This window comes from Nansenia antarctica, assembly GCF_963989245.1.
Source record: "Nansenia antarctica genome assembly, chromosome: 15".
Taxonomy (NCBI): domain Eukaryota; kingdom Metazoa; phylum Chordata; class Actinopteri; order Argentiniformes; family Microstomatidae; genus Nansenia; species Nansenia antarctica.
The window spans coordinates 19,692,496-19,764,584 of NC_137685.1; positions in this window are offsets into that span (position 1 = coordinate 19,692,496).

Genomic DNA, 72,089 nt, shown 5'->3' on the forward strand with positions numbered 1-72,089 from the left:
CACTTTGATTTAAGCTCCTCCCACTTTGCTTTAAGCTCCGCCCACTTTGATTTAAGCTCCGCCCACTTTGATTTAAGCTCCTCCCACTTTGATTTAAGCTCCTCCCACTTTGATTTAAGCTCCGCCCACTTTGACTTAAGCTCCTCCCACTTTGATTTAAGCTCCGCCCACTTTGATTTAAGCTCCTCCCACTTTGATTTAAGCTCCGCCCACTTTGACTTAAGCTCCTCCCACTTTGATTTAAGCTCCTCCCACTTTGCTTTAAGCTCCTCCCACTTTGCTTTAAGCTCCTCCCACTTTGGCTTAAGCTCCGCCCACTTTGACGTAAGCTCCTCCCACTTTGATTTAAGCTCCTCCCACTTTGACGTAAGCTCCTCCCACTTTGACTTAAGCTCCTCCCACTTTGATTTAAGCTCCTCCCACTTTGATTTAAGCTCCGCCCACTTTGACTTAAGCTCCTCCCACTTTGATTTAAGCTCCTCCCACTTTGATTTAAGCTCCGCCCACTTTGACTTAAGCTCCGCCCACTTTGACTTAAGCTCCGCCCACTTTGACTTAAGCTCCTCCCACTTTGACTTAAGCTCCTCCCACTTTGATTTAAGCTCCTCCCACTTTGACTTAAGCTCCTCCCACTTTGATTTAAGCTCCGCCCACTTTGACTTAAGCTCCTCCCACTTTGATTTAAGCTCCTCCCACTTTGATTTAAGCTCCTCCCACTTTGATTTAAGCTCCGCCCACTTTGACTTAAGCTCCGCCCACTTTGACTTAAGCTCCTCCCACTTTGATTTAAGCTCCTCCCACTTTGATTTAAGCCCCGCCCACTTTGACTTAAGCTCCTCCCACTTTGACTTAAGCTCCTCCCACTTTTACACAAGCTCCGCCCACTTTTACACAGCTCATTAACATACAGCTCATTAGCATGAATCTCATTAGCATGAAGCTCATTAACATACAGCTCATTAACATACACACAGCTAATTAACATACATCTCATTAATATACAGCTCATTAGCATGAATCTCATTAACATACACAGCTAATTAACATACAGCTCATTAACATACAGCTCATTAACATACAGCTCATTAGCATGAATCTCATTAGCATGAAGCTCATTAACATACACACACAGCTCATTAACATACAGCTCATTAACATGACCATTCACATTCACATATGCCCAGGAATTCCCCACCCTTGTGACCCCAGGTCATAGAGAGAGATTTTAAATGCGTGCATCCACTATCTTCACCCTAACTTTTTTTTTTTTTTTTTTTTTTAAGTCGAACACGATTTTTTTTGCCACTCCCATTGACTTTTATGATCGTGAGATCACGCTGAATCCAAAACGGGGTAGGGTTAGCATGATGCCTTTAGCATGTGGCTAATCTGCAGGAAGCTCAATAACATCACGTCCCGGGGTCGTAGAGGGCTGGGGTTAGGCTTCAAATGACCGTGTAGACCTAAGGAACAGAAATATGAAAACCGCGTGTTTCTACCACATTCATAGCCAGCGTTATACGTCCCGTAGTGTGACCCCTCCCGGGGTTAATAACGTATGGTTCCCCGCGGGTTAGGAGAACAATTCCAACACCCCCGGATAGACCAGAGGACAGGGAATCTAAAACCATTTGAATGGTGTCTCTACGACCTTCCTATCACCCCCCCATCATCATCATCATCATCTCATCATCACACACACAGGCCACAGGCCACTTCCGCATTAGCGGTGTTAGCTTAGCAATCTCGTTGTGTTGTGTCCAGGCCTGTCAGATCTGTGAAGGGGAGTGAACCAGAGGCGGGAAGGTAGTACCTTCTGGAATGAAACACAGCCAATTCTGTAGCAACACTGACAATGTGGCTAAACTGGCTAAACTGAAGACCTTCTAGAGATATTCTCAATGTGAAAACGAGGGCCTGTTAAGTTATTCACTGATCAGACTGAACCACAACGTGGATGGATACTTCTCGATACGTCTGTGGCAATCGATTCTATCTTTGTACCATCAGCCTACTCTTAGGGTACTTAACTACCGTCGGGAATAATGATTGTGTGGTGTATGTTCATTTACTTGGCATCCTTGCAGTATGTATATAAATTGTCATTTTAATTATAAACAGTCATCTGGCCACCTTATAAAGACTTTTGTTCTTTACAAAACAATACAATTTCCTACAGACATACAACATTATACTAAATACATTTGGTCATGGCTTTCTTTAAAAAAAAATATTATTAATAAGAGCCGGGCATCTTTCCATTGACGTATAGTTATTAGAACCTAGGACAGAGCCAGCAGAACAGGACATGTAAAAAGTGTGTGTTTAAAGCGCACACACACACACAGTCTCAGGAGAGGTCAGACGGGGTCAGCGGGTGCTGCCGTGGGGGCGTGTTTGAAGCGGTCGTGGGCCCTGGTCTTGCTGAGCAGCGTGAGCCCCATGCTGTCCACGGTCTCCTCCAGACCCTCCTTCCTGTCTACCTCCACTGTGTAGTCGTTGGCCTGGTGGGGAGACAAGGAAGGCAAGGCTTTACCACCCTGGTTACACACTCATCTCCTCAGTCCCAGTCCTGAGCCCAACTGTGCTGAGCTGTGCTGAGCTGAGCTGTCCTACACATCCAACAGTTGTGGAAAGGACAATGTGAACGGAAACTACCAGAGCGCCAGCACAGTATGGTTGGGCTCGGCCCTGTTGGTGTATAAAGCCCCTTAGAAAACACACTCACTCACACACACACACACACACACACACACACACACACACACACACACACACTCACACTCTCACACACACACACTCACACTCTCACACACACACACACACACACACACACTCACACTCTCACACACACACACACACACACACACACACACACACACACACACACACACACACACACTCTCCTGTGACCGTGACCAGGTTGGGGTCTGCAGCGCCGGGCTTTGACACAAGCTCCTCCCACTTTGACTTAAGCTCCTCCCACTTTGACTTAAGCTCCTCCCACTTTGACTTAAGCTCCTCCCACTTTGACTTAAGCTCCTCCCACTTTGACTTAAGCTCCTCCCACTTAGACTTAAGCTCCTCCCACTTTGACTTAAGCTCCTCCCACTTTGACTTAAGCTCCTCCCACTTTGACTTAAGCTCCTCCCACTTTGACTTAAGCTCCTCCCACTTTGACTTAAGCTCCGCCCACTTTGACTTAAGCTCCTCCCACTTTGACTTAAGCTCCGCCCACTTTGACTTAAGCTCCTCCCACTTTGACTTAAGCTCCGCCCACTTTGACTTAAGCTCCTCCCACTTTGACTTAAGCTCATCCCACTTTGATTTAAGCTCCTCCCACTTTGACTTAAGCTCCGCCCACTTTGACTTAAGCTCCTCCCACTTTGACTTAAGCTCCTCCCACTTTGACTTAAGCTCCGCCCACTTTGACTTAAGCTCCTCCCACTTTGACTTAAGCTCCTCCCACTTTGACTTAAGCTCCTCCCACTTTGACTTAAGCTCCTCCCACTTTGACTTAAGCTCCGCCCACTTTGACTTAAGCTCCTCCCACTTTGACTTAAGCTCCGCCCACTTTGACTTAAGCTCCTCCCACTTTGACTTAAGCTCCTCCCACTTTGACTTAAGCTCCTCCCACTTTGACTTAAGCTCCTCCCACTTTTACACAAGCTCCGCCCACTTTTACACAGCTCATTAACATACAGCTCATTAGCATGAATCTCATTAGCATGAAGCTCATTAACATACAGCTCATTAACATACACACAGCTAATTAACATACATCTCATTAATATACAGCTCATTAGCATGAATCTCATTAACATACACAGCTAATTAACATACAGCTCATTAACATACAGCTCATTAACATACAGCTCATTAGCATGAAGCTCATTAACATACACACACAGCTCATTAACATACAGCTCATTAACATGACCATTCACATTCACATATGCCCAGGAATTCCCCACCCTTGTGACCCCAGGTCATAGAGAGAGATGTTAAATGCGTGCATCCACTATCTTCACCCTAACTTTTTTTTTTTTTTTTTTTAAGTCGAACACGATTTTTTTTGCCACTCCCATTGACTTTTATGATCGTGAGATCACGCTGAATCCAAAACGGGGTAGGGTTAGCATGATGCCTTTAGCATGTGGCTAATCTGCAGGAAGCTCAATAACATCACGTCCCGGGGTCGTAGAGGGCTGGGGTTGGGCTTCAAATGACCGTGTAGACCTAAGGAACAGAAATATGAAAACCGCGTGTTTCTACCACATTCATAGCCAGCGTTATACGTCCCGTAGTGTGACCCCTCCCGGGGTTAATAACGTATGGTTCCCCGCGGGTTAGGAGAACAATTCCAACACCCCCGGATAGACCAGAGGACAGGGAATCTAAAACCATTTGAATGGTGTCTCTACGACCTTCCTATCACCCCCCATCATCATCATCATCATCATCTCATCATCACACACACAGGCCACAGGCCACTTCCGCATTAGCGGTGTTAGCTTAGCAATCTCGTTGTGTTGTGTCCAGGCCTGTCAGATCTGTGAAGGGGAGTGAACCAGAGGCGGGAAGGTAGTACCTTCTGGAATGAAACACAGCCAATTCTGTAGCAACACTGACAATGTGGCTAAACTGGCTAAACTGAAGACCTTCTAGAGATATTCTCAATGTGAAAACGAGGGCCTGTTAAGTTATTCACTGATCAGACTGAACCACAACGTGGATGGATACTTCTCGATACGTCTGTGGCAATCGATTCTATCTTTGTACCATCAGCCTACTCTTAGGGTACTTAACTACCGTCGTGAATAATGATTGTGTGGTGTATGTTCATTTACTTGGCATCCTTGCAGAATGTATATAAATTGTCATTTTAATTATAAACAGTCATCTGGCCACCTTATAAAGACTTTTGTTCTTTACAAAACAATACAATTTCCTACAGACATACAACATTATACTAAATACATTTGGTCATGGCTTTCTTTAAAAAAATACATTATTAATAAGAGCCGGGCATCTTTCCATTGACGTATAGTTATTAGAACCTAGGACAGAGCCAGCAGAACAGGACATGTAAAAAGTGTGTGTTTAAAGCGCACACACACACACAGTCTCAGGAGAGGTCAGACGGGGTCAGCGGGTGCTGCCGTGGGGGCGTGTTTGAAGCGGTCGTGGGCCCTGGTCTTGCTGAGCAGCGTGAGCCCCATGCTGTCCACGGTCTCCTCCAGACCCTCCTTCCTGTCTACCTCCACTGTGTAGTCGTTGGCCTGGTGGGGAGACAAGGAAGGCAAGGCTTTACCACCCTGGTTACACACTCATCTCCTCAGTCCCAGTCCTGAGCCGAACTGTGCTGAGCTGTGCTGAGCTGAGCTGTCCTACACATCCAACAGTTGTGGAAAGGACAATGTGAACGGAAACTACCAGAGCGCCAGCACAGTATGGTTGGGCTCGGCCCTGTTGGTGTATAAAGCCCCTTAGAAAACACACTCACTCACACACACACACACACACACACACACACACACACACACACACTCACACACACACACACACACACACACACACACACACACTCACACTCTCACACACACACACACACACACACACACACACACACACACACTCACACTCTCACACACACACACACACACACACACACACACACACACACTCACACTCTCACACACACACACACACACACTCACACTCTCACACACACACACACACACACACACACACACACTCTCCTGTGACCGTGACCAGGTTGGGGTCTGCAGCGCCGGGCTTTGACACAAGCTCCTCCCACTTTGACACAAGCTCCTCCCACTTTGACTTAAGCTCCTCCCACTTTGACTTAAGCTCCTCCCACTTTGACTTAAGCTCCTCCCACTTTGACTTAAGCTCCTCCCACTTTGACTTAAGCTCCTCCCACTTTGACTTAAGCTCCTCCCACTTTGACACAAGCTCCTCCCACTTTGACACAAGCTCCTCCCACTTTGACTTAAGCTCCTCCCACTTTGACTTAAGCTCCTCCCACTTTGACTTAAGCTCCTCCCACTTTGACTTAAGCGCCTCCCACTTTGACTTAAGCTCCTCCCACTTTGACTTAAGCTCCTCCCACTTTGACTTAAGCTCCTCCCACTTTGACTTAAGCTCCTCCCACTTTGATTTAAGCTCCTCCCACTTTGACTTAAGCTCCTCCCACTTTGACTTAAGCTCCTCCCACTTTGACTTAAGCTCCTCCCACTTTGACTTAAGCTCCTCCCACTTTGATTTAAGCTCCTCCCACTTTGATTTAAGCTCCGCCCACTTTGACTTAAGCTCCTCCCACTTTGACTTAAGCTCCGCCCACTTTGACTTAAGCTCCGCCCACTTTGACTTAAGCTCCGCCCACTTTGACTTAAGCTCCTCCCACTTTGACTTAAGCTCCTCCCACTTTGATTTAAGCTCCTCCCACTTTGATTTAAGCTCCGCCCACTTTGACTTAAGCTCCGCCCACTTTGACTTAAGCTCCTCCCACTTTGACTTAAGCTCCTCCCACTTTGACTTAAGCTCCTCCCACTTTGATTTAAGCTCCTCCCACTTTGACTTAAGCTCCGCCCACTTTGACTTAAGCTCCGCCCACTTTGACTTAAGCTCCTCCCACTTTGACTTAAGCTCCTCCCACTTTGATTTAAGCTCCTCCCACTTTGATTTAAGCTCCGCCCACTTTGACTTAAGCTCCGCCCACTTTGACTTAAGCTCCTCCCACTTTGATTTAAGCTCCTCCCACTTTGATTTAAGCTCCGCCCACTTTGACTTAAGCTCCGCCCACTTTGACTTAAGCTCCGCCCACTTTGACTTAAGCTCCTCCCACTTTGACTTAAGCTCCTCCCACTTTGATTTAAGCTCCTCCCACTTTGACTTAAGCTCCTCCCACTTTGATTTAAGCTCCGCCCACTTTGACTTAAGCTCCTCCCACTTTGATTTAAGCTCCTCCCACTTTGATTTAAGCTCCTCCCACTTTGATTTAAGCTCCGCCCACTTTGACTTAAGCTCCGCCCACTTTGACTTAAGCTCCTCCCACTTTGATTTAAGCTCCTCCCACTTTGATTTAAGCCCCGCCCACTTTGACTTAAGCTCCTCCCACTTTTACACAAGCTCCGCCCACTTTTACACAGCTCATTAACATACAGCTCATTAGCATGAATCTCATTAGCATGAAGCTCATTAACATACAGCTCATTAACATACACACAGCTAATTAACATACATCTCATTAATATACAGCTCATTAGCATGAATCTCATTAACATACACAGCTAATTAACATACAGCTCATTAACATACAGCTCATTAACATACAGCTCATTAGCATGAATCTCATTAGCATGAAGCTCATTAACATACACACACAGCTCATTAACATACAGCTCATTAACATGACCATTCACATTCACATATGCCCAGGAATTCCCCACCCTTGTGACCCCAGGTCATAGAGAGAGATGTTAAATGCGTGCATCCACTATCTTCACCCTAACTTTTTTTTTTTTTTTTTTAAGTCGAACACGATTTTTTTTGCCACTCCCATTGACTTTTATGATCGTGAGATCACGCTGAATCCAAAACGGGGTAGGGTTAGCATGATGCCTTTAGCATGTGGCTAATCTGCAGGAAGCTCAATAACATCACGTCCCGGGGTCGTAGAGGGCTGGGGTTGGGCTTCAAATGACCGTGTAGACCTAAGGAACAGAAATATGAAAACCGCGTGTTTCTACCACATTCATAGCCAGCGTTATACGTCCCGTAGTGTGACCCCTCCCGGGGTTAATAACGTATGGTTCCCCGCGGGTTAGGAGAACAATTCCAACACCCCCGGATAGACCAGAGGACAGGGAATCTAAAACCATTTGAATGGTGTCTCTACGACCTTCCTATCACCCCCCATCATCATCATCATCTCATCATCACACACACAGGCCACAGGCCACTTCCGCATTAGCGGTGTTAGCTTAGCAATCTCGTTGTGTTGTGTCCAGGCCTGTCAGATCTGTGTAGGGGAGTGAACCAGAGGCGGGAAGGTAGTACCTTCTGGAATGAAACACAGCCAATTCTGTAGCAACACTGACAATGTGGCTAAACTGGCTAAACTGAAGACCTTCTAGAGATATTCTCAATGTGAAAACGAGGGCCTGTTAAGTTATTCACTGATCAGACTGAACCACAACGTGGATGGATACTTCTCGATACGTCTGTGGCAATCGATTCTATCTTTGTACCATCAGCCTACTCTTAGGGTACTTAACTACCGTCGTGAATAATGATTGTGTGGTGTATGTTCATTTACTTGGCATCCTTGCAGTATGTATATAAATTGTCATTTTAATTATATACAGTCATCTGGCCACCTTATAAAGACTTTTGTTCTTTACAAAACAATACAATTTCCTACAGACATACAACATTATACTAAATACATTTGGTCATGGCTTTCTTTAAAAAAATAAAAATAATAATAAGAGCCGGGCATCTTTCCATTGACGTATAGTTATTAGAACCTAGGACAGAGCCAGCAGAACAGGACATGTAAAAAGTGTGTGTTAAAAGCGCACACACACACACAGTCTCAGGAGAGGTCAGACGGGGTCAGCGGGTGCTGCCGTGGGGGCGTGTTTGAAGCGGTCGTGGGCCCTGGTCTTGCTGAGCAGCGTGAGCCCCATGCTGTCCACGGTCTCCTCCAGACCCTCCTTCCTGTCTACCTCCACTGTGTAGTCGTTGGCCTCCCACTTTGACACAAGCTCCTCCCACTTTGACTTAAGCTCCTCCCACTTTGACTTAAGCTCCTCCCACTTTGACTTAAGCTCCTCCCACTTTGACTTAAGCTCCTCCCACTTTGACTTAAGCTCCTCCCACTTTGACTTAAGCTCCTCCCACTTTGACACAAGCTCCTCCCACTTTGACTTAAGCTCCTCCCACTTTGACTTAAGCTCCTCCCACTTTGACTTAAGCTCCTCCCACTTTGACTTAAGCTCCTCCCACTTTGATTTAAGCTCCTCCCACTTTGACTTAAGCTCCTCCCACTTTGACTTAAGCTCCTCCCACTTTGACTTAAGCTCCTCCCACTTTGACTTAAGCTCCTCCCACTTTGATTTAAGCTCCTCCCACTTTGATTTAAGCTCCGCCCACTTTGACTTAAGCTCCTCCCACTTTGATTTAAGCTCCTCCCACTTTGACTTAAGCTCCTCCCACTTTGATTTAAGCTCCTCCCACTTTGACTTAAGCTCCTCCCACTTTGATTTAAGCTCCGCCCACTTTGACTTAAGCTCCTCCCACTTTGATTTAAGCTCCTCCCACTTTGATTTAAGCTCCTCCCACTTTGATTTAAGCTCCTCCCACTTTGATTTAAGCTCCGCCCACTCTGACTTAAGCTCCTCCCACTTTGACTTAAGCTCCTCCCACTTTGATTTAAGCTCCGCCCACTTTGACTTAAGCTCCTCCCACTTTGACTTAAGCTCCTCCCACTTTGATTTAAGCTCCTCCCACTTTGATTTAAGCTCCGCCCACTTTGACTTAAGCTCCGCCCACTTTGACTTAAGCTCCTCCCACTTTGACTTAAGCTCCTCCCACTTTGATTTAAGCTCCGCCCACTTTGACTTAAGCTCCGCCCACTTTGACTTAAGCTCCTCCCACTTTGACTTAAGCTCCTCCCACTTTGATTTAAGCTCCGCCCACTTTGACTTAAGCTCCGCACACTTTGACTTAAGCTCCCCCCACTTTGACTTAAGCTCCTCCCACTTTGATTTAAGCTCCTCCCACTTTGATTTAAGCTCCGCCCACTTTGACTTAAGCTCCGCCCACTTTGACTTAAGCTCCGCCCACTTTGACTTAAGCTCCTCCCACTTTGACTTAAGCTCCTCCCACTTTGATTTAAGCTCCTCCCACTTTGACTTAAGCTCCTCCCACTTTGATTTAAGCTCCGCCCACTTTGACTTAAGCTCCTCCCACTTTGATTTAAGCTCCTCCCACTTTGATTTAAGCTCCTCCCACTTTGATTTAAGCTCCGCCCACTTTGACTTAAGCTCCGCCCACTTTGACTTAAGCTCCTCCCACTTTGATTTAAGCTCCTCCCACTTTGATTTAAGCCCCGCCCACTTTGACTTAAGCTCCTCCCACTTTGACTTAAGCTCCTCCCACTTTTACACAAGCTCCGCCCACTTTTACACAGCTCATTAACATACAGCTCATTAGCATGAATCTCATTAGCATGAAGCTCATTAACATACAGCTCATTAACATACACACAGCTAATTAACATACATCTCATTAATATACAGCTCATTAGCATGAATCTCATTAACATACACAGCTCATTAACATACAGCTCATTAACATACAGCTCATTAGCATGAATCTCATTAGCATGAAGCTCATTAACATACACACACAGCTCATTAACATACAGCTCATTAACATGACCATTCACATTCACATATGCCCAGGAATTCCCCACCCTTGTGACCCCAGGTCATAGAGAGAGATGTTAAATGCGTGCATCCACTATCTTCACCCTAACTTTTTTTTTTTTTTTTTTAAGTCGAACACGATTTTTTTTGCCACTCCCATTGACTTTTATGATCGTGAGATCACGCTGAATCCAAAACGGGGTAGGGTTAGCATGATGCCTTTAGCATGTGGCTAATCTGCAGGAAGCTCAATAACATCACGTCCCGGGGTCGTAGAGGGCTGGGGTTGGGCTTCAAATGACCGTGTAGACCTAAGGAACAGAAATATGAAAACCGCGTGTTTCTACCACATTCATAGCCAGCGTTATACGTCCCGTAGTGTGACCCCTCCCGGGGTTAATAACGTATGGTTCCCCGCGGGTTAGGAGAACAATTCCAACACCCCCGGATAGACCAGAGGACAGGGAATCTAAAACCATTTGAATGGTGTCTCTACGACCTTCCTATCACCCCCCATCATCATCATCATCTCATCATCACACACACAGGCCACAGGCCACTTCCGCATTAGCGGTGTTAGCTTAGCAATCTCGTTGTGTTGTGTCCAGGCCTGTCAGATCTGTGTAGGGGAGTGAACCAGAGGCGGGAAGGTAGTACCTTCTGGAATGAAACACAGCCAATTCTGTAGCAACACTGACAATGTGGCTAAACTGGCTAAACTGAAGACCTTCTAGAGATATTCTCAATGTGAAAACGAGGGCCTGTTAAGTTATTCACTGATCAGACTGAACCACAACGTGGATGGATACTTCTCGATACGTCTGTGGCAATCGATTCTATCTTTGTACCATCAGCCTACTCTTAGGGTACTTAACTACCGTCGGGAATAATGATTGTGTGGTGTATGTTCATTTACTTGGCATCCTTGCAGTATGTATATAAATTGTCATTTTAATTATATACAGTCATCTGGCCACCTTATAAATACTTTTGTTCTTTACAAAACAATACAATTTCCTACAGACATACAACATTATACTAAATACATTTGGTCATGGCTTTCTTTAAAAAAAAATATTATTAATAAGAGCCGGGCATCTTTCCATTGACGTATAGTTATTAGAACCTAGGACAGAGCCAGCAGAACAGGACATGTAAAAAGTGTGTGTTAAAAGCGCACACACACACACAGTCTCAGGAGAGGTCAGACGGGGTCAGCGGGTGCTGCCGTGGGGGCGTGTTTGAAGCGGTCGTGGGCCCTGGTCTTGCTGAGCAGCGTGAGCCCCATGCTGTCCACGGTCTCCTCCAGACCGTCCTTCCTGTCTACCTCCACTGTGTAGTCGTTGGCCTGGGGGGGAAACAAGGAAGGCAAGGCTTTACCACCCTGGTTACACACTCATCTCCTCAGTCCCAGTCCTGAGCCGAACTGTGCTGAGCTGTGCTGAGCTGAGCTGTCCTACACATCCAACAGTTGTGGAAAGGACAATGTGAACGGAAACTACCAGAGCGCCAGCACAGTATGGTTGGGCTCGGCCCTGTTGGTGTATAAAGCCCCTTAGAAAACACACTCACTCACACTCTCACACACACACACACACACACACACACACACTCTCACACACACACACACACACACACACACACACACACACACACACACACACACACACACACACACACTCTCACACACACACACACACACACACACACACACACACTCACACTCTCACACACACACACACACACACACACACACACACACACACACACACACTCACACTCTCACACACACACACACACACACACACACACACACACACACACACACACTCACACTCTCACACACACACACACACACACACTCACACTCTCACACTCTCACACACACACACACACACACACACACACACACACACTCTCACACACACACACACACACACACACACACACTCACACTCTCACACACACACACACACACACACACACACACACACTCACACTCTCACACACACACACACACACACACACACACACACACACACACACTCACACTCTCACACACACACACACACACACACACACACTCACACTCTCACACTCTCACACACACACACACACACACACACACACACACTCTCCTGTGACCGTGACCAGGTTGGGGTCTGCAGCGCCGGGCTTTGACACAAGCTCCTCCCACTTTGACTTAAGCTCCTCCCACTTTGACTTAAGCTCCTCCCACTTTGACTTAAGCTCCTCCCACTTTAATTTAAGCTCCGCCCACTTTGACTTAAGCTCCTCCCACTTTGATTTAAGCTCATTTACTCATAACTCCCCTCCTGAGTGAGCTAGAGGTCTGGTTTTCACATATGTGGAACATCTCGGTGAGACGAGTGTTCACCCAGAGTTTCGGCTTGATCGGCCATTCGTAAGTGCAGAGAACTCATAACTCCCCTCCTAGCTGTGAGCTAGAGGTCTGGTTTTCACATATGTGGAACATCTCGGTGAGACAAGTGTTTACCCAGAGTTTCGCCTCGATCGGCCATTCGTGGCCCAAACGGGGAGCTTTGAAGTGAGTGCGAACGCCGTAACTAAAGGGGGCGCCACGGAGCGACCGTTTGAGCTAGCGCCTCGAAACTCGGGGCACGCGACTGGACCCCTGTGACGCTTCACGGTGCCGATTTTTGGGTGACTGGGACTTTCTGGCACCGAGTTCTGGTTTTCATCCTAAGGCTTCAACATAGGGTACACCTGTGTACACCCTAGGTAGGTCGTTTGTTGGCAAATGAGAGAAAATTGGAATTAATCAATTAAGCCACTCCCACTTTGACACAAGCTCCGCCCACTAAATGTCTAAGCCACTCCCACTCCCACTTAAGCTCCGCCCACTTTGACACAAGCTCCGCCCACTTTTGACACAAGCTCCGCCCACAATTTAAATTAATCAATTAAGCCACTCCCACTTAGACACAAGCTCCGCCCACTTTGATTTAAGCTCCTCCCACTTTGCTTTAAGCTCCGCCCACTTTGATTTAAGCTCCGCCCACTTTGATTTAAGCTCCTCCCACTTTGCTTTAAGCTCCTCCCACTTTGGTTTAAGCTCCGCCCACTTTGATTTAAGCTCCGCCCACTTTGACTTAAGCTCCTCCCACTTTGATTTAAGCTCCGCCCACTTTGACTTAAGCTCCTCCCACTTTGATTTAAGCTCCTCCCACTTTGACATAAGCTCCTCCCACTTTGACTTAAGCTCCTCCCACTTTGATTTAAGCTCCTCCCACTTTGACGTAAGCTCCTCCCACTTTGACTTAAGCTCCTCCCACTTTGATTTAAGCTCCGCCCACTTTGACTTAAGCTCCTCCCACTTTGACTTAAGCTCCTCCCACTTTGATTTAAGCTCCTCCCACTTTGATTTAAGCTCCGCCCACTTTGATTTAAGCTCCTCCCACTTTGATTTAAGCTCATCCCACTTTGCTTTAAGCTCCGCCCACTTTGATTTAAGCTCCGCCCACTTTGATTTAAGCTCCTCCCACTTTGATTTAAGCTCCTCCCACTTTGATTTAAGCTCCGCCCACTTTGACTTAAGCTCCTCCCACTTTGATTTAAGCTCCGCCCACTTTGATTTAAGCTCCGCCCACTTTGATTTAAGCTCCGCCCACTTTGATTTAAGCTCCGCCCACTTTGACTTAAGCTCCTCCCACTTTGATTTAAGCTCCTCCCACTTTGACGTAAGCTCCTCCCACTTTGACTTAAGCTCCTCCCACTTTGATTTAAGCTCCGCCCACTTTGATTTAAGCTCCGCCCACTTTGATTTAAGCTCCGCCCACTTTGATTTAAGCTCCTCCCACTTTGATTTAAGCTCCGCCCACTTTGATTTAAGCTCCGCCCACTTTGACTTAAGCTCCTCCCACTTTGATTTAAGCTCCTCCCACTTTGACTTAAGCTCCTCCCACTTTGACTTAAGCTCCTCCCACTTTGATTTAAGCTCCTCCCACTTTGACTTAAGCTCCTCCCACTTTGATTTAAGCTCCTCCCACTTTGATTTAAGCTCCGCCCACTTTGATTTAAGCTCCTCCCACTTTGATTTAAGCTCCTCCCACTTTGCTTTAAGCTCCGCCCACTTTGATTTAAGCTCCGCCCACTTTGATTTAAGCTCCTCCCACTTTGATTTAAGCTCCTCCCACTTTGATTTAAGCTCCGCCCACTTTGACTTAAGCTCCTCCCACTTTGATTTAAGCTCCGCCCACTTTGATTTAAGCTCCTCCCACTTTGATTTAAGCTCCGCCCACTTTGACTTAAGCTCCTCCCACTTTGATTTAAGCTCCTCCCACTTTGCTTTAAGCTCCTCCCACTTTGCTTTAAGCTCCTCCCACTTTGGCTTAAGCTCCGCCCACTTTGACGTAAGCTCCTCCCACTTTGATTTAAGCTCCTCCCACTTTGACGTAAGCTCCTCCCACTTTGACTTAAGCTCCTCCCACTTTGATTTAAGCTCCTCCCACTTTGATTTAAGCTCCGCCCACTTTGACTTAAGCTCCTCCCACTTTGATTTAAGCTCCTCCCACTTTGATTTAAGCTCCGCCCACTTTGACTTAAGCTCCGCCCACTTTGACTTAAGCTCCGCCCACTTTGACTTAAGCTCCTCCCACTTTGACTTAAGCTCCTCCCACTTTGATTTAAGCTCCTCCCACTTTGACTTAAGCTCCTCCCACTTTGATTTAAGCTCCGCCCACTTTGACTTAAGCTCCTCCCACTTTGATTTAAGCTCCTCCCACTTTGATTTAAGCTCCTCCCACTTTGATTTAAGCTCCGCCCACTTTGACTTAAGCTCCGCCCACTTTGACTTAAGCTCCTCCCACTTTGATTTAAGCTCCTCCCACTTTGATTTAAGCCCCGCCCACTTTGACTTAAGCTCCTCCCACTTTGACTTAAGCTCCTCCCACTTTTACACAAGCTCCGCCCACTTTTACACAGCTCATTAACATACAGCTCATTAGCATGAATCTCATTAGCATGAAGCTCATTAACATACAGCTCATTAACATACACACAGCTAATTAACATACATCTCATTAATATACAGCTCATTAGCATGAATCTCATTAACATACACAGCTAATTAACATACAGCTCATTAACATACAGCTCATTAACATACAGCTCATTAGCATGAATCTCATTAGCATGAAGCTCATTAACATACACACACAGCTCATTAACATACAGCTCATTAACATGACCATTCACATTCACATATGCCCAGGAATTCCCCACCCTTGTGACCCCAGGTCATAGAGAGAGATTTTAAATGCGTGCATCCACTATCTTCACCCTAACTTTTTTTTTTTTTTTTTTTTTTAAGTCGAACACGATTTTTTTTGCCACTCCCATTGACTTTTATGATCGTGAGATCACGCTGAATCCAAAACGGGGTAGGGTTAGCATGATGCCTTTAGCATGTGGCTAATCTGCAGGAAGCTCAATAACATCACGTCCCGGGGTCGTAGAGGGCTGGGGTTAGGCTTCAAATGACCGTGTAGACCTAAGGAACAGAAATATGAAAACCGCGTGTTTCTACCACATTCATAGCCAGCGTTATACGTCCCGTAGTGTGACCCCTCCCGGGGTTAATAACGTATGGTTCCCCGCGGGTTAGGAGAACAATTCCAACACCCCCGGATAGACCAGAGGACAGGGAATCTAAAACCATTTGAATGGTGTCTCTACGACCTTCCTATCACCCCCCCATCATCATCATCATCATCTCATCATCACACACACAGGCCACAGGCCACTTCCGCATTAGCGGTGTTAGCTTAGCAATCTCGTTGTGTTGTGTCCAGGCCTGTCAGATCTGTGAAGGGGAGTGAACCAGAGGCGGGAAGGTAGTACCTTCTGGAATGAAACACAGCCAATTCTGTAGCAACACTGACAATGTGGCTAAACTGGCTAAACTGAAGACCTTCTAGAGATATTCTCAATGTGAAAACGAGGGCCTGTTAAGTTATTCACTGATCAGACTGAACCACAACGTGGATGGATACTTCTCGATACGTCTGTGGCAATCGATTCTATCTTTGTACCATCAGCCTACTCTTAGGGTACTTAACTACCGTCGGGAATAATGATTGTGTGGTGTATGTTCATTTACTTGGCATCCTTGCAGTATGTATATAAATTGTCATTTTAATTATAAACAGTCATCTGGCCACCTTATAAAGACTTTTGTTCTTTACAAAACAATACAATTTCCTACAGACATACAACATTATACTAAATACATTTGGTCATGGCTTTCTTTAAAAAAAAATATTATTAATAAGAGCCGGGCATCTTTCCATTGACGTATAGTTATTAGAACCTAGGACAGAGCCAGCAGAACAGGACATGTAAAAAGTGTGTGTTTAAAGCGCACACACACACACAGTCTCAGGAGAGGTCAGACGGGGTCAGCGGGTGCTGCCGTGGGGGCGTGTTTGAAGCGGTCGTGGGCCCTGGTCTTGCTGAGCAGCGTGAGCCCCATGCTGTCCACGGTCTCCTCCAGACCCTCCTTCCTGTCTACCTCCACTGTGTAGTCGTTGGCCTGGTGGGGAGACAAGGAAGGCAAGGCTTTACCACCCTGGTTACACACTCATCTCCTCAGTCCCAGTCCTGAGCCCAACTGTGCTGAGCTGTGCTGAGCTGAGCTGTCCTACACATCCAACAGTTGTGGAAAGGACAATGTGAACGGAAACTACCAGAGCGCCAGCACAGTATGGTTGGGCTCGGCCCTGTTGGTGTATAAAGCCCCTTAGAAAACACACTCACTCACACACACACACACACACACACACACACACACACACACACACACACACTCACACTCTCACACACACACACTCACACTCTCACACACACACACACACACACACACACTCACACTCTCACACACACACACACACACACACACACACACACACACACACACACACACACACACACTCTCCTGTGACCGTGACCAGGTTGGGGTCTGCAGCGCCGGGCTTTGACACAAGCTCCTCCCACTTTGACTTAAGCTCCTCCCACTTTGACTTAAGCTCCTCCCACTTTGACTTAAGCTCCTCCCACTTTGACTTAAGCTCCTCCCACTTTGACTTAAGCTCCTCCCACTTAGACTTAAGCTCCTCCCACTTTGACTTAAGCTCCTCCCACTTTGACTTAAGCTCCTCCCACTTTGACTTAAGCTCCTCCCACTTTGACTTAAGCTCCTCCCACTTTGACTTAAGCTCCGCCCACTTTGACTTAAGCTCCTCCCACTTTGACTTAAGCTCCGCCCACTTTGACTTAAGCTCCTCCCACTTTGACTTAAGCTCCGCCCACTTTGACTTAAGCTCCTCCCACTTTGACTTAAGCTCATCCCACTTTGATTTAAGCTCCTCCCACTTTGACTTAAGCTCCGCCCACTTTGACTTAAGCTCCTCCCACTTTGACTTAAGCTCCTCCCACTTTGACTTAAGCTCCGCCCACTTTGACTTAAGCTCCTCCCACTTTGACTTAAGCTCCTCCCACTTTGACTTAAGCTCCTCCCACTTTGACTTAAGCTCCTCCCACTTTGACTTAAGCTCCGCCCACTTTGACTTAAGCTCCTCCCACTTTGACTTAAGCTCCGCCCACTTTGACTTAAGCTCCTCCCACTTTGACTTAAGCTCCTCCCACTTTGACTTAAGCTCCTCCCACTTTGACTTAAGCTCCTCCCACTTTTACACAAGCTCCGCCCACTTTTACACAGCTCATTAACATACAGCTCATTAGCATGAATCTCATTAGCATGAAGCTCATTAACATACAGCTCATTAACATACACACAGCTAATTAACATACATCTCATTAATATACAGCTCATTAGCATGAATCTCATTAACATACACAGCTAATTAACATACAGCTCATTAACATACAGCTCATTAACATACAGCTCATTAGCATGAAGCTCATTAACATACACACACAGCTCATTAACATACAGCTCATTAACATGACCATTCACATTCACATATGCCCAGGAATTCCCCACCCTTGTGACCCCAGGTCATAGAGAGAGATGTTAAATGCGTGCATCCACTATCTTCACCCTAACTTTTTTTTTTTTTTTTTTTAAGTCGAACACGATTTTTTTTGCCACTCCCATTGACTTTTATGATCGTGAGATCACGCTGAATCCAAAACGGGGTAGGGTTAGCATGATGCCTTTAGCATGTGGCTAATCTGCAGGAAGCTCAATAACATCACGTCCCGGGGTCGTAGAGGGCTGGGGTTGGGCTTCAAATGACCGTGTAGACCTAAGGAACAGAAATATGAAAACCGCGTGTTTCTACCACATTCATAGCCAGCGTTATACGTCCCGTAGTGTGACCCCTCCCGGGGTTAATAACGTATGGTTCCCCGCGGGTTAGGAGAACAATTCCAACACCCCCGGATAGACCAGAGGACAGGGAATCTAAAACCATTTGAATGGTGTCTCTACGACCTTCCTATCACCCCCCATCATCATCATCATCATCATCTCATCATCACACACACAGGCCACAGGCCACTTCCGCATTAGCGGTGTTAGCTTAGCAATCTCGTTGTGTTGTGTCCAGGCCTGTCAGATCTGTGAAGGGGAGTGAACCAGAGGCGGGAAGGTAGTACCTTCTGGAATGAAACACAGCCAATTCTGTAGCAACACTGACAATGTGGCTAAACTGGCTAAACTGAAGACCTTCTAGAGATATTCTCAATGTGAAAACGAGGGCCTGTTAAGTTATTCACTGATCAGACTGAACCACAACGTGGATGGATACTTCTCGATACGTCTGTGGCAATCGATTCTATCTTTGTACCATCAGCCTACTCTTAGGGTACTTAACTACCGTCGTGAATAATGATTGTGTGGTGTATGTTCATTTACTTGGCATCCTTGCAGAATGTATATAAATTGTCATTTTAATTATAAACAGTCATCTGGCCACCTTATAAAGACTTTTGTTCTTTACAAAACAATACAATTTCCTACAGACATACAACATTATACTAAATACATTTGGTCATGGCTTTCTTTAAAAAAATACATTATTAATAAGAGCCGGGCATCTTTCCATTGACGTATAGTTATTAGAACCTAGGACAGAGCCAGCAGAACAGGACATGTAAAAAGTGTGTGTTTAAAGCGCACACACACACACAGTCTCAGGAGAGGTCAGACGGGGTCAGCGGGTGCTGCCGTGGGGGCGTGTTTGAAGCGGTCGTGGGCCCTGGTCTTGCTGAGCAGCGTGAGCCCCATGCTGTCCACGGTCTCCTCCAGACCCTCCTTCCTGTCTACCTCCACTGTGTAGTCGTTGGCCTGGTGGGGAGACAAGGAAGGCAAGGCTTTACCACCCTGGTTACACACTCATCTCCTCAGTCCCAGTCCTGAGCCGAACTGTGCTGAGCTGTGCTGAGCTGAGCTGTCCTACACATCCAACAGTTGTGGAAAGGACAATGTGAACGGAAACTACCAGAGCGCCAGCACAGTATGGTTGGGCTCGGCCCTGTTGGTGTATAAAGCCCCTTAGAAAACACACTCACTCACACACACACACACACACACACACACACACACACACACTCACACACACACACACACACACACACACACACACACACTCACACTCTCACACACACACACACACACACACACACACACACACACACACACTCACACTCTCACACACACACACACACACACACACACACACACACACACACACTCACACTCTCACACACACACACACACACACTCACACTCTCACACACACACACACACACACACACACACACACACTCTCCTGTGACCGTGACCAGGTTGGGGTCTGCAGCGCCGGGCTTTGACACAAGCTCCTCCCACTTTGACACAAGCTCCTCCCACTTTGACTTAAGCTCCTCCCACTTTGACTTAAGCTCCTCCCACTTTGACTTAAGCTCCTCCCACTTTGACTTAAGCTCCTCCCACTTTGACTTAAGCTCCTCCCACTTTGACTTAAGCTCCTCCCACTTTGACACAAGCTCCTCCCACTTTGACACAAGCTCCTCCCACTTTGACTTAAGCTCCTCCCACTTTGACTTAAGCTCCTCCCACTTTGACTTAAGCTCCTCCCACTTTGACTTAAGCTCCTCCCACTTTGACTTAAGCTCCTCCCACTTTGACTTAAGCTCCTCCCACTTTGACTTAAGCTCCTCCCACTTTGACTTAAGCTCCTCCCACTTTGATTTAAGCTCCTCCCACTTTGACTTAAGCTCCTCCCACTTTGACTTAAGCTCCTCCCACTTTGACTTAAGCTCCTCCCACTTTGACTTAAGCTCCTCCCACTTTGATTTAAGCTCCTCCCACTTTGATTTAAGCTCCGCCCACTTTGACTTAAGCTCCTCCCACTTTGACTTAAGCTCCGCCCACTTTGACTTAAGCTCCGCCCACTTTGACTTAAGCTCCGCCCACTTTGACTTAAGCTCCTCCCACTTTGACTTAAGCTCCTCCCACTTTGATTTAAGCTCCTCCCACTTTGATTTAAGCTCCGCCCACTTTGACTTAAGCTCCGCCCACTTTGACTTAAGCTCCTCCCACTTTGACTTAAGCTCCTCCCACTTTGACTTAAGCTCCTCCCACTTTGATTTAAGCTCCTCCCACTTTGACTTAAGCTCCGCCCACTTTGACTTAAGCTCCGCCCACTTTGACTTAAGCTCCTCCCACTTTGACTTAAGCTCCTCCCACTTTGATTTAAGCTCCTCCCACTTTGATTTAAGCTCCGCCCACTTTGACTTAAGCTCCGCCCACTTTGACTTAAGCTCCTCCCACTTTGATTTAAGCTCCTCCCACTTTGATTTAAGCTCCGCCCACTTTGACTTAAGCTCCGCCCACTTTGACTTAAGCTCCGCCCACTTTGACTTAAGCTCCTCCCACTTTGATTTAAGCTCCTCCCACTTTGACTTAAGCTCCTCCCACTTTGATTTAAGCTCCGCCCACTTTGACTTAAGCTCCTCCCACTTTGATTTAAGCTCCTCCCACTTTGATTTAAGCTCCTCCCACTTTGATTTAAGCTCCGCCCACTTTGACTTAAGCTCCGCCCACTTTGACTTAAGCTCCTCCCACTTTGATTTAAGCTCCTCCCACTTTGATTTAAGCCCCGCCCACTTTGACTTAAGCTCCTCCCACTTTTACACAAGCTCCGCCCACTTTTACACAGCTCATTAACATACAGCTCATTAGCATGAATCTCATTAGCATGAAGCTCATTAACATACAGCTCATTAACATACACACAGCTAATTAACATACATCTCATTAATATACAGCTCATTAGCATGAATCTCATTAACATACACAGCTAATTAACATACAGCTCATTAACATACAGCTCATTAACATACAGCTCATTAGCATGAATCTCATTAGCATGAAGCTCATTAACATACACACACAGCTCATTAACATACAGCTCATTAACATGACCATTCACATTCACATATGCCCAGGAATTCCCCACCCTTGTGACCCCAGGTCATAGAGAGAGATGTTAAATGCGTGCATCCACTATCTTCACCCTAACTTTTTTTTTTTTTTTTTTTAAGTCGAACACGATTTTTTTTGCCACTCCCATTGACTTTTATGATCGTGAGATCACGCTGAATCCAAAACGGGGTAGGGTTAGCATGATGCCTTTAGCATGTGGCTAATCTGCAGGAAGCTCAATAACATCACGTCCCGGGGTCGTAGAGGGCTGGGGTTGGGCTTCAAATGACCGTGTAGACCTAAGGAACAGAAATATGAAAACCGCGTGTTTCTACCACATTCATAGCCAGCGTTATACGTCCCGTAGTGTGACCCCTCCCGGGGTTAATAACGTATGGTTCCCCGCGGGTTAGGAGAACAATTCCAACACCCCCGGATAGACCAGAGGACAGGGAATCTAAAACCATTTGAATGGTGTCTCTACGACCTTCCTATCACCCCCCATCATCATCATCATCATCATCTCATCATCACACACACAGGCCACAGGCCACTTCCGCATTAGCGGTGTTAGCTTAGCAATCTCGTTGTGTTGTGTCCAGGCCTGTCAGATCTGTGAAGGGGAGTGAACCAGAGGCGGGAAGGTAGTACCTTCTGGAATGAAACACAGCCAATTCTGTAGCAACACTGACAATGTGGCTAAACTGGCTAAACTGAAGACCTTCTAGAGATATTCTCAATGTGAAAACGAGGGCCTGTTAAGTTATTCACTGATCAGACTGAACCACAACGTGGATGGATACTTCTCGATACGTCTGTGGCAATCGATTCTATCTTTGTACCATCAGCCTACTCTTAGGGTACTTAACTACCGTCGTGAATAATGATTGTGTGGTGTATGTTCATTTACTTGGCATCCTTGCAGAATGTATATAAATTGTCATTTTAATTATAAACAGTCATCTGGCCACCTTATAAAGACTTTTGTTCTTTACAAAACAATACAATTTCCTACAGACATACAACATTATACTAAATACATTTGGTCATGGCTTTCTTTAAAAAAATACATTATTAATAAGAGCCGGGCATCTTTCCATTGACGTATAGTTATTAGAACCTAGGACAGAGCCAGCAGAACAGGACATGTAAAAAGTGTGTGTTTAAAGCGCACACACACACACAGTCTCAGGAGAGGTCAGACGGGGTCAGCGGGTGCTGCCGTGGGGGCGTGTTTGAAGCGGTCGTGGGCCCTGGTCTTGCTGAGCAGCGTGAGCCCCATGCTGTCCACGGTCTCCTCCAGACCCTCCTTCCTGTCTACCTCCACTGTGTAGTCGTTGGCCTGGTGGGGAGACAAGGAAGGCAAGGCTTTACCACCCTGGTTACACACTCATCTCCTCAGTCCCAGTCCTGAGCCGAACTGTGCTGAGCTGTGCTGAGCTGAGCTGTCCTACACATCCAACAGTTGTGGAAAGGACAATGTGAACGGAAACTACCAGAGCGCCAGCACAGTATGGTTGGGCTCGGCCCTGTTGGTGTATAAAGCCCCTTAGAAAACACACTCACTCACACACACACACACACACACACACACACACACACACACACACTCACACACACACACACACACACACACACACACACACACTCACACTCTCACACACACACACACACACACACACACACACACACACACACTCACACTCTCACACACACACACACACACACACACACACACACACACACTCACACTCTCACACACACACACACACACACTCACACTCTCACACACACACACACACACACACACACACACACTCTCCTGTGACCGTGACCAGGTTGGGGTCTGCAGCGCCGGGCTTTGACACAAGCTCCTCCCACTTTGACACAAGCTCCTCCCACTTTGACTTAAGCTCCTCCCACTTTGACTTAAGCTCCTCCCACTTTGACTTAAGCTCCTCCCACTTTGACTTAAGCTCCTCCCACTTTGACTTAAGCTCCTCCCACTTTGACTTAAGCTCCTCCCACTTTGACACAAGCTCCTCCCACTTTGACACAAGCTCCTCCCACTTTGACTTAAGCTCCTCCCACTTTGACTTAAGCTCCTCCCACTTTGACTTAAGCTCCTCCCACTTTGACTTAAGCGCCTCCCACTTTGACTTAAGCTCCTCCCACTTTGACTTAAGCTCCTCCCACTTTGACTTAAGCTCCTCCCACTTTGACTTAAGCTCCTCCCACTTTGATTTAAGCTCCTCCCACTTTGACTTAAGCTCCTCCCACTTTGACTTAAGCTCCTCCCACTTTGACTTAAGCTCCTCCCACTTTGACTTAAGCTCCTCCCACTTTGATTTAAGCTCCTCCCACTTTGATTTAAGCTCCGCCCACTTTGACTTAAGCTCCTCCCACTTTGACTTAAGCTCCGCCCACTTTGACTTAAGCTCCGCCCACTTTGACTTAAGCTCCGCCCACTTTGACTTAAGCTCCTCCCACTTTGACTTAAGCTCCTCCCACTTTGATTTAAGCTCCTCCCACTTTGATTTAAGCTCCGCCCACTTTGACTTAAGCTCCGCCCACTTTGACTTAAGCTCCTCCCACTTTGACTTAAGCTCCTCCCACTTTGACTTAAGCTCCTCCCACTTTGATTTAAGCTCCTCCCACTTTGACTTAAGCTCCGCCCACTTTGACTTAAGCTCCGCCCACTTTGACTTAAGCTCCTCCCACTTTGACTTAAGCTCCTCCCACTTTGATTTAAGCTCCTCCCACTTTGATTTAAGCTCCGCCCACTTTGACTTAAGCTCCGCCCACTTTGACTTAAGCTCCTCCCACTTTGATTTAAGCTCCTCCCACTTTGATTTAAGCTCCGCCCACTTTGACTTAAGCTCCGCCCACTTTGACTTAAGCTCCGCCCACTTTGACTTAAGCTCCTCCCACTTTGACTTAAGCTCCTCCCACTTTGATTTAAGCTCCTCCCACTTTGACTTAAGCTCCTCCCACTTTGATTTAAGCTCCGCCCACTTTGACTTAAGCTCCTCCCACTTTGATTTAAGCTCCTCCCACTTTGATTTAAGCTCCTCCCACTTTGATTTAAGCTCCGCCCACTTTGACTTAAGCTCCGCCCACTTTGACTTAAGCTCCTCCCACTTTGATTTAAGCTCCTCCCACTTTGATTTAAGCCCCGCCCACTTTGACTTAAGCTCCTCCCACTTTTACACAAGCTCCGCCCACTTTTACACAGCTCATTAACATACAGCTCATTAGCATGAATCTCATTAGCATGAAGCTCATTAACATACAGCTCATTAACATACACACAGCTAATTAACATACATCTCATTAATATACAGCTCATTAGCATGAATCTCATTAACATACACAGCTAATTAACATACAGCTCATTAACATACAGCTCATTAACATACAGCTCATTAGCATGAATCTCATTAGCATGAAGCTCATTAACATACACACACAGCTCATTAACATACAGCTCATTAACATGACCATTCACATTCACATATGCCCAGGAATTCCCCACCCTTGTGACCCCAGGTCATAGAGAGAGATGTTAAATGCGTGCATCCACTATCTTCACCCTAACTTTTTTTTTTTTTTTTTTAAGTCGAACACGATTTTTTTTGCCACTCCCATTGACTTTTATGATCGTGAGATCACGCTGAATCCAAAACGGGGTAGGGTTAGCATGATGCCTTTAGCATGTGGCTAATCTGCAGGAAGCTCAATAACATCACGTCCCGGGGTCGTAGAGGGCTGGGGTTGGGCTTCAAATGACCGTGTAGACCTAAGGAACAGAAATATGAAAACCGCGTGTTTCTACCACATTCATAGCCAGCGTTATACGTCCCGTAGTGTGACCCCTCCCGGGGTTAATAACGTATGGTTCCCCGCGGGTTAGGAGAACAATTCCAACACCCCCGGATAGACCAGAGGACAGGGAATCTAAAACCATTTGAATGGTGTCTCTACGACCTTCCTATCACCCCCCATCATCATCATCATCTCATCATCACACACACAGGCCACAGGCCACTTCCGCATTAGCGGTGTTAGCTTAGCAATCTCGTTGTGTTGTGTCCAGGCCTGTCAGATCTGTGTAGGGGAGTGAACCAGAGGCGGGAAGGTAGTACCTTCTGGAATGAAACACAGCCAATTCTGTAGCAACACTGACAATGTGGCTAAACTGGCTAAACTGAAGACCTTCTAGAGATATTCTCAATGTGAAAACGAGGGCCTGTTAAGTTATTCACTGATCAGACTGAACCACAACGTGGATGGATACTTCTCGATACGTCTGTGGCAATCGATTCTATCTTTGTACCATCAGCCTACTCTTAGGGTACTTAACTACCGTCGTGAATAATGATTGTGTGGTGTATGTTCATTTACTTGGCATCCTTGCAGTATGTATATAAATTGTCATTTTAATTATATACAGTCATCTGGCCACCTTATAAAGACTTTTGTTCTTTACAAAACAATACAATTTCCTACAGACATACAACATTATACTAAATACATTTGGTCATGGCTTTCTTTAAAAAAATAAAAATAATAATAAGAGCCGGGCATCTTTCCATTGACGTATAGTTATTAGAACCTAGGACAGAGCCAGCAGAACAGGACATGTAAAAAGTGTGTGTTAAAAGCGCACACACACACACAGTCTCAGGAGAGGTCAGACGGGGTCAGCGGGTGCTGCCGTGGGGGCGTGTTTGAAGCGGTCGTGGGCCCTGGTCTTGCTGAGCAGCGTGAGCCCCATGCTGTCCACGGTCTCCTCCAGACCCTCCTTCCTGTCTACCTCCACTGTGTAGTCGTTGGCCTCCCACTTTGACACAAGCTCCTCCCACTTTGACTTAAGCTCCTCCCACTTTGACTTAAGCTCCTCCCACTTTGACTTAAGCTCCTCCCACTTTGACTTAAGCTCCTCCCACTTTGACTTAAGCTCCTCCCACTTTGACTTAAGCTCCTCCCACTTTGACACAAGCTCCTCCCACTTTGACTTAAGCTCCTCCCACTTTGACTTAAGCTCCTCCCACTTTGACTTAAGCTCCTCCCACTTTGACTTAAGCTCCTCCCACTTTGATTTAAGCTCCTCCCACTTTGACTTAAGCTCCTCCCACTTTGACTTAAGCTCCTCCCACTTTGACTTAAGCTCCTCCCACTTTGACTTAAGCTCCTCCCACTTTGATTTAAGCTCCTCCCACTTTGATTTAAGCTCCGCCCACTTTGACTTAAGCTCCTCCCACTTTGATTTAAGCTCCTCCCACTTTGACTTAAGCTCCTCCCACTTTGATTTAAGCTCCTCCCACTTTGACTTAAGCTCCTCCCACTTTGATTTAAGCTCCGCCCACTTTGACTTAAGCTCCTCCCACTTTGATTTAAGCTCCTCCCACTTTGATTTAAGCTCCTCCCACTTTGATTTAAGCTCCTCCCACTTTGATTTAAGCTCCGCCCACTCTGACTTAAGCTCCTCCCACTTTGACTTAAGCTCCTCCCACTTTGATTTAAGCTCCGCCCACTTTGACTTAAGCTCCTCCCACTTTGACTTAAGCTCCTCCCACTTTGATTTAAGCTCCTCCCACTTTGATTTAAGCTCCGCCCACTTTGACTTAAGCTCCGCCCACTTTGACTTAAGCTCCTCCCACTTTGACTTAAGCTCCTCCCACTTTGATTTAAGCTCCGCCCACTTTGACTTAAGCTCCGCCCACTTTGACTTAAGCTCCTCCCACTTTGACTTAAGCTCCTCCCACTTTGATTTAAGCTCCGCCCACTTTGACTTAAGCTCCGCACACTTTGACTTAAGCTCCCCCCACTTTGACTTAAGCTCCTCCCACTTTGATTTAAGCTCCTCCCACTTTGATTTAAGCTCCGCCCACTTTGACTTAAGCTCCGCCCACTTTGACTTAAGCTCCGCCCACTTTGACTTAAGCTCCTCCCACTTTGACTTAAGCTCCTCCCACTTTGATTTAAGCTCCTCCCACTTTGACTTAAGCTCCTCCCACTTTGATTTAAGCTCCGCCCACTTTGACTTAAGCTCCTCCCACTTTGATTTAAGCTCCTCCCACTTTGATTTAAGCTCCTCCCACTTTGATTTAAGCTCCGCCCACTTTGACTTAAGCTCCGCCCACTTTGACTTAAGCTCCTCCCACTTTGATTTAAGCTCCTCCCACTTTGATTTAAGCCCCGCCCACTTTGACTTAAGCTCCTCCCACTTTGACTTAAGCTCCTCCCACTTTTACACAAGCTCCGCCCACTTTTACACAGCTCATTAACATACAGCTCATTAGCATGAATCTCATTAGCATGAAGCTCATTAACATACAGCTCATTAACATACACACAGCTAATTAACATACATCTCATTAATATACAGCTCATTAGCATGAATCTCATTAACATACACAGCTCATTAACATACAGCTCATTAACATACAGCTCATTAGCATGAATCTCATTAGCATGAAGCTCATTAACATACACACACAGCTCATTAACATACAGCTCATTAACATGACCATTCACATTCACATATGCCCAGGAATTCCCCACCCTTGTGACCCCAGGTCATAGAGAGAGATGTTAAATGCGTGCATCCACTATCTTCACCCTAACTTTTTTTTTTTTTTTTTTAAGTCGAACACGATTTTTTTTGCCACTCCCATTGACTTTTATGATCGTGAGATCACGCTGAATCCAAAACGGGGTAGGGTTAGCATGATGCCTTTAGCATGTGGCTAATCTGCAGGAAGCTCAATAACATCACGTCCCGGGGTCGTAGAGGGCTGGGGTTGGGCTTCAAATGACCGTGTAGACCTAAGGAACAGAAATATGAAAACCGCGTGTTTCTACCACATTCATAGCCAGCGTTATACGTCCCGTAGTGTGACCCCTCCCGGGGTTAATAACGTATGGTTCCCCGCGGGTTAGGAGAACAATTCCAACACCCCCGGATAGACCAGAGGACAGGGAATCTAAAACCATTTGAATGGTGTCTCTACGACCTTCCTATCACCCCCCATCATCATCATCATCTCATCATCACACACACAGGCCACAGGCCACTTCCGCATTAGCGGTGTTAGCTTAGCAATCTCGTTGTGTTGTGTCCAGGCCTGTCAGATCTGTGTAGGGGAGTGAACCAGAGGCGGGAAGGTAGTACCTTCTGGAATGAAACACAGCCAATTCTGTAGCAACACTGACAATGTGGCTAAACTGGCTAAACTGAAGACCTTCTAGAGATATTCTCAATGTGAAAACGAGGGCCTGTTAAGTTATTCACTGATCAGACTGAACCACAACGTGGATGGATACTTCTCGATACGTCTGTGGCAATCGATTCTATCTTTGTACCATCAGCCTACTCTTAGGGTACTTAACTACCGTCGTGAATAATGATTGTGTGGTGTATGTTCATTTACTTGGCATCCTTGCAGTATGTATATAAATTGTCATTTTAATTATATACAGTCATCTGGCCACCTTATAAAGACTTTTGTTCTTTACAAAACAATACAATTTCCTACAGACATACAACATTATACTAAATACATTTGGTCATGGCTTTCTTTAAAAAAATAAAAATAATAATAAGAGCCGGGCATCTTTCCATTGACGTATAGTTATTAGAACCTAGGACAGAGCCAGCAGAACAGGACATGTAAAAAGTGTGTGTTAAAAGCGCACACACACACACAGTCTCAGGAGAGGTCAGACGGGGTCAGCGGGTGCTGCCGTGGGGGCGTGTTTGAAGCGGTCGTGGGCCCTGGTCTTGCTGAGCAGCGTGAGCCCCATGCTGTCCACGGTCTCCTCCAGACCGTCCTTCCTGTCTACCTCCACTGTGTAGTCGTTGGCCTGGGGGGGAAACAAGGAAGGCAAGGCTTTACCACCCTGGTTACACACTCATCTCCTCAGTCCCAGTCCTGAGCCGAACTGTGCTGAGCTGTGCTGAGCTGAGCTGTCCTACACATCCAACAGTTGTGGAAAGGACAATGTGAACGGAAACTACCAGAGCGCCAGCACAGTATGGTTGGGCTCGGCCCTGTTGGTGTATAAAGCCCCTTAGAAAACACACTCACTCACACTCTCACACACACACACACACACACACACACACACTCTCACACACACACACACACACACACACACACACACACACACACACACACACACACACACACACACACACACACTCTCACACACACACACACACACACACACACACACACACTCACACTCTCACACACACACACACACACACACACACACACACACACACACACTCACACTCTCACACACACACACACACACACACACACACACACACACACACACTCACACTCTCACACACACACACACACACACACTCACACTCTCACACTCTCACACACACACACACACACACACACACACACACACTCTCACACACACACACACACACACACACACACACACTCACACTCTCACACACACACACACACACACACACACACACACACTCACACTCTCACACACACACACACACACACACACACACACACACACACACTCACACTCTCACACACACACACACACACACACACACACTCACACTCTCACACTCTCACACACACACACACACACACACACACACACTCTCCTGTGACCGTGACCAGGTTGGGGTCTGCAGCGCCGGGCTTTGACACAAGCTCCTCCCACTTTGACTTAAGCTCCTCCCACTTTGACTTAAGCTCCTCCCACTTTGACTTAAGCTCCTCCCACTTTAATTTAAGCTCCGCCCACTTTGACTTAAGCTCCTCCCACTTTGATTTAAGCTCATTTACTCATAACTCCCCTCCTGAGTGAGCTAGAGGTCTGGTTTTCACATATGTGGAACATCTCGGTGAGACGAGTGTTCACCCAGAGTTTCGGCTTGATCGGCCATTCGTAAGTGCAGAGAACTCATAACTCCCCTCCTAGCTGTGAGCTAGAGGTCTGGTTTTCACATATGTGGAACATCTCGGTGAGACAAGTGTTTACCCAGAGTTTCGCCTCGATCGGCCATTCGTGGCCCAAACGGGGAGCTTTGAAGTGAGTGCGAACGCCGTAACTAAAGGGGGCGCCACGGAGCGACCGTTTGAGCTAGCGCCTCGAAACTCGGGGCACGCGACTGGACCCCTGTGACGCTTCACGGTGCCGATTTTTGGGTGACTGGGACTTTCTGGCACCGAGTTCTGGTTTTCATCCTAAGGCTTCAACATAGGGTACACCTGTGTACACCCTAGGTAGGTCGTTTGTTGGCAAATGAGAGAAAATTGGAATTAATCAATTAAGCCACTCCCACTTTGACACAAGCTCCGCCCACTAAATGTCTAAGCCACTCCCACTCCCACTTAAGCTCCGCCCACTTTGACACAAGCTCCGCCCACTTTTGACACAAGCTCCGCCCACAATTTAAATTAATCAATTAAGCCACTCCCACTTAGACACAAGCTCCGCCCACTTTGATTTAAGCTCCTCCCACTTTGCTTTAAGCTCCGCCCACTTTGATTTAAGCTCCGCCCACTTTGATTTAAGCTCCTCCCACTTTGCTTTAAGCTCCTCCCACTTTGGTTTAAGCTCCGCCCACTTTGATTTAAGCTCCGCCCACTTTGACTTAAGCTCCTCCCACTTTGATTTAAGCTCCGCCCACTTTGACTTAAGCTCCTCCCACTTTGATTTAAGCTCCTCCCACTTTGACATAAGCTCCTCCCACTTTGACTTAAGCTCCTCCCACTTTGATTTAAGCTCCTCCCACTTTGACGTAAGCTCCTCCCACTTTGACTTAAGCTCCTCCCACTTTGATTTAAGCTCCGCCCACTTTGACTTAAGCTCCTCCCACTTTGACTTAAGCTCATCCCACTTTGATTTAAGCTCCTCCCACTTTGATTTAAGCTCCGCCCACTTTGATTTAAGCTCCTCCCACTTTGATTTAAGCTCATCCCACTTTGCTTTAAGCTCCGCCCACTTTGATTTAAGCTCCGCCCACTTTGATTTAAGCTCCTCCCACTTTGATTTAAGCTCCTCCCACTTTGATTTAAGCTCCGCCCACTTTGACTTAAGCTCCTCCCACTTTGATTTAAGCTCCGCCCACTTTGATTTAAGCTCCGCCCACTTTGATTTAAGCTCCGCCCACTTTGATTTAAGCTCCGCCCACTTTGACTTAAGCTCCTCCCACTTTGATTTAAGCTCCTCCCACTTTGACGTAAGCTCCTCCCACTTTGACTTAAGCTCCTCCCACTTTGATTTAAGCTCCGCCCACTTTGATTTAAGCTCCGCCCACTTTGATTTAAGCTCCGCCCACTTTGATTTAAGCTCCTCCCACTTTGATTTAAGCTCCGCCCACTTTGATTTAAGCTCCGCCCACTTTGACTTAAGCTCCTCCCACTTTGATTTAAGCTCCTCCCACTTTGACTTAAGCTCCTCCCACTTTGACTTAAGCTCCTCCCACTTTGATTTAAGCTCCTCCCACTTTGACTTAAGCTCCTCCCACTTTGATTTAAGCTCCTCCCACTTTGATTTAAGCTCCGCCCACTTTGATTTAAGCTCCTCCCACTTTGATTTAAGCTCCTCCCACTTTGCTTTAAGCTCCGCCCACTTTGATTTAAGCTCCGCCCACTTTGATTTAAGCTCCTCCCACTTTGATTTAAGCTCCTCCCACTTTGATTTAAGCTCCGCCCACTTTGACTTAAGCTCCTCCCACTTTGATTTAAGCTCCGCCCACTTTGATTTAAGCTCCTCCCACTTTGATTTAAGCTCCGCCCACTTTGACTTAAGCTCCTCCCACTTTGATTTAAGCTCCTCCCACTTTGCTTTAAGCTCCTCCCACTTTGCTTTAAGCTCCTCCCACTTTGGCTTAAGCTCCGCCCACTTTGACGTAAGCTCCTCCCACTTTGATTTAAGCTCCTCCCACTTTGACGTAAGCTCCTCCCACTTTGACTTAAGCTCCTCCCACTTTGATTTAAGCTCCTCCCACTTTGATTTAAGCTCCGCCCACTTTGACTTAAGCTCCTCCCACTTTGATTTAAGCTCCTCCCACTTTGATTTAAGCTCCGCCCACTTTGACTTAAGCTCCGCCCACTTTGACTTAAGCTCCGCCCACTTTGACTTAAGCTCCTCCCACTTTGACTTAAGCTCCTCCCACTTTGATTTAAGCTCCTCCCACTTTGACTTAAGCTCCTCCCACTTTGATTTAAGCTCCGCCCACTTTGACTTAAGCTCCTCCCACTTTGATTTAAGCTCCTCCCACTTTGATTTAAGCTCCTCCCACTTTGATTTAAGCTCCGCCCACTTTGACTTAAGCTCCGCCCACTTTGACTTAAGCTCCTCCCACTTTGATTTAAGCTCCTCCCACTTTGATTTAAGCCCCGCCCACTTTGACTTAAGCTCCTCCCACTTTGACTTAAGCTCCTCCCACTTTTACACAAGCTCCGCCCACTTTTACACAGCTCATTAACATACAGCTCATTAGCATGAATCTCATTAGCATGAAGCTCATTAACATACAGCTCATTAACATACACACAGCTAATTAACATACATCTCATTAATATACAGCTCATTAGCATGAATCTCATTAACATACACAGCTAATTAACATACAGCTCATTAACATACAGCTCATTAACATACAGCTCATTAGCATGAATCTCATTAGCATGAAGCTCATTAACATACACACACAGCTCATTAACATACAGCTCATTAACATGACCATTCACATTCACATATGCCCAGGAATTCCCCACCCTTGTGACCCCAGGTCATAGAGAGAGATTTTAAATGCGTGCATCCACTATCTTCACCCTAACTTTTTTTTTTTTTTTTTTTTTTAAGTCGAACACGATTTTTTTTGCCACTCCCATTGACTTTTATGATCGTGAGATCACGCTGAATCCAAAACGGGGTAGGGTTAGCATGATGCCTTTAGCATGTGGCTAATCTGCAGGAAGCTCAATAACATCACGTCCCGGGGTCGTAGAGGGCTGGGGTTAGGCTTCAAATGACCGTGTAGACCTAAGGAACAGAAATATGAAAACCGCGTGTTTCTACCACATTCATAGCCAGCGTTATACGTCCCGTAGTGTGACCCCTCCCGGGGTTAATAACGTATGGTTCCCCGCGGGTTAGGAGAACAATTCCAACACCCCCGGATAGACCAGAGGACAGGGAATCTAAAACCATTTGAATGGTGTCTCTACGACCTTCCTATCACCCCCCCATCATCATCATCATCATCTCATCATCACACACACAGGCCACAGGCCACTTCCGCATTAGCGGTGTTAGCTTAGCAATCTCGTTGTGTTGTGTCCAGGCCTGTCAGATCTGTGAAGGGGAGTGAACCAGAGGCGGGAAGGTAGTACCTTCTGGAATGAAACACAGCCAATTCTGTAGCAACACTGACAATGTGGCTAAACTGGCTAAACTGAAGACCTTCTAGAGATATTCTCAATGTGAAAACGAGGGCCTGTTAAGTTATTCACTGATCAGACTGAACCACAACGTGGATGGATACTTCTCGATACGTCTGTGGCAATCGATTCTATCTTTGTACCATCAGCCTACTCTTAGGGTACTTAACTACCGTCGGGAATAATGATTGTGTGGTGTATGTTCATTTACTTGGCATCCTTGCAGTATGTATATAAATTGTCATTTTAATTATAAACAGTCATCTGGCCACCTTATAAAGACTTTTGTTCTTTACAAAACAATACAATTTCCTACAGACATACAACATTATACTAAATACATTTGGTCATGGCTTTCTTTAAAAAAAAATATTATTAATAAGAGCCGGGCATCTTTCCATTGACGTATAGTTATTAGAACCTAGGACAGAGCCAGCAGAACAGGACATGTAAAAAGTGTGTGTTTAAAGCGCACACACACACACAGTCTCAGGAGAGGTCAGACGGGGTCAGCGGGTGCTGCCGTGGGGGCGTGTTTGAAGCGGTCGTGGGCCCTGGTCTTGCTGAGCAGCGTGAGCCCCATGCTGTCCACGGTCTCCTCCAGACCCTCCTTCCTGTCTACCTCCACTGTGTAGTCGTTGGCCTGGGGGGGAGACAAGGAAGGCAAGGCTTTACCACCCTGGTTACACACTCATCTCCTCAGTCCCAGTCCTGAGCCCAACTGTGCTGAGCTGTGCTGAGCTGAGCTGTCCTACACATCCAACAGTTGTGGAAAGGACAATGTGAACGGAAACTACCAGAGCGCCAGCACAGTATGGTTGGGCTCGGCCCTGTTGGTGTATAAAGCCCCTTAGAAAACACACTCACTCACACACACACACACACACACACACACACACACACACACACTCACACACACACACTCACACTCTCACACACACACACTCACACTCTCACACACACACACACACACACACACACTCACACTCTCACACACACACACACACACACACACACACACACACACACACACACACACACACACTCTCCTGTGACCGTGACCAGGTTGGGGTCTGCAGCGCCGGGCTTTGACACAAGCTCCTCCCACTTTGACTTAAGCTCCTCCCACTTTGACTTAAGCTCCTCCCACTTTGACTTAAGCTCCTCCCACTTTGACTTAAGCTCCTCCCACTTTGACTTAAGCTCCTCCCACTTAGACTTAAGCTCCTCCCACTTTGACTTAAGCTCCTCCCACTTTGACTTAAGCTCCTCCCACTTTGACTTAAGCTCCTCCCACTTTGACTTAAGCTCCTCCCACTTTGACTTAAGCTCCGCCCACTTTGACTTAAGCTCCTCCCACTTTGACTTAAGCTCCGCCCACTTTGACTTAAGCTCCTCCCACTTTGACTTAAGCTCCGCCCACTTTGACTTAAGCTCCTCCCACTTTGACTTAAGCTCATCCCACTTTGATTTAAGCTCCTCCCACTTTGACTTAAGCTCCGCCCACTTTGACTTAAGCTCCTCCCACTTTGACTTAAGCTCCTCCCACTTTGACTTAAGCTCCGCCCACTTTGACTTAAGCTCCTCCCACTTTGACTTAAGCTCCTCCCACTTTGACTTAAGCTCCTCCCACTTTGACTTAAGCTCCTCCCACTTTGACTTAAGCTCCGCCCACTTTGACTTAAGCTCCTCCCACTTTGACTTAAGCTCCGCCCACTTTGACTTAAGCTCCTCCCACTTTGACTTAAGCTCCTCCCACTTTGACTTAAGCTCCTCCCACTTTGACTTAAGCTCCTCCCACTTTTACACAAGCTCCGCCCACTTTTACACAGCTCATTAACATACAGCTCATTAGCATGAATCTCATTAGCATGAAGCTCATTAACATACAGCTCATTAACATACACACAGCTAATTAACATACATCTCATTAATATACAGCTCATTAGCATGAATCTCATTAACATACACAGCTAATTAACATACAGCTCATTAACATACAGCTCATTAACATACAGCTCATTAGCATGAAGCTCATTAACATACACACACAGCTCATTAACATACAGCTCATTAACATGACCATTCACATTCACATATGCCCAGGAATTCCCCACCCTTGTGACCCCAGGTCATAGAGAGAGATGTTAAATGCGTGCATCCACTATCTTCACCCTAACTTTTTTATTTATTTTTTTTAAGTCGAACACGATTTTTTTTGCCACTCCCATTGACTTTTATGATCGTGAGATCACGCTGAATCCAAAACGGGGTAGGGTTAGCATGATGCCTTTAGCATGTGGCTAATCTGCAGGAAGCTCAATAACATCACGTCCCGGGGTCGTAGAGGGCTGGGGTTGGGCTTCAAATGACCGTGTAGACCTAAGGAACAGAAATATGAAAACCGCGTGTTTCTACCACATTCATAGCCAGCGTTATACGTCCCGTAGTGTGACCCCTCCCGGGGTTAATAACGTATGGTTCCCCGCGGGTTAGGAGAACAATTCCAACACCCCCGGATAGACCAGAGGACAGGGAATCTAAAACCATTTGAATGGTGTCTCTACGACCTTCCTATCACCCCCCATCATCATCATCATCATCTCATCATCACACACACAGGCCACAGGCCACTTCCGCATTAGCGGTGTTAGCTTAGCAATCTCGTTGTGTTGTGTCCAGGCCTGTCAGATCTGTGAAGGGGAGTGAACCAGAGGCGGGAAGGTAGTACCTTCTGGAATGAAACACAGCCAATTCTGTAGCAACACTGACAATGTGGCTAAACTGGCTAAACTGAAGACCTTCTAGAGATATTCTCAATGTGAAAACGAGGGCCTGTTAAGTTATTCACTGATCAGACTGAACCACAACGTGGATGGATACTTCTCGATACGTCTGTGGCAATCGATTCTATCTTTGTACCATCAGCCTACTCTTAGGGTACTTAACTACCGTCGTGAATAATGATTGTGTGGTGTATGTTCATTTACTTGGCATCCTTGCAGAATGTATATAAATTGTCATTTTAATTATAAACAGTCATCTGGCCACCTTATAAAGACTTTTGTTCTTTACAAAACAATACAATTTCCTACAGACATACAACATTATACTAAATACATTTGGTCATGGCTTTCTTTAAAAAAATACATTATTAATAAGAGCCGGGCATCTTTCCATTGACGTATAGTTATTAGAACCTAGGACAGAGCCAGCAGAACAGGACATGTAAAAAGTGTGTGTTTAAAGCGCACACACACACACAGTCTCAGGAGAGGTCAGACGGGGTCAGCGGGTGCTGCCGTGGGGGCGTGTTTGAAGCGGTCGTGGGCCCTGGTCTTGCTGAGCAGCGTGAGCCCCATGCTGTCCACGGTCTCCTCCAGACCCTCCTTCCTGTCTACCTCCACTGTGTAGTCGTTGGCCTGGTGGGGAGACAAGGAAGGCAAGGCTTTACCACCCTGGTTACACACTCATCTCCTCAGTCCCAGTCCTGAGCCGAACTGTGCTGAGCTGTGCTGAGCTGAGCTGTCCTACACATCCAACAGTTGTGGAAAGGACAATGTGAACGGAAACTACCAGAGCGCCAGCACAGTATGGTTGGGCTCGGCCCTGTTGGTGTATAAAGCCCCTTAGAAAACACACTCACTCACACACACACACACACACACACACACACACACACACACACACTCACACACACACACACACACACACACACACACACACACTCACACTCTCACACACACACACACACACACACACACACACACACACACTCACACTCTCACACACACACACACACACACACACACACACACACACACTCACACTCTCACACACACACACACACACACTCACACTCTCACACACACACACACACACACACACACACACACTCTCCTGTGACCGTGACCAGGTTGGGGTCTGCAGCGCCGGGCTTTGACACAAGCTCCTCCCACTTTGACTTAAGCTCCTCCCACTTTGACTTAAGCTCCTCCCACTTTGACTTAAGCTCCTCCCACTTTGACTTAAGCTCCTCCCACTTTGACTTAAGCTCCTCCCACTTTGACTTAAGCTCCTCCCACTTTGACTTAAGCTCCTCCCACTTTGACACAAGCTCCTCCCACTTTGACACAAGCTCCTCCCACTTTGACTTAAGCTCCTCCCACTTTGACTTAAGCTCCTCCCACTTTGACTTAAGCTCCTCCCACTTTGACTTAAGCGCCTCCCACTTTGACTTAAGCTCCTCCCACTTTGACTTAAGCTCCTCCCACTTTGACTTAAGCTCCTCCCACTTTGACTTAAGCTCCTCCCACTTTGATTTAAGCTCCTCCCACTTTGACTTAAGCTCCTCCCACTTTGACTTAAGCTCCTCCCACTTTGACTTAAGCTCCTCCCACTTTGACTTAAGCTCCTCCCACTTTGATTTAAGCTCCTCCCACTTTGATTTAAGCTCCGCCCACTTTGACTTAAGCTCCTCCCACTTTGACTTAAGCTCCGCCCACTTTGACTTAAGCTCCGCCCACTTTGACTTAAGCTCCGCCCACTTTGACTTAAGCTCCTCCCACTTTGACTTAAGCTCCTCCCACTTTGATTTAAGCTCCTCCCACTTTGATTTAAGCTCCGCCCACTTTGACTTAAGCTCCGCCCACTTTGACTTAAGCTCCTCCCACTTTGACTTAAGCTCCTCCCACTTTGACTTAAGCTCCTCCCACTTTGATTTAAGCTCCTCCCACTTTGACTTAAGCTCCGCCCACTTTGACTTAAGCTCCGCCCACTTTGACTTAAGCTCCTCCCACTTTGACTTAAGCTCCTCCCACTTTGATTTAAGCTCCGCCCACTTTGACTTAAGCTCCGCCCACTTTGACTTAAGCTCCTCCCACTTTGATTTAAGCTCCTCCCACTTTGATTTAAGCTCCGCCCACTTTGACTTAAGCTCCGCCCACTTTGACTTAAGCTCCGCCCACTTTGACTTAAGCTCCTCCCACTTTGACTTAAGCTCCTCCCACTTTGATTTAAGCTCCTCCCACTTTGACTTAAGCTCCTCCCACTTTGATTTAAGCTCCGCCCACTTTGACTTAAGCTCCTCCCACTTTGATTTAAGCTCCTCCCACTTTGATTTAAGCTCCTCCCACTTTGATTTAAGCTCCGCCCACTTTGACTTAAGCTCCGCCCACTTTGACTTAAGCTCCTCCCACTTTGATTTAAGCTCCTCCCACTTTGATTTAAGCCCCGCCCACTTTGACTTAAGCTCCTCCCACTTTTACACAAGCTCCGCCCACTTTTACACAGCTCATTAACATACAGCTCATTAGCATGAATCTCATTAGCATGAAGCTCATTAACATACAGCTCATTAACATACACACAGCTAATTAACATACATCTCATTAATATACAGCTCATTAGCATGAATCTCATTAACATACACAGCTAATTAACATACAGCTCATTAACATACAGCTCATTAACATACAGCTCATTAGCATGAATCTCATTAGCATGAAGCTCATTAACATACACACACAGCTCATTAACATACAGCTCATTAACATGACCATTCACATTCACATATGCCCAGGAATTCCCCACCCTTGTGACCCCAGGTCATAGAGAGAGATGTTAAATGCGTGCATCCACTATCTTCACCCTAACTTTTTTTTTTTTTTTTTTTAAGTCGAACACGATTTTTTTTGCCACTCCCATTGACTTTTATGATCGTGAGATCACGCTGAATCCAAAACGGGGTAGGGTTAGCATGATGCCTTTAGCATGTGGCTAATCTGCAGGAAGCTCAATAACATCACGTCCCGGGGTCGTAGAGGGCTGGGGTTGGGCTTCAAATGACCGTGTAGACCTAAGGAACAGAAATATGAAAACCGCGTGTTTCTACCACATTCATAGCCAGCGTTATACGTCCCGTAGTGTGACCCCTCCCGGGGTTAATAACGTATGGTTCCCCGCGGGTTAGGAGAACAATTCCAACACCCCCGGATAGACCAGAGGACAGGGAATCTAAAACCATTTGAATGGTGTCTCTACGACCTTCCTATCACCCCCCATCATCATCATCATCATCATCTCATCATCACACACACAGGCCACAGGCCACTTCCGCATTAGCGGTGTTAGCTTAGCAATCTCGTTGTGTTGTGTCCAGGCCTGTCAGATCTGTGAAGGGGAGTGAACCAGAGGCGGGAAGGTAGTACCTTCTGGAATGAAACACAGCCAATTCTGTAGCAACACTGACAATGTGGCTAAACTGGCTAAACTGAAGACCTTCTAGAGATATTCTCAATGTGAAAACGAGGGCCTGTTAAGTTATTCACTGATCAGACTGAACCACAACGTGGATGGATACTTCTCGATACGTCTGTGGCAATCGATTCTATCTTTGTACCATCAGCCTACTCTTAGGGTACTTAACTACCGTCGTGAATAATGATTGTGTGGTGTATGTTCATTTACTTGGCATCCTTGCAGAATGTATATAAATTGTCATTTTAATTATAAACAGTCATCTGGCCACCTTATAAAGACTTTTGTTCTTTACAAAACAATACAATTTCCTACAGACATACAACATTATACTAAATACATTTGGTCATGGCTTTCTTTAAAAAAATACATTATTAATAAGAGCCGGGCATCTTTCCATTGACGTATAGTTATTAGAACCTAGGACAGAGCCAGCAGAACAGGACATGTAAAAAGTGTGTGTTTAAAGCGCACACACACACACAGTCTCAGGAGAGGTCAGACGGGGTCAGCGGGTGCTGCCGTGGGGGCGTGTTTGAAGCGGTCGTGGGCCCTGGTCTTGCTGAGCAGCGTGAGCCCCATGCTGTCCACGGTCTCCTCCAGACCCTCCTTCCTGTCTACCTCCACTGTGTAGTCGTTGGCCTGGTGGGGAGACAAGGAAGGCAAGGCTTTACCACCCTGGTTACACACTCATCTCCTCAGTCCCAGTCCTGAGCCGAACTGTGCTGAGCTGTGCTGAGCTGAGCTGTCCTACACATCCAACAGTTGTGGAAAGGACAATGTGAACGGAAACTACCAGAGCGCCAGCACAGTATGGTTGGGCTCGGCCCTGTTGGTGTATAAAGCCCCTTAGAAAACACACTCACTCACACACACACACACACACACACACACACACACACACACACTCACACACACACACACACACACACACACACACACACACTCACACTCTCACACACACACACACACACACACACACACACACACTCACACTCTCACACACACACACACACACACACACACACACACACACACTCACACTCTCACACACACACACACACACACTCACACTCTCACACACACACACACACACACACACACACACACTCTCCTGTGACCGTGACCAGGTTGGGGTCTGCAGCGCCGGGCTTTGACACAAGCTCCTCCCACTTTGACTTAAGCTCCTCCCACTTTGACTTAAGCTCCTCCCACTTTGACTTAAGCTCCTCCCACTTTGACTTAAGCTCCTCCCACTTTGACTTAAGCTCCTCCCACTTTGACTTAAGCTCCTCCCACTTTGACTTAAGCTCCTCCCACTTTGACACAAGCTCCTCCCACTTTGACACAAGCTCCTCCCACTTTGACTTAAGCTCCTCCCACTTTGACTTAAGCTCCTCCCACTTTGACTTAAGCTCCTCCCACTTTGACTTAAGCGCCTCCCACTTTGACTTAAGCTCCTCCCACTTTGACTTAAGCTCCTCCCACTTTGACTTAAGCTCCTCCCACTTTGACTTAAGCTCCTCCCACTTTGATTTAAGCTCCTCCCACTTTGACTTAAGCTCCTCCCACTTTGACTTAAGCTCCTCCCACTTTGACTTAAGCTCCTCCCACTTTGACTTAAGCTCCTCCCACTTTGATTTAAGCTCCTCCCACTTTGATTTAAGCTCCGCCCACTTTGACTTAAGCTCCTCCCACTTTGACTTAAGCTCCGCCCACTTTGACTTAAGCTCCGCCCACTTTGACTTAAGCTCCGCCCACTTTGACTTAAGCTCCTCCCACTTTGACTTAAGCTCCTCCCACTTTGATTTAAGCTCCTCCCACTTTGATTTAAGCTCCGCCCACTTTGACTTAAGCTCCGCCCACTTTGACTTAAGCTCCTCCCACTTTGACTTAAGCTCCTCCCACTTTGACTTAAGCTCCTCCCACTTTGATTTAAGCTCCTCCCACTTTGACTTAAGCTCCGCCCACTTTGACTTAAGCTCCGCCCACTTTGACTTAAGCTCCTCCCACTTTGACTTAAGCTCCTCCCACTTTGATTTAAGCTCCGCCCACTTTGACTTAAGCTCCGCCCACTTTGACTTAAGCTCCTCCCACTTTGATTTAAGCTCCTCCCACTTTGATTTAAGCTCCGCCCACTTTGACTTAAGCTCCGCCCACTTTGACTTAAGCTCCGCCCACTTTGACTTAAGCTCCTCCCACTTTGACTTAAGCTCCTCCCACTTTGATTTAAGCTCCTCCCACTTTGACTTAAGCTCCTCCCACTTTGATTTAAGCTCCGCCCACTTTGACTTAAGCTCCTCCCACTTTGATTTAAGCTCCTCCCACTTTGATTTAAGCTCCTCCCACTTTGATTTAAGCTCCGCCCACTTTGACTTAAGCTCCGCCCACTTTGACTTAAGCTCCTCCCACTTTGATTTAAGCTCCTCCCACTTTGATTTAAGCCCCGCCCACTTTGACTTAAGCTCCTCCCACTTTTACACAAGCTCCGCCCACTTTTACACAGCTCATTAACATACAGCTCATTAGCATGAATCTCATTAGCATGAAGCTCATTAACATACAGCTCATTAACATACACACAGCTAATTAACATACATCTCATTAATATACAGCTCATTAGCATGAATCTCATTAACATACACAGCTAATTAACATACAGCTCATTAACATACAGCTCATTAACATACAGCTCATTAGCATGAATCTCATTAGCATGAAGCTCATTAACATACACACACAGCTCATTAACATACAGCTCATTAACATGACCATTCACATTCACATATGCCCAGGAATTCCCCACCCTTGTGACCCCAGGTCATAGAGAGAGATGTTAAATGCGTGCATCCACTATCTTCACCCTAACTTTTTTTTTTTTTTTTTTAAGTCGAACACGATTTTTTTTGCCACTCCCATTGACTTTTATGATCGTGAGATCACGCTGAATCCAAAACGGGGTAGGGTTAGCATGATGCCTTTAGCATGTGGCTAATCTGCAGGAAGCTCAATAACATCACGTCCCGGGGTCGTAGAGGGCTGGGGTTGGGCTTCAAATGACCGTGTAGACCTAAGGAACAGAAATATGAAAACCGCGTGTTTCTACCACATTCATAGCCAGCGTTATACGTCCCGTAGTGTGACCCCTCCCGGGGTTAATAACGTATGGTTCCCCGCGGGTTAGGAGAACAATTCCAACACCCCCGGATAGACCAGAGGACAGGGAATCTAAAACCATTTGAATGGTGTCTCTACGACCTTCCTATCACCCCCCATCATCATCATCATCTCATCATCACACACACAGGCCACAGGCCACTTCCGCATTAGCGGTGTTAGCTTAGCAATCTCGTTGTGTTGTGTCCAGGCCTGTCAGATCTGTGTAGGGGAGTGAACCAGAGGCGGGAAGGTAGTACCTTCTGGAATGAAACACAGCCAATTCTGTAGCAACACTGACAATGTGGCTAAACTGGCTAAACTGAAGACCTTCTAGAGATATTCTCAATGTGAAAACGAGGGCCTGTTAAGTTATTCACTGATCAGACTGAACCACAACGTGGATGGATACTTCTCGATACGTCTGTGGCAATCGATTCTATCTTTGTACCATCAGCCTACTCTTAGGGTACTTAACTACCGTCGTGAATAATGATTGTGTGGTGTATGTTCATTTACTTGGCATCCTTGCAGTATGTATATAAATTGTCATTTTAATTATATACAGTCATCTGGCCACCTTATAAAGACTTTTGTTCTTTACAAAACAATACAATTTCCTACAGACATACAACATTATACTAAATACATTTGGTCATGGCTTTCTTTAAAAAAATAAAAATAATAATAAGAGCCGGGCATCTTTCCATTGACGTATAGTTATTAGAACCTAGGACAGAGCCAGCAGAACAGGACATGTAAAAAGTGTGTGTTAAAAGCGCACACACACACACAGTCTCAGGAGAGGTCAGACGGGGTCAGCGGGTGCTGCCGTGGGGGCGTGTTTGAAGCGGTCGTGGGCCCTGGTCTTGCTGAGCAGCGTGAGCCCCATGCTGTCCACGGTCTCCTCCAGACCCTCCTTCCTGTCTACCTCCACTGTGTAGTCGTTGGCCTCCCACTTTGACACAAGCTCCTCCCACTTTGACTTAAGCTCCTCCCACTTTGACTTAAGCTCCTCCCACTTTGACTTAAGCTCCTCCCACTTTGACTTAAGCTCCTCCCACTTTGACTTAAGCTCCTCCCACTTTGACTTAAGCTCCTCCCACTTTGACACAAGCTCCTCCCACTTTGACTTAAGCTCCTCCCACTTTGACTTAAGCTCCTCCCACTTTGACTTAAGCTCCTCCCACTTTGACTTAAGCTCCTCCCACTTTGATTTAAGCTCCTCCCACTTTGACTTAAGCTCCTCCCACTTTGACTTAAGCTCCTCCCACTTTGACTTAAGCTCCTCCCACTTTGACTTAAGCTCCTCCCACTTTGATTTAAGCTCCTCCCACTTTGATTTAAGCTCCGCCCACTTTGACTTAAGCTCCTCCCACTTTGATTTAAGCTCCTCCCACTTTGACTTAAGCTCCTCCCACTTTGATTTAAGCTCCTCCCACTTTGACTTAAGCTCCTCCCACTTTGATTTAAGCTCCGCCCACTTTGACTTAAGCTCCTCCCACTTTGATTTAAGCTCCTCCCACTTTGATTTAAGCTCCTCCCACTTTGATTTAAGCTCCTCCCACTTTGATTTAAGCTCCGCCCACTCTGACTTAAGCTCCTCCCACTTTGACTTAAGCTCCTCCCACTTTGATTTAAGCTCCGCCCACTTTGACTTAAGCTCCTCCCACTTTGACTTAAGCTCCTCCCACTTTGATTTAAGCTCCTCCCACTTTGATTTAAGCTCCGCCCACTTTGACTTAAGCTCCGCCCACTTTGACTTAAGCTCCTCCCACTTTGACTTAAGCTCCTCCCACTTTGATTTAAGCTCCGCCCACTTTGACTTAAGCTCCGCCCACTTTGACTTAAGCTCCTCCCACTTTGACTTAAGCTCCTCCCACTTTGATTTAAGCTCCGCCCACTTTGACTTAAGCTCCGCACACTTTGACTTAAGCTCCCCCCACTTTGACTTAAGCTCCTCCCACTTTGATTTAAGCTCCTCCCACTTTGATTTAAGCTCCGCCCACTTTGACTTAAGCTCCGCCCACTTTGACTTAAGCTCCGCCCACTTTGACTTAAGCTCCTCCCACTTTGACTTAAGCTCCTCCCACTTTGATTTAAGCTCCTCCCACTTTGACTTAAGCTCCTCCCACTTTGATTTAAGCTCCGCCCACTTTGACTTAAGCTCCTCCCACTTTGATTTAAGCTCCTCCCACTTTGATTTAAGCTCCTCCCACTTTGATTTAAGCTCCGCCCACTTTGACTTAAGCTCCGCCCACTTTGACTTAAGCTCCTCCCACTTTGATTTAAGCTCCTCCCACTTTGATTTAAGCCCCGCCCACTTTGACTTAAGCTCCTCCCACTTTGACTTAAGCTCCTCCCACTTTTACACAAGCTCCGCCCACTTTTACACAGCTCATTAACATACAGCTCATTAGCATGAATCTCATTAGCATGAAGCTCATTAACATACAGCTCATTAACATACACACAGCTAATTAACATACATCTCATTAATATACAGCTCATTAGCATGAATCTCATTAACATACACAGCTCATTAACATACAGCTCATTAACATACAGCTCATTAGCATGAATCTCATTAGCATGAAGCTCATTAACATACACACACAGCTCATTAACATACAGCTCATTAACATGACCATTCACATTCACATATGCCCAGGAATTCCCCACCCTTGTGACCCCAGGTCATAGAGAGAGATGTTAAATGCGTGCATCCACTATCTTCACCCTAACTTTTTTTTTTTTTTTTTTAAGTCGAACACGATTTTTTTTGCCACTCCCATTGACTTTTATGATCGTGAGATCACGCTGAATCCAAAACGGGGTAGGGTTAGCATGATGCCTTTAGCATGTGGCTAATCTGCAGGAAGCTCAATAACATCACGTCCCGGGGTCGTAGAGGGCTGGGGTTGGGCTTCAAATGACCGTGTAGACCTAAGGAACAGAAATATGAAAACCGCGTGTTTCTACCACATTCATAGCCAGCGTTATACGTCCCGTAGTGTGACCCCTCCCGGGGTTAATAACGTATGGTTCCCCGCGGGTTAGGAGAACAATTCCAACACCCCCGGATAGACCAGAGGACAGGGAATCTAAAACCATTTGAATGGTGTCTCTACGACCTTCCTATCACCCCCCATCATCATCATCATCTCATCATCACACACACAGGCCACAGGCCACTTCCGCATTAGCGGTGTTAGCTTAGCAATCTCGTTGTGTTGTGTCCAGGCCTGTCAGATCTGTGTAGGGGAGTGAACCAGAGGCGGGAAGGTAGTACCTTCTGGAATGAAACACAGCCAATTCTGTAGCAACACTGACAATGTGGCTAAACTGGCTAAACTGAAGACCTTCTAGAGATATTCTCAATGTGAAAACGAGGGCCTGTTAAGTTATTCACTGATCAGACTGAACCACAACGTGGATGGATACTTCTCGATACGTCTGTGGCAATCGATTCTATCTTTGTACCATCAGCCTACTCTTAGGGTACTTAACTACCGTCGTGAATAATGATTGTGTGGTGTATGTTCATTTACTTGGCATCCTTGCAGTATGTATATAAATTGTCATTTTAATTATATACAGTCATCTGGCCACCTTATAAAGACTTTTGTTCTTTACAAAACAATACAATTTCCTACAGACATACAACATTATACTAAATACATTTGGTCATGGCTTTCTTTAAAAAAATAAAAATAATAATAAGAGCCGGGCATCTTTCCATTGACGTATAGTTATTAGAACCTAGGACAGAGCCAGCAGAACAGGACATGTAAAAAGTGTGTGTTAAAAGCGCACACACACACACAGTCTCAGGAGAGGTCAGACGGGGTCAGCGGGTGCTGCCGTGGGGGCGTGTTTGAAGCGGTCGTGGGCCCTGGTCTTGCTGAGCAGCGTGAGCCCCATGCTGTCCACGGTCTCCTCCAGACCCTCCTTCCTGTCTACCTCCACTGTGTAGTCGTTGGCCTCCCACTTTGACACAAGCTCCTCCCACTTTGACTTAAGCTCCTCCCACTTTGACTTAAGCTCCTCCCACTTTGACTTAAGCTCCTCCCACTTTGACTTAAGCTCCTCCCACTTTGACTTAAGCTCCTCCCACTTTGACTTAAGCTCCTCCCACTTTGACACAAGCTCCTCCCACTTTGACTTAAGCTCCTCCCACTTTGACTTAAGCTCCTCCCACTTTGACTTAAGCTCCTCCCACTTTGACTTAAGCTCCTCCCACTTTGATTTAAGCTCCTCCCACTTTGACTTAAGCTCCTCCCACTTTGACTTAAGCTCCTCCCACTTTGACTTAAGCTCCTCCCACTTTGACTTAAGCTCCTCCCACTTTGATTTAAGCTCCTCCCACTTTGATTTAAGCTCCGCCCACTTTGACTTAAGCTCCTCCCACTTTGATTTAAGCTCCTCCCACTTTGACTTAAGCTCCTCCCACTTTGATTTAAGCTCCTCCCACTTTGACTTAAGCTCCTCCCACTTTGATTTAAGCTCCGCCCACTTTGACTTAAGCTCCTCCCACTTTGATTTAAGCTCCTCCCACTTTGATTTAAGCTCCTCCCACTTTGATTTAAGCTCCTCCCACTTTGATTTAAGCTCCGCCCACTTTGACTTAAGCTCCTCCCACTTTGACTTAAGCTCCTCCCACTTTGATTTAAGCTCCGCCCACTTTGACTTAAGCTCCTCCCACTTTGACTTAAGCTCCTCCCACTTTGATTTAAGCTCCTCCCACTTTGATTTAAGCTCCGCCCACTTTGACTTAAGCTCCGCCCACTTTGACTTAAGCTCCTCCCACTTTGACTTAAGCTCCTCCCACTTTGATTTAAGCTCCGCCCACTTTGACTTAAGCTCCGCCCACTTTGACTTAAGCTCCTCCCACTTTGACTTAAGCTCCTCCCACTTTGATTTAAGCTCCGCCCACTTTGACTTAAGCTCCGCCCACTTTGACTTAAGCTCCCCCCACTTTGACTTAAGCTCCTCCCACTTTGATTTAAGCTCCTCCCACTTTGATTTAAGCTCCGCCCACTTTGACTTAAGCTCCGCCCACTTTGACTTAAGCTCCGCCCACTTTGACTTAAGCTCCTCCCACTTTGACTTAAGCTCCTCCCACTTTGATTTAAGCTCCTCCCACTTTGACTTAAGCTCCTCCCACTTTGATTTAAGCTCCGCCCACTTTGACTTAAGCTCCTCCCACTTTGATTTAAGCTCCTCCCACTTTGATTTAAGCTCCTCCCACTTTGATTTAAGCTCCGCCCACTTTGACTTAAGCTCCGCCCACTTTGACTTAAGCTCCTCCCACTTTGATTTAAGCTCCTCCCACTTTGATTTAAGCCCCGCCCACTTTGACTTAAGCTCCTCCCACTTTGACTTAAGCTCCTCCCACTTTTACACAAGCTCCGCCCACTTTTACACAGCTCATTAACATACAGCTCATTAGCATGAATCTCATTAGCATGAAGCTCATTAACATACAGCTCATTAACATACACACAGCTAATTAACATACATCTCATTAATATACAGCTCATTAGCATGAATCTCATTAACATACACAGCTCATTAACATACAGCTCATTAACATACAGCTCATTAGCATGAATCTCATTAGCATGAAGCTCATTAACATACACACACAGCTCATTAACATACAGCTCATTAACATGACCATTCACATTCACATATGCCCAGGAATTCCCCACCCTTGTGACCCCAGGTCATAGAGAGAGATGTTAAATGCGTGCATCCACTATCTTCACCCTAACTTTTTTTTTTTTTTTTAAGTCGAACACGATTTTTTTTGCCACTCCCATTGACTTTTATGATCGTGAGATCACGCTGAATCCAAAACGGGGTAGGGTTAGCATGATGCCTTTAGCATGTGGCTAATCTGCAGGAAGCTCAATAACATCACGTCCCGGGGTCGTAGAGGGCTGGGGTTGGGCTTCAAATGACCGTGTAGACCTAAGGAACAGAAATATGAAAACCGCGTGTTTCTACCACATTCATAGCCAGCGTTATACGTCCCGTAGTGTGACCCCTCCCGGGGTTAATAACGTATGGTTCCCCGCGGGTTAGGAGAACAATTCCAACACCCCCGGATAGACCAGAGGACAGGGAATCTAAAACCATTTGAATGGTGTCTCTACGACCTTCCTATCACCCCCCATCATCATCATCATCTCATCATCACACACACAGGCCACAGGCCACTTCCGCATTAGCGGTGTTAGCTTAGCAATCTCGTTGTGTTGTGTCCAGGCCTGTCAGATCTGTGTAGGGGAGTGAACCAGAGGCGGGAAGGTAGTACCTTCTGGAATGAAACACAGCCAATTCTGTAGCAACACTGACAATGTGGCTAAACTGGCTAAACTGAAGACCTTCTAGAGATATTCTCAATGTGAAAACGAGGGCCTGTTAAGTTATTCACTGATCAGACTGAACCACAACGTGGATGGATACTTCTCGATACGTCTGTGGCAATCGATTCTATCTTTGTACCATCAGCCTACTCTTAGGGTACTTAACTACCGTCGTGAATAATGATTGTGTGGTGTATGTTCATTTACTTGGCATCCTTGCAGTATGTATATAAATTGTCATTTTAATTATATACAGTCATCTGGCCACCTTATAAAGACTTTTGTTCTTTACAAAACAATACAATTTCCTACAGACATACAACATTATACTAAATACATTTGGTCATGGCTTTCTTTAAAAAAATAAAAATAATAATAAGAGCCGGGCATCTTTCCATTGACGTATAGTTATTAGAACCTAGGACAGAGCCAGCAGAACAGGACATGTAAAAAGTGTGTGTTAAAAGCGCACACACACACACAGTCTCAGGAGAGGTCAGACGGGGTCAGCGGGTGCTGCCGTGGGGGCGTGTTTGAAGCGGTCGTGGGCCCTGGTCTTGCTGAGCAGCGTGAGCCCCATGCTGTCCACGGTCTCCTCCAGACCCTCCTTCCTGTCTACCTCCACTGTGTAGTCGTTGGCCTGGTGGGGAGACAAGGAAGGCAAGGCTTTACCACCCTGGTTACACACTCATCTCCTCAGTCCCAGTCCTGAGCCGAACTGTGCTGAGCTGTGCTGAGCTGAGCTGTCCTACACATCCAACAGTTGTGGAAAGGACAATGTGAACGGAAACTACCAGAGCGCCAGCACAGTATGGTTGGGCTCGGCCCTGTTGGTGTATAAAGCCCCTTAGAAAACACACTCACTCACACACACACACACACACACACACACACACACACTCAGACACACACACACACACACACACACACACACACACACTCACACTCTCACACACACACACACACACACACACACACACACACACTCACACTCTCACACACACACACACACACACACACACACACACACTCACACTCTCACACACACACACACACACACACACACACACACACACACACACACACACTCACACTCTCACACACACACACACACACACACACACACACACACACTCTCCTGTGACCGTGACCAGGTTGGGGTCTGCAGCGCCGGGCTTTGACACAAGCTCCTCCCACTTTGACACAAGCTCCTCCCACTTTGACTTAAGCTCCTCCCACTTTGACTTAAGCTCCTCCCACTTTGACTTAAGCTCCTCCCACTTTGACTTAAGCTCCTCCCACTTTGACTTAAGCTCCTCCCACTTTGACTTAAGCTCCTCCCACTTTGACACAAGCTCCTCCCACTTTGACACAAGCTCCTCCCACTTTGACTTAAGCTCCTCCCACTTTGACTTAAGCTCCTCCCACTTTGACTTAAGCTCCTCCCACTTTGACTTAAGCTCCTCCCACTTTGACTTAAGCTCCTCCCACTTTGACTTAAGCTCCTCCCACTTTGACTTAAGCTCCTCCCACTTTGATTTAAGCTCCTCCCACTTTGACTTAAGCTCCTCCCACTTTGACTTAAGCTCCTCCCACTTTGACTTAAGCTCCTCCCACTTTGACTTAAGCTCCTCCCACTTTGATTTAAGCTCCTCCCACTTTGATTTAAGCTCCGCCCACTTTGACTTAAGCTCCTCCCACTTTGATTTAAGCTCCTCCCACTTTGACTTAAGCTCCGCCCACTTTGACTTAAGCTCCGCCCACTTTGACTTAAGCTCCGCCCACTTTGACTTAAGGGCTCTGCACACAGCGTGCGATTTCTGTTGCACGTCAACGTTCCATTTTGAAGTTTGAATGGAAGTCTATGAGAGCATCGCATTTACCCGCACACGGCCCCGATTGTAATCGCACGGCGAACATTCGATTCCATTCATTTTGAATGGGACAAAGCACACGGCGTGCGAGTTTTGTCGCACTGTCAAATTTTGCAAAATGTTGTAAAAGTATTGCATCACAATGGGACAATTGGGAAAACTTCAACTGGTCTATCTAAATTAATTGAGTCACTCATAACGGGGAGAGAGACTGGAGCATAAATTTTTGACTGTCTCCTTTTTTTCTAACATTAATGAAGTGTCGAGTATAAACACAAATAAAACGTTAGCAAAAAAAAAAAGTTACTATTAACTAGCTAGCTAGCAAAAAAGCTAGCTATCATTACTTAAAAGCATATCGACGTTAACGTTGCTACTCACCCATTTTCGTTTGTCTCCTTTCGTTGATGAGATGTTAAGTGACCGTTATTCTAGAACGAACTGTACTAGATACGAACATCACCATCAGCCAGCCACTACACTTATATAGCCCACAGCTAGAATCCATGTGGAGAATCCATTTATTTGTTGAGTGTTGTTGTTGTGCTAAATGCTCCCATGTATTTCCCCATCAAACACTACAAGTCCCAGCAGTCTAGAGGACAATTGCGGCAACATCCGGCCATGAGACATCCGGCCGCCATCTTTCAGAACATGTACAGAACATGGTACACCCCCTAAATCAGGGGACCCACATATTTTATCACAATATGTCCAGTTGTATCTTGTAGAAATTGTGGAAGCAATACAAGCAATATTGGTAGAGCCTATTGTAATCAGCCTGCCTGGTCCGACTACGTAACAATTGAGAATGGAATGTTGAGGTGCAACAGAAATGGCATCGCACGCTGTGTGCATTGGGATGCGATTTTTTATGATTTTCTCATAGACTTCAATGGTGTGAGTTGAAAATGGAATTTTGCGGCGCAACAAAATCGCATCGCACGCCGTGTGCGTTGCAATGGAATGCTGTCGCGCAACAGAAATCGCACGCTGTGTGCAGAGCCCTTTAAGCTCCTCCCACTTTGACTTAAGCTCCTCCCACTTTGATTTAAGCTCCTCCCACTTTGATTTAAGCTCCGCCCACTTTGACTTAAGCTCCGCCCACTTTGACTTAAGCTCCTCCCACTTTGACTTAAGCTCCTCCCACTTTGACTTAAGCTCCTCCCACTTTGATTTAAGCTCCTCCCACTTTGACTTAAGCTCCGCCCACTTTGACTTAAGCTCCGCCCACTTTGACTTAAGCTCCTCCCACTTTGACTTAAGCTCCTCCCACTTTGATTTAAGCTCATCCCACTTTGATTTAAGCTCCGCCCACTTTGACTTAAGCTCCGCCCACTTTGACTTAAGCTCCTCCCACTTTGATTTAAGCTCCTCCCACTTTGATTTAAGCTCCGCCCACTTTGACTTAAGCTCCGCCCACTTTGACTTAAGCTCCGCCCACTTTGACTTAAGCTCCTCCCACTTTGACTTAAGCTCCTCCCACTTTGATTTAAGCTCCTCCCACTTTGACTTAAGCTCCTCCCACTTTGATTTAAGCTCCGCCCACTTTGACTTAAGCTCCTCCCACTTTGATTTAAGCTCCTCCCACTTTGATTTAAGCTCCTCCCACTTTGATTTAAGCTCCGCCCACTTTGACTTAAGCTCCGCCCACTTTGACTTAAGCTCCTCCCACTTTGATTTAAGCTCCTCCCACTTTGATTTAAGCCCCGCCCACTTTGACTTAAGCTCCTCCCACTTTGACTTAAGCTCCTCCCACTTTTACACAAGCTCCGCCCACTTTTACACAGCTCATTAACATACAGCTCATTAGCATGAATCTCATTAGCATGAAGCTCATTAACATACAGCTCATTAACATACACACAGCTAATTAACATACATCTCATTAATATACAGCTCATTAGCATGAATCTCATTAACATACACAGCTAATTAACATACAGCTCATTAACATACAGCTCATTAACATACAGCTCATTAGCATGAATCTCATTAGCATGAAGCTCATTAACATACACACACAGCTCATTAACATACAGCTCATTAACATGACCATTCACATTCACATATGCCCAGGAATTCCCCACCCTTGTGACCCCAGGTCATAGAGAGAGATGTTAAATGCGTGCATCCACTATCTTCACCCTAACTTTTTTTTTTTTTTTTAAGTCGAACACGATTTTTTTTGCCACTCCCATTGACTTTTATGATCGTGAGATCACGCTGAATCCAAAACGGGGTAGGGTTAGCATGATGCCTTTAGCATGTGGCTAATCTGCAGGAAGCTCAATAACATCACGTCCCGGGGTCGTAGAGGGCTGGGGTTGGGCTTCAAATGACCGTGTAGACCTAAGGAACAGAAATATGAAAACCGCGTGTTTCTACCACATTCATAGCCAGCGTTATACGTCCCGTAGTGTGACCCCTCCCGGGGTTAATAACGTATGGTTCCCCGCGGGTTAGGAGAACAATTCCAACACCCCCGGATAGACCAGAGGACAGGGAATCTAAAACCATTTGAATGGTGTCTCTACGACCTTCCTATCACCCCCCATCATCATCATCATCTCATCATCACACACACAGGCCACAGGCCACTTCCGCATTAGCGGTGTTAGCTTAGCAATCTCGTTGTGTTGTGTCCAGGCCTGTCAGATCTGTGTAGGGGAGTGAACCAGAGGCGGGAAGGTAGTACCTTCTGGAATGAAACACAGCCAATTCTGTAGCAACACTGACAATGTGGCTAAACTGGCTAAACTGAAGACCTTCTAGAGATATTCTCAATGTGAAAACGAGGGCCTGTTAAGTTATTCACTGATCAGACTGAACCACAACGTGGATGGATACTTCTCGATACGTCTGTGGCAATCGATTCTATCTTTGTACCATCAGCCTACTCTTAGGGTACTTAACTACCGTCGTGAATAATGATTGTGTGGTGTATGTTCATTTACTTGGCATCCTTGCAGTATGTATATAAATTGTCATTTTAATTATATACAGTCATCTGGCCACCTTATAAAGACTTTTGTTCTTTACAAAACAATACAATTTCCTACAGACATACAACATTATACTAAATACATTTGGTCATGGCTTTCTTTAAAAAAATAAAAATAATAATAAGAGCCGGGCATCTTTCCATTGACGTATAGTTATTAGAACCTAGGACAGAGCCAGCAGAACAGGACATGTAAAAAGTGTGTGTTAAAAGCGCACACACACACACAGTCTCAGGAGAGGTCAGACGGGGTCAGCGGGTGCTGCCGTGGGGGCGTGTTTGAAGCGGTCGTGGGCCCTGGTCTTGCTGAGCAGCGTGAGCCCCATGCTGTCCACGGTCTCCTCCAGACCCTCCTTCCTGTCTACCTCCACTGTGTAGTCGTTGGCCTGGTGGGGAGACAAGGAAGGCAAGGCTTTACCACCCTGGTTACACACTCATCTCCTCAGTCCCAGTCCTGAGCCGAACTGTGCTGAGCTGTGCTGAGCTGAGCTGTCCTACACATCCAACAGTTGTGGAAAGGACAATGTGAACGGAAACTACCAGAGCGCCAGCACAGTATGGTTGGGCTCGGCCCTGTTGGTGTATAAAGCCCCTTAGAAAACACACTCACTCACACACACACACACACACACACACACACACACACACTCACACACACACACACACACACACACACACACACACACACTCACACTCTCACACACACACACACACACACACACACACACACACACACACACTCACACTCTCACACACACACACACACACACACACACACACACACACTCACACTCTCACACACACACACACACACACTCACACTCTCACACACACACACACACACACACACACACACACTCTCCTGTGACCGTGACCAGGTTGGGGTCTGCAGCGCCGGGCTTTGACACAAGCTCCTCCCACTTTGACACAAGCTCCTCCCACTTTGACTTAAGCTCCTCCCACTTTGACTTAAGCTCCTCCCACTTTGACTTAAGCTCCTCCCACTTTGACTTAAGCTCCTCCCACTTTGACTTAAGCTCCTCCCACTTTGACTTAAGCTCCTCCCACTTTGACACAAGCTCCTCCCACTTTGACTTAAGCTCCTCCCACTTTGACTTAAGCTCCTCCCACTTTGACTTAAGCTCCTCCCACTTTGACACAAGCTCCTCCCACTTTGACTTAAGCTCCTCCCACTTTGACACAAGCTCCTCCCACTTTGACTTAAGCTCCTCCCACTTTGACACAAGCTCCTCCCACTTTGACTTAAGCTCCTCCCACTTTGACTTAAGCTCCTCCCACTTTGACTTAAGCTCCTCCCACTTTGACTTAAGCTCCTCCCACTTTGACTTAAGCTCCTCCCACTTTGACTTAAGCTCCTCCCACTTTGATTTAAGCTCCTCCCACTTTGACTTAAGCTCCTCCCACTTTGACTTAAGCTCCTCCCACTTTGACTTAAGCTCCTCCCACTTTGACTTAAGCTCCTCCCACTTTGATTTAAGCTCCTCCCACTTTGATTTAAGCTCCGCCCACTTTGACTTAAGCTCCTCCCACTTTGATTTAAGCTCCTCCCACTTTGACTTAAGCTCCGCCCACTTTGACTTAAGCTCCGCCCACTTTGACTTAAGCTCCGCCCACTTTGACGTAAGCTCCTCCCACTTTGACTTAAGCTCCTCCCACTTTGATTTAAGCTCCTCCCACTTTGATTTAAGCTCCGCCCACTTTGACTTAAGCTCCGCCCACTTTGACTTAAGCTCCTCCCACTTTGACTTAAGCTCCTCCCACTTTGACTTAAGCTCCTCCCACTTTGATTTAAGCTCCTCCCACTTTGACTTAAGCTCCGCCCACTTTGACTTAAGCTCCGCCCACTTTGACTTAAGCTCCTCCCACTTTGACTTAAGCTCCTCCCACTTTGATTTAAGCTCCTCCCACTTTGATTTAAGCTCCGCCCACTTTGACTTAAGCTCCGCCCACTTTGACTTAAGCTCCTCCCACTTTGATTTAAGCTCCTCCCACTTTGATTTAAGCTCCGCCCACTTTGACTTAAGCTCCGCCCACTTTGACTTAAGCTCCGCCCACTTTGACTTAAGCTCCTCCCACTTTGACTTAAGCTCCTCCCACTTTGATTTAAGCTCCTCCCACTTTGACTTAAGCTCCTCCCACTTTGATTTAAGCTCCGCCCACTTTGACTTAAGCTCCTCCCACTTTGATTTAAGCTCCTCCCACTTTGATTTAAGCTCCTCCCACTTTGATTTAAGCTCCGCCCACTTTGACTTAAGCTCCGCCCACTTTGACTTAAGCTCCTCCCACTTTGATTTAAGCTCCTCCCACTTTGATTTAAGCCCCGCCCACTTTGACTTAAGCTCCTCCCACTTTGACTTAAGCTCCTCCCACTTTTACACAAGCTCCGCCCACTTTTACACAGCTCATTAACATACAGCTCATTAGCATGAATCTCATTAGCATGAAGCTCATTAACATACAGCTCATTAACATACACACAGCTAATTAACATACATCTCATTAATATACAGCTCATTAGCATGAATCTCATTAACATACACAGCTAATTAACATACAGCTCATTAACATACAGCTCATTAACATACAGCTCATTAGCATGAATCTCATTAGCATGAAGCTCATTAACATACACACACAGCTCATTAACATACAGCTCATTAACATGACCATTCACATTCACATATGCCCAGGAATTCCCCACCCTTGTGACCCCAGGTCATAGAGAGAGATGTTAAATGCGTGCATCCACTATCTTCACCCTAACTTTTTTTTTTTTTTTTAAGTCGAACACGATTTTTTTTGCCACTCCCATTGACTTTTATGATCGTGAGATCACGCTGAATCCAAAACGGGGTAGGGTTAGCATGATGCCTTTAGCATGTGGCTAATCTGCAGGAAGCTCAATAACATCACGTCCCGGGGTCGTAGAGGGCTGGGGTTGGGCTTCAAATGACCGTGTAGACCTAAGGAACAGAAATATGAAAACCGCGTGTTTCTACCACATTCATAGCCAGCGTTATACGTCCCGTAGTGTGACCCCTCCCGGGGTTAATAACGTATGGTTCCCCGCGGGTTAGGAGAACAATTCCAACACCCCCGGATAGACCAGAGGACAGGGAATCTAAAACCATTTGAATGGTGTCTCTACGACCTTCCTATCACCCCCCATCATCATCATCATCTCATCATCACACACACAGGCCACAGGCCACTTCCGCATTAGCGGTGTTAGCTTAGCAATCTCGTTGTGTTGTGTCCAGGCCTGTCAGATCTGTGTAGGGGAGTGAACCAGAGGCGGGAAGGTAGTACCTTCTGGAATGAAACACAGCCAATTCTGTAGCAACACTGACAATGTGGCTAAACTGGCTAAACTGAAGACCTTCTAGAGATATTCTCAATGTGAAAACGAGGGCCTGTTAAGTTATTCACTGATCAGACTGAACCACAACGTGGATGGATACTTCTCGATACGTCTGTGGCAATCGATTCTATCTTTGTACCATCAGCCTACTCTTAGGGTACTTAACTACCGTCGTGAATAATGATTGTGTGGTGTATGTTCATTTACTTGGCATCCTTGCAGTATGTATATAAATTGTCATTTTAATTATATACAGTCATCTGGCCACCTTATAAAGACTTTTGTTCTTTACAAAACAATACAATTTCCTACAGACATACAACATTATACTAAATACATTTGGTCATGGCTTTCTTTAAAAAAATAAAAATAATAATAAGAGCCGGGCATCTTTCCATTGACGTATAGTTATTAGAACCTAGGACAGAGCCAGCAGAACAGGACATGTAAAAAGTGTGTGTTTAAAGCGCACACACACACACAGTCTCAGGAGAGGTCAGACGGGGTCAGCGGGTGCTGCCGTGGGGGCGTGTTTGAAGCGGTCGTGGGCCCTGGTCTTGCTGAGCAGCGTGAGCCCCATGCTGTCCACGGTCTCCTCCAGACCCTCCTTCCTGTCTACCTCCACTGTGTAGTCGTTGGCCTGGTGGGGAGACAAGGAAGGCAAGGCTTTACCACCCTGGTTACACACTCATCTCCTCAGTCCCAGTCCTGAGCCGAACTGTGCTGAGCTGTGCTGAGCTGAGCTGTCCTACACATCCAACAGTTGTGGAAAGGACAATGTGAACGGAAACTACCAGAGCGCCAGCACAGTATGGTTGGGCTCGGCCCTGTTGGTGTATAAAGCCCCTTAGAAAACACACTCACTCACACACACACACACACACACACTCACACTCTCACACACACACACACACACACACACACACACACACACACACTCACACACACACACACTCACACTCTCACACACACACACACACACACACACACACACACACACACACACACACTCACACTCTCACACACACACACACACACACACACACACACACACACACTCTCCTGTGACCGTGACCAGGTTGGGGTCTGCAGCGCCGGGCTTTGACACAAGCTCCTCCCACTTTGACACAAGCTCCTCCCACTTTGACTTAAGCTCCTCCCACTTTGACTTAAGCTCCTCCCACTTTGACTTAAGCTCCTCCCACTTTGACTTAAGCTCCTCCCACTTTGACTTAAGCTCCTCCCACTTTGACTTAAGCTCCTCCCACTTTGACACAAGCTCCTCCCACTTTGACACAAGCTCCTCCCACTTTGACTTAAGCTCCTCCCACTTTGACTTAAGCTCCTCCCACTTTGACTTAAGCTCCTCCCACTTTGACTTAAGCTCCTCCCACTTTGACTTAAGCTCCTCCCACTTTGACTTAAGCTCCTCCCACTTTGACTTAAGCTCCTCCCACTTTGATTTAAGCTCCTCCCACTTTGACTTAAGCTCCTCCCACTTTGACTTAAGCTCCTCCCACTTTGACTTAAGCTCCTCCCACTTTGACTTAAGCTCCTCCCACTTTGATTTAAGCTCCTCCCACTTTGATTTAAGCTCCGCCCACTTTGACTTAAGCTCCTCCCACTTTGACTTAAGCTCCGCCCACTTTGACTTAAGCTCCGCCCACTTTGACTTAAGCTCCGCCCACTTTGACTTAAGCTCCTCCCACTTTGACTTAAGCTCCTCCCACTTTGATTTAAGCTCCTCCCACTTTGATTTAAGCTCCGCCCACTTTGACTTAAGCTCCGCCCACTTTGACTTAAGCTCCTCCCACTTTGACTTAAGCTCCTCCCACTTTGACTTAAGCTCCTCCCACTTTGATTTAAGCTCCTCCCACTTTGACTTAAGCTCCGCCCACTTTGACTTAAGCTCCGCCCACTTTGACTTAAGCTCCTCCCACTTTGACTTAAGCTCCTCCCACTTTGATTTAAGCTCCTCCCACTTTGATTTAAGCTCCGCCCACTTTGACTTAAGCTCCGCCCACTTTGACTTAAGCTCCTCCCACTTTGATTTAAGCTCCTCCCACTTTGATTTAAGCTCCGCCCACTTTGACTTAAGCTCCGCCCACTTTGACTTAAGCTCCGCCCACTTTGACTTAAGCTCCTCCCACTTTGACTTAAGCTCCTCCCACTTTGATTTAAGCTCCTCCCACTTTGACTTAAGCTCCTCCCACTTTGATTTAAGCTCCGCCCACTTTGACTTAAGCTCCTCCCACTTTGATTTAAGCTCCTCCCACTTTGATTTAAGCTCCTCCCACTTTGATTTAAGCTCCGCCCACTTTGACTTAAGCTCCGCCCACTTTGACTTAAGCTCCTCCCACTTTGATTTAAGCTCCTCCCACTTTGATTTAAGCCCCGCCCACTTTGACTTAAGCTCCTCCCACTTTGACTTAAGCTCCTCCCACTTTTACACAAGCTCCGCCCACTTTTACACAGCTCATTAACATACAGCTCATTAGCATGAATCTCATTAGCATGAAGCTCATTAACATACAGCTCATTAACATACACACAGCTAATTAACATACATCTCATTAATATACAGCTCATTAGCATGAATCTCATTAACATACACAGCTAATTAACATACAGCTCATTAACATACAGCTCATTAACATACAGCTCATTAGCATGAATCTCATTAGCATGAAGCTCATTAACATACACACACAGCTCATTAACATACAGCTCATTAACATGACCATTCACATTCACATATGCCCAGGAATTCCCCACCCTTGTGACCCCAGGTCATAGAGAGAGATGTTAAATGCGTGCATCCACTATCTTCACCCTAACTTTTTTTTTTTTTTTTAAGTCGAACACGATTTTTTTTGCCACTCCCATTGACTTTTATGATCGTGAGATCACGCTGAATCCAAAACGGGGTAGGGTTAGCATGATGCCTTTAGCATGTGGCTAATCTGCAGGAAGCTCAATAACATCACGTCCCGGGGTCGTAGAGGGCTGGGGTTGGGCTTCAAATGACCGTGTAGACCTAAGGAACAGAAATATGAAAACCGCGTGTTTCTACCACATTCATAGCCAGCGTTATACGTCCCGTAGTGTGACCCCTCCCGGGGTTAATAACGTATGGTTCCCCGCGGGTTAGGAGAACAATTCCAACACCCCCGGATAGACCAGAGGACAGGGAATCTAAAACCATTTGAATGGTGTCTCTACGACCTTCCTATCACCCCCCATCATCATCATCATCTCATCATCACACACACAGGCCACAGGCCACTTCCGCATTAGCGGTGTTAGCTTAGCAATCTCGTTGTGTTGTGTCCAGGCCTGTCAGATCTGTGTAGGGGAGTGAACCAGAGGCGGGAAGGTAGTACCTTCTGGAATGAAACACAGCCAATTCTGTAGCAACACTGACAATGTGGCTAAACTGGCTAAACTGAAGACCTTCTAGAGATATTCTCAATGTGAAAACGAGGGCCTGTTAAGTTATTCACTGATCAGACTGAACCACAACGTGGATGGATACTTCTCGATACGTCTGTGGCAATCGATTCTATCTTTGTACCATCAGCCTACTCTTAGGGTACTTAACTACCGTCGTGAATAATGATTGTGTGGTGTATGTTCATTTACTTGGCATCCTTGCAGTATGTATATAAATTGTCATTTTAATTATATACAGTCATCTGGCCACCTTATAAAGACTTTTGTTCTTTACAAAACAATACAATTTCCTACAGACATACAACATTATACTAAATACATTTGGTCATGGCTTTCTTTAAAAAAATAAAAATAATAATAAGAGCCGGGCATCTTTCCATTGACGTATAGTTATTAGAACCTAGGACAGAGCCAGCAGAACAGGACATGTAAAAAGTGTGTGTTTAAAGCGCACACACACACACAGTCTCAGGAGAGGTCAGACGGGGTCAGCGGGTGCTGCCGTGGGGGCGTGTTTGAAGCGGTCGTGGGCCCTGGTCTTGCTGAGCAGCGTGAGCCCCATGCTGTCCACCGTCTCCTCCAGACCCTCCTTCCTGTCTACCTCCACTGTGTAGTCGTTGGCCTGGGGGGGGAGACAAGGAAGGCAAGGCTTTACCACCCTGGTTACACACTCATCTCCTCAGTCCCAGTCCTGAGCCGAACTGTGCTGAGCTGTGCTGAGCTGAGCTGTCCTACACATCCAACAGTTGTGGAAAGGACAATGTGAACGGAAACTACCAGAGCGCCAGCACAGTATGGTTGGGCTCGGCCCTGTTGGTGTATAAAGCCCCTTAGAAAACACACTCACTCACACACACACACACACACACACACACACACACACACACACACACACTCACACACACACACACACACACACACACACACACACACACACTCACACTCTCACACACACACACACACACACACACACACACACACACACACTCACACTCTCACACACACACACACACACACACACACACACACACACACTCACACTCTCACACACACACACACACACACACACACACACACACACACACACTCACACTCTCACACACACACACACACACACACACACACACTCTCCTGTGACCGTGACCAGGTTGGGGTCTGCAGCGCCGGGCTTTGACACAAGCTCCTCCCACTTTGACACAAGCTCCTCCCACTTTGACTTAAGCTCCTCCCACTTTGACTTAAGCTCCTCCCACTTTGACTTAAGCTCCTCCCACTTTGACTTAAGCTCCTCCCACTTTGACTTAAGCTCCTCCCACTTTGACTTAAGCTCCTCCCACTTTGACACAAGCTCCTCCCACTTTGACACAAGCTCCTCCCACTTTGACTTAAGCTCCTCCCACTTTGACTTAAGCTCCTCCCACTTTGACTTAAGCTCCTCCCACTTTGACTTAAGCTCCTCCCACTTTGACTTAAGCTCCTCCCACTTTGACTTAAGCTCCTCCCACTTTGACTTAAGCTCCTCCCACTTTGATTTAAGCTCCTCCCACTTTGACTTAAGCTCCTCCCACTTTGACTTAAGCTCCTCCCACTTTGACTTAAGCTCCTCCCACTTTGACTTAAGCTCCTCCCACTTTGATTTAAGCTCCTCCCACTTTGATTTAAGCTCCGCCCACTTTGACTTAAGCTCCTCCCACTTTGACTTAAGCTCCGCCCACTTTGACTTAAGCTCCGCCCACTTTGACTTAAGCTCCGCCCACTTTGACTTAAGCTCCTCCCACTTTGACTTAAGCTCCTCCCACTTTGATTTAAGCTCCTCCCACTTTGATTTAAGCTCCGCCCACTTTGACTTAAGCTCCGCCCACTTTGACTTAAGCTCCTCCCACTTTGACTTAAGCTCCTCCCACTTTGACTTAAGCTCCTCCCACTTTGATTTAAGCTCCTCCCACTTTGACTTAAGCTCCGCCCACTTTGACTTAAGCTCCGCCCACTTTGACTTAAGCTCCTCCCACTTTGACTTAAGCTCCTCCCACTTTGATTTAAGCTCCTCCCACTTTGATTTAAGCTCCGCCCACTTTGACTTAAGCTCCGCCCACTTTGACTTAAGCTCCTCCCACTTTGATTTAAGCTCCTCCCACTTTGATTTAAGCTCCGCCCACTTTGACTTAAGCTCCGCCCACTTTGACTTAAGCTCCGCCCACTTTGACTTAAGCTCCTCCCACTTTGACTTAAGCTCCTCCCACTTTGATTTAAGCTCCTCCCACTTTGACTTAAGCTCCTCCCACTTTGATTTAAGCTCCGCCCACTTTGACTTAAGCTCCTCCCACTTTGATTTAAGCTCCTCCCACTTTGATTTAAGCTCCTCCCACTTTGATTTAAGCTCCGCCCACTTTGACTTAAGCTCCGCCCACTTTGACTTAAGCTCCTCCCACTTTGATTTAAGCTCCTCCCACTTTGATTTAAGCCCCGCCCACTTTGACTTAAGCTCCTCCCACTTTGACTTAAGCTCCTCCCACTTTTACACAAGCTCCGCCCACTTTTACACAGCTCATTAACATACAGCTCATTAGCATGAATCTCATTAGCATGAAGCTCATTAACATACAGCTCATTAACATACACACAGCTAATTAACATACATCTCATTAATATACAGCTCATTAGCATGAATCTCATTAACATACACAGCTAATTAACATACAGCTCATTAACATACAGCTCATTAACATACAGCTCATTAGCATGAATCTCATTAGCATGAAGCTCATTAACATACACACACAGCTCATTAACATACAGCTCATTAACATGACCATTCACATTCACATATGCCCAGGAATTCCCCACCCTTGTGACCCCAGGTCATAGAGAGAGATGTTAAATGCGTGCATCCACTATCTTCACCCTAACTTTTTTTTTTTTTTTTAAGTCGAACACGATTTTTTTTGCCACTCCCATTGACTTTTATGATCGTGAGATCACGCTGAATCCAAAACGGGGTAGGGTTAGCATGATGCCTTTAGCATGTGGCTAATCTGCAGGAAGCTCAATAACATCACGTCCCGGGGTCGTAGAGGGCTGGGGTTGGGCTTCAAATGACCGTGTAGACCTAAGGAACAGAAATATGAAAACCGCGTGTTTCTACCACATTCATAGCCAGCGTTATACGTCCCGTAGTGTGACCCCTCCCGGGGTTAATAACGTATGGTTCCCCGCGGGTTAGGAGAACAATTCCAACACCCCCGGATAGACCAGAGGACAGGGAATCTAAAACCATTTGAATGGTGTCTCTACGACCTTCCTATCACCCCCCATCATCATCATCATCATCTCATCATCACACACACAGGCCACAGGCCACTTCCGCATTAGCGGTGTTAGCTTAGCAATCTCGTTGTGTTGTGTCCAGGCCTGTCAGATCTGTGTAGGGGAGTGAACCAGAGGCGGGAAGGTAGTACCTTCTGGAATGAAACACAGCCAATTCTGTAGCAACACTGACAATGTGGCTAAACTGGCTAAACTGAAGACCTTCTAGAGATATTCTCAATGTGAAAACGAGGGCCTGTTAAGTTATTCACTGATCAGACTGAACCACAACGTGGATGGATACTTCTCGATACGTCTGTGGCAATCGATTCTATCTTTGTACCATCAGCCTACTCTTAGGGTACTTAACTACCGTCGTGAATAATGATTGTGTGGTGTATGTTCATTTACTTGGCATCCTTGCAGTATGTATATAAATTGTCATTTTAATTATATACAGTCATCTGGCCACCTTATAAAGACTTTTGTTCTTTACAAAACAATACAATTTCCTACAGACATACAACATTATACTAAATACATTTGGTCATGGCTTTCTTTAAAAAAATAAAAATAATAATAAGAGCCGGGCATCTTTCCATTGACGTATAGTTATTAGAACCTAGGACAGAGCCAGCAGAACAGGACATGTAAAAAGTGTGTGTTTAAAGCGCACACACACACACAGTCTCAGGAGAGGTCAGACGGGGTCAGCGGGTGCTGCCGTGGGGGCGTGTTTGAAGCGGTCGTGGGCCCTGGTCTTGCTGAGCAGCGTGAGCCCCATGCTGTCCACGGTCTCCTCCAGACCCTCCTTCCTGTCTACCTCCACTGTGTAGTCGTTGGCCTGGTGGGGAGACAAGGAAGGCAAGGCTTTACCACCCTGGTTACACACTCATCTCCTCAGTCCCAGTCCTGAGCCGAACTGTGTTGAGCTGTGCTGAGCTGAGCTGTCCTACACATCCAACAGTTGTGGAAAGGACAATGTGAACGGAAACTACCAGAGCGCCAGCACAGTATGGTTGGGCTCGGCCCTGTTGGTGTATAAAGCCCCTTAGAAAACACACTCACTCACACACACACACACACACACACACACACACACACACACACACACACTCACACACACACACACACACACACACACACACACACTCACACTCTCACACACACACACACACACACACACACACACACACACACTCACACTCTCACACACACACACACACACACACACACACACACACACTCACACTCTCACACACACACACACACACACACACACACACACACACACTCACACTCTCACACACACACACACACACACACACACACACACACACTCTCCTGTGACCGTGACCAGGTTGGGGTCTGCAGCGCCGGGCTTTGACACAAGCTCCTCCCACTTTGACACAAGCTCCTCCCACTTTGACTTAAGCTCCTCCCACTTTGACTTAAGCTCCTCCCACTTTGACTTAAGCTCCTCCCACTTTGACTTAAGCTCCTCCCACTTTGACTTAAGCTCCTCCCACTTTGACTTAAGCTCCTCCCACTTTGACACAAGCTCCTCCCACTTTGACACAAGCTCCTCCCACTTTGACTTAAGCTCCTCCCACTTTGACTTAAGCTCCTCCCACTTTGACTTAAGCTCCTCCCACTTTGACTTAAGCTCCTCCCACTTTGACTTAAGCTCCTCCCACTTTGACTTAAGCTCCTCCCACTTTGACTTAAGCTCCTCCCACTTTGATTTAAGCTCCTCCCACTTTGACTTAAGCTCCTCCCACTTTGACTTAAGCTCCTCCCACTTTGACTTAAGCTCCTCCCACTTTGACTTAAGCTCCTCCCACTTTGATTTAAGCTCCTCCCACTTTGATTTAAGCTCCGCCCACTTTGACTTAAGCTCCTCCCACTTTGATTTAAGCTCCTCCCACTTTGACGTAAGCTCCGCCCACTTTGACTTAAGCTCCGCCCACTTTGACTTAAGCTCCGCCCACTTTGACTTAAGCTCCTCCCACTTTGACTTAAGCTCCTCCCACTTTGATTTAAGCTCCTCCCACTTTGATTTAAGCTCCGCCCACTTTGACTTAAGCTCCGCCCACTTTGACTTAAGCTCCTCCCACTTTGACTTAAGCTCCTCCCACTTTGACTTAAGCTCCTCCCACTTTGATTTAAGCTCCTCCCACTTTGACTTAAGCTCCGCCCACTTTGACTTAAGCTCCGCCCACTTTGACTTAAGCTCCTCCCACTTTGACTTAAGCTCCTCCCACTTTGATTTAAGCTCCTCCCACTTTGATTTAAGCTCCGCCCACTTTGACTTAAGCTCCGCCCACTTTGACTTAAGCTCCTCCCACTTTGATTTAAGCTCCTCCCACTTTGATTTAAGCTCCGCCCACTTTGACTTAAGCTCCGCCCACTTTGACTTAAGCTCCGCCCACTTTGACTTAAGCTCCTCCCACTTTGACTTAAGCTCCTCCCACTTTGATTTAAGCTCCTCCCACTTTGACTTAAGCTCCTCCCACTTTGATTTAAGCTCCGCCCACTTTGACTTAAGCTCCTCCCACTTTGATTTAAGCTCCTCCCACTTTGATTTAAGCTCCTCCCACTTTGATTTAAGCTCCGCCCACTTTGACTTAAGCTCCGCCCACTTTGACTTAAGCTCCTCCCACTTTGATTTAAGCTCCTCCCACTTTGATTTAAGCCCCGCCCACTTTGACTTAAGCTCCTCCCACTTTGACTTAAGCTCCTCCCACTTTTACACAAGCTCCGCCCACTTTTACACAGCTCATTAACATACAGCTCATTAGCATGAATCTCATTAGCATGAAGCTCATTAACATACAGCTCATTAACATACACACAGCTAATTAACATACATCTCATTAATATACAGCTCATTAGCATGAATCTCATTAACATACACAGCTAATTAACATACAGCTCATTAACATACAGCTCATTAACATACAGCTCATTAGCATGAATCTCATTAGCATGAAGCTCATTAACATACACACACAGCTCATTAACATACAGCTCATTAACATGACCATTCACATTCACATATGCCCAGGAATTCCCCACCCTTGTGACCCCAGGTCATAGAGAGAGATGTTAAATGCGTGCATCCACTATCTTCACCCTAACTTTTTTTTTTTTTTTTAAGTCGAACACGATTTTTTTTGCCACTCCCATTGACTTTTATGATCGTGAGATCACGCTGAATCCAAAACGGGGTAGGGTTAGCATGATGCCTTTAGCATGTGGCTAATCTGCAGGAAGCTCAATAACATCACGTCCCGGGGTCGTAGAGGGCTGGGGTTGGGCTTCAAATGACCGTGTAGACCTAAGGAACAGAAATATGAAAACCGCGTGTTTCTACCACATTCATAGCCAGCGTTATACGTCCCGTAGTGTGACCCCTCCCGGGGTTAATAACGTATGGTTCCCCGCGGGTTAGGAGAACAATTCCAACACCCCCGGATAGACCAGAGGACAGGGAATCTAAAACCATTTGAATGGTGTCTCTACGACCTTCCTATCACCCCCCATCATCATCATCATCTCATCATCACACACACAGGCCACAGGCCACTTCCGCATTAGCGGTGTTAGCTTAGCAATCTCGTTGTGTTGTGTCCAGGCCTGTCAGATCTGTGTAGGGGAGTGAACCAGAGGCGGGAAGGTAGTACCTTCTGGAATGAAACACAGCCAATTCTGTAGCAACACTGACAATGTGGCTAAACTGGCTAAACTGAAGACCTTCTAGAGATATTCTCAATGTGAAAACGAGGGCCTGTTAAGTTATTCACTGATCAGACTGAACCACAACGTGGATGGATACTTCTCGATACGTCTGTGGCAATCGATTCTATCTTTGTACCATCAGCCTACTCTTAGGGTACTTAACTACCGTCGTGAATAATGATTGTGTGGTGTATGTTCATTTACTTGGCATCCTTGCAGTATGTATATAAATTGTCATTTTAATTATATACAGTCATCTGGCCACCTTATAAAGACTTTTGTTCTTTACAAAACAATACAATTTCCTACAGACATACAACATTATACTAAATACATTTGGTCATGGCTTTCTTTAAAAAAATAAAAATAATAATAAGAGCCGGGCATCTTTCCATTGACGTATAGTTATTAGAACCTAGGACAGAGCCAGCAGAACAGGACATGTAAAAAGTGTGTGTTAAAAGCGCACACACACACACAGTCTCAGGAGAGGTCAGACGGGGTCAGCGGGTGCTGCCGTGGGGGCGTGTTTGAAGCGGTCGTGGGCCCTGGTCTTGCTGAGCAGCGTGAGCCCCATGCTGTCCACGGTCTCCTCCAGACCCTCCTTCCTGTCTACCTCCACTGTGTAGTCGTTGGCCTGGGGGGGTGACAAGGAAGGCAAGGCTTTACCACCCTGGTTACACACTCATCTCCTCAGTCCCAGTCCTGAGCCGAACTGTGTTGAGCTGTGCTGAGCTGAGCTGTCCTACACATCCAACAGTTGTGGAAAGGACAATGTGAACGGAAACTACCAGAGCGCCAGCACAGTATGGTTGGGCTCGGCCCTGTTGGTGTATAAAGCCCCTTAGAAAACACACTCACTCACACACACACACACACACACACACACACACACACACACACACACACACTCACACACACACACACACACACACACACACACACACACACACACTCACACTCTCACACACACACACACACACACACACACACACACACACACACACTCACACTCTCACACACACACACACACACACACACACACACACACACACTCACACTCTCACACACACACACACACACACACACACACACACACACACTCACACTCTCACACACACACACACACACACACACACACACACACACACTCTCCTGTGACCGTGACCAGGTTGGGGTCTGCAGCGCCGGGCTTTGACACAAGCTCCTCCCACTTTGACACAAGCTCCTCCCACTTTGACTTAAGCTCCTCCCACTTTGACTTAAGCTCCTCCCACTTTGACTTAAGCTCCTCCCACTTTGACTTAAGCTCCTCCCACTTTGACTTAAGCTCCTCCCACTTTGACTTAAGCTCCTCCCACTTTGACACAAGCTCCTCCCACTTTGACACAAGCTCCTCCCACTTTGACTTAAGCTCCTCCCACTTTGACTTAAGCTCCTCCCACTTTGACTTAAGCTCCTCCCACTTTGACTTAAGCTCCTCCCACTTTGACTTAAGCTCCTCCCACTTTGACTTAAGCTCCTCCCACTTTGACTTAAGCTCCTCCCACTTTGATTTAAGCTCCTCCCACTTTGACTTAAGCTCCTCCCACTTTGACTTAAGCTCCTCCCACTTTGACTTAAGCTCCTCCCACTTTGACTTAAGCTCCTCCCACTTTGATTTAAGCTCCTCCCACTTTGATTTAAGCTCCGCCCACTTTGACTTAAGCTCCTCCCACTTTGATTTAAGCTCCTCCCACTTTGACTTAAGCTCCGCCCACTTTGACTTAAGCTCCGCCCACTTTGACTTAAGCTCCGCCCACTTTGACTTAAGCTCCTCCCACTTTGACTTAAGCTCCTCCCACTTTGATTTAAGCTCCTCCCACTTTGATTTAAGCTCCGCCCACTTTGACTTAAGCTCCGCCCACTTTGACTTAAGCTCCTCCCACTTTGACTTAAGCTCCTCCCACTTTGACTTAAGCTCCTCCCACTTTGATTTAAGCTCCTCCCACTTTGACTTAAGCTCCGCCCACTTTGACTTAAGCTCCGCCCACTTTGACTTAAGCTCCTCCCACTTTGACTTAAGCTCCTCCCACTTTGATTTAAGCTCCTCCCACTTTGATTTAAGCTCCGCCCACTTTGACTTAAGCTCCGCCCACTTTGACTTAAGCTCCTCCCACTTTGATTTAAGCTCCTCCCACTTTGATTTAAGCTCCGCCCACTTTGACTTAAGCTCCGCCCACTTTGACTTAAGCTCCGCCCACTTTGACTTAAGCTCCTCCCACTTTGACTTAAGCTCCTCCCACTTTGATTTAAGCTCCTCCCACTTTGACTTAAGCTCCTCCCACTTTGATTTAAGCTCCGCCCACTTTGACTTAAGCTCCTCCCACTTTGATTTAAGCTCCTCCCACTTTGATTTAAGCTCCTCCCACTTTGATTTAAGCTCCGCCCACTTTGACTTAAGCTCCGCCCACTTTGACTTAAGCTCCTCCCACTTTGATTTAAGCTCCTCCCACTTTGATTTAAGCCCCGCCCACTTTGACTTAAGCTCCTCCCACTTTGACTTAAGCTCCTCCCACTTTTACACAAGCTCCGCCCACTTTTACACAGCTCATTAACATACAGCTCATTAGCATGAATCTCATTAGCATGAAGCTCATTAACATACAGCTCATTAACATACACACAGCTAATTAACATACATCTCATTAATATACAGCTCATTAGCATGAATCTCATTAACATACACAGCTAATTAACATACAGCTCATTAACATACAGCTCATTAACATACAGCTCATTAGCATGAATCTCATTAGCATGAAGCTCATTAACATACACACACAGCTCATTAACATACAGCTCATTAACATGACCATTCACATTCACATATGCCCAGGAATTCCCCACCCTTGTGACCCCAGGTCATAGAGAGAGATGTTAAATGCGTGCATCCACTATCTTCACCCTAACTTTTTTTTTTTTTTTTAAGTCGAACACGATTTTTTTTGCCACTCCCATTGACTTTTATGATCGTGAGATCACGCTGAATCCAAAACGGGGTAGGGTTAGCATGATGCCTTTAGCATGTGGCTAATCTGCAGGAAGCTCAATAACATCACGTCCCGGGGTCGTAGAGGGCTGGGGTTGGGCTTCAAATGACCG